Source organism: Eublepharis macularius, chromosome 5 (assembly GCF_028583425.1).
Source record: "Eublepharis macularius isolate TG4126 chromosome 5, MPM_Emac_v1.0, whole genome shotgun sequence".
In the NCBI taxonomy this organism is placed as follows: domain Eukaryota; kingdom Metazoa; phylum Chordata; class Lepidosauria; order Squamata; family Eublepharidae; genus Eublepharis; species Eublepharis macularius.
Genome location: NC_072794.1, coordinates 119,654,795 through 119,726,883, shown reverse-complemented (window position 1 = coordinate 119,726,883; position 72,089 = coordinate 119,654,795). Strand labels below are relative to the sequence as shown.

The 72,089-nt window shown below is 43.5% G+C and overlaps 1 pseudogene; it reads left to right on the top strand.

Moving 5' to 3' along the window:
• The first annotated feature begins 32,541 nt into the window (after nucleotides 1–32,541).
• LOC129331507 (U2 spliceosomal RNA) lies at nucleotides 32,542–32,716 on the top strand (annotated as a pseudogene).
• Nucleotides 32,717–72,089: the final 39,373 nt, after the last annotated feature.

Below are 72,089 nucleotides of genomic sequence, written 5' to 3'. Positions count from 1 at the left end.
TGAGGAGATCTCCTTGCTGTGTCCCCCCCCCCCCCACACACAAATCTGACCAGATTGGTCCTTCCACATGGAATACTGATCTGGAAAGACTTGGGTGTGCGTGCATGTGTAAGTGTCAGTTAATGGTGGGTTAACAGTTTTAATCAGAAAATCTCCCAAAGACAGAAAGCTTTCTGGGTAAGATAAAATTGCTCCTGGCGCTCCTCAGCCTGCTATCTTTGGAGGACTTCTTAAGTCACAGTAATGGGCCCTGGCACCTAAACAATGGACAGTAGCAGCAAAAGGCCACTAAATGGGCATGAACAGCTCCACATGCCTGGGAGGAACCTCCTTGGTACTGCTGTACCTTTTTTTAAAAAAAATATCTTTATTTAAACTATACATGATAACATAATAAACAATAAACCGAGATTAAGAAAAAAACACAGTTCTAAACATGACACACTAACAATACATATATCTATATAATTAAAGGGAAAAGAAAACAACAACAACAACAAAAACCTAGATTACACTACAGGTTGAGTTCCGATTTTCTCTGCAACAAGTATATATCATTTCTAGAGTCACACTTATTCTATGTTAGTCATAAAACTCCTCTTTTTTCTATTGTTCATGTTTCTTAGTCCATAAATGCAGATGTCATCAAGTTAACTAATGTCCTTTCTCTAATCAATGCAGTAAGTTTTGCCATTGAGTCAAACTCCAAAACTTTTGTCAACCATTCCTCCACTGTAGGCAATGTAGTAGTTTTGTGCAATGTTGTAGTTTTGTGCATAAAGTACTCTTGCCACTGTAATAAAGTTTAAAAACAGTGTTCTAAAGCTTTTTTCCAACTGGCTGTCCGTTATTCCCAACAGAAAAGTCTCTGGTTTCAGCTGAAGTTTAATCTTCAAAATCTTCTGAATCGATTATTGTATCTGCAACCAAAAACTCTTTGATTTCTTACATGTCCACCACATATGAAACAATGTCCCTTTTTGTTTTGCACATTTCCAACATACATTTGATGCCCCCTTATACATTCTAGCCAATTTTTCAGGAGTCATAGACCAATGATACTTAATTTTGTAAAAAAATTCTTTAATACTGACGAGTTATGTCTATGTGAATTGGGTATGTTCAAGTGTACAGTTCATATTTTGCTGGTGTTTGTATGGCTTATGGCTTTGGCCGGAAAAGCAATAAACATCTTATATTATATTTCCCCATTGCTCCATTAATATATCGTGTCCACAATTTTTCGCCCATTTAATCAAACATTCTTGCACTTGCTCTTCTTCCGTCTCAAACTTCAACAAAAGTTTATACATTTTAGAAATAACATGTTCATCATTTGTACAAAGGGCTATTTCAAATTCAGTTTTAGATTTCTCAAAGTCAAAATGACTCTTGTCTATTTTGAATCTCTCCAGAATTTGCATATATGGAAACCACTGACAGGTGTGCCCTTCTGCTGCTAAATCCTCTCTTGATTTAATTTTAACTTGGTCCTAAGAGAATTCCAATAAATCCTGATAAGTTAACCATTTAGGTGGACTAACCATTTCCCTTCTAAAATGAGCTTTTTGTGATGACAGCCAGAGAGGTATTTTGAACATAATCTAAGTTTGTATTTATTCCATACTCTCAGGATTGCATGCCTTACATAATGATTATTAAACTCCACTTTGGCTTTAACTTTGTCATACCACAGATACCCATGCCACCCAAATTTTAGATCATGCCCTTCCAGGTCCAGTAATCATCTATTTTTTAACAGTATCCATTCCTTCATCCAAACCAAACAGTTAGCTACAAAATGTAATCTCAAATCTGGGAGGCCCAAGCAGTGCTGCTGTACCTTAATAATGGCTTTTTCTTTCCAATTTTCACTCTAATCTGCATAACATGAGCCTTTGCAGCAACCAGGGACTCGGAAGCTGAATAAGACCCCTCCCTCTTCAAACCCATGTGTGCAGGCACATGTGACTGTTGCTAGCCTTTCCTTGCACTGTGCATAAAAACACAGAGAAAAGGATGCCAATGGTGATGCTGGCACTGAGGGCACCATGCCATCTGCTGCTCCCCTTCCTGACATAAAGCAAACCTTTGATCCCTACAAGGCTTGAACTACTCAATAGGGATGTGTGAATTTCCCAGGAAGCACTGAAGAAAAAATGCACTCATGCACGCCATGCACTTCCATTTCCTGCCAATGGAGTTAACAGCTGCTTGAGCCAATTAGTTGCATGATCAGCGGAAACAGACTCACAGTTAAGGTATACAAGATGCTGCCAGATGCCAGCCTCTCCCACTACCTGGCTTGTTTGTGCAGCCTCTGCAAGGTAAGAACCAAAACGAAGCACACAAACTTTTGGGGGGCAGGGGGGAGGGGTGTAATTACATCCTCGTTTCCTGATTTTGTTCTGCTGTTCCAGATGTTGTTTTAATGAGCTGAACTGGCAATTTCTGTATGTATTTTAGGCTTCCCCCCCCTGTTATGCAGACCTCTTGTGCCAATCCTGCATTCCAGTCTTGTCACATAAAATGTTGTTTTAGGTTAAAGTATGGGAGGACACGCTCCAGGAGAGCTAAAGATGGGAAAACCCTCTCCTGGGCTGTTGGCAACGGGTGTGGCAGCCTTATCACAGCCTGTTTCACATTGCTTTTTCAAGCCTCATCATGACTGCATCATCAATGACAAGATCCTCTTAACAGGCAAAGGTATTCATTCAAAGGTTAATTGGGAAATTAACCTTTGAATGAATACCTTTGCCTGTTAAGTGCCGACAGGAGTTTGCCTGCAGAGAAAAGGAAGGGAAAAAATGGATCACAGAATGGTTATGTTGAAGAAACTGTGAAACTCACCAGCGTTGTTTCTTCAGTGACAATTTATTGACAGTAATTAGGACATTGTCTGATTGTGAACATTGTTATTAGGTATTGGTTATATTGTGGTCAGTGAGCTTTGAGCAATTATCAAGAGCTATGATATTGATTGGGATTTTCTTGCACTTTGCTCTTTCACTGATATATTAAATTTATACTTTATATACAGTGGTCTCTTAGGACTGTGTCTCTGAACGGGGTCCTCCGTGTATATTTGCTGTATTAGAAACCACTTTCCTCGTGTTGTTTGATATCTTAGTTTAAAGTACAACTATTTGCTAGTGCTCTTTGTGAGTCTAGCACTCTTTGTGTGTTTTCTATCAGTTTCCCATTTTAGAACTTAATTCATATAAGTCATTTACCTTCATATTGAATAGCTATTTGATTCCTATCTAATGCCATATGTAATCCTTAATCATCCATAAGAACATGTGTTTCTTCCTTACTCCATACTATTTCAGGATCCCTCATTCTTTCCTCATGCCCTTTAAGATTCCATGCACTGTCATTCAGTAATGTAAACTTTCCCTGTACATCCTAATCCCCGGCATGGGTCTCTTACAAAGCTATGCAGTGCAGAAAGTTCAAGTGAGGCTAGCCTGGCCTTTTGCCTTCACTGACCATGCTGAATGTGACCATCCATTATGAAGGAATTCCATCAGTGGCTGGACCCTAAGGGAAACAGTAACTTACAGTGCAATCCTAAGAAGAGTTACTCCAGTATAAGCCCATTGAAATCAATGGACTTAGACTGGAGTAGCTCTGTTTAGGATTACACTGACAGAGAAGGAGAGAAGGGTAGGAACAGGAACATTTTCATTTTTATAGAGAGATCTTATTTGGAAGCAACAAATGAGCAACTTTCAAGCCTCAGAAGTGATTAATTTCTTGCCAGAGCTGTCAGCAGAGCTGTCACAGCCTGACAATCCTGACATAAGTGTCATTTATAATGTCACAAGTCTATTACACATAAATGTCATTACATAATTATGCTGGGGAGGAGGAAAAGGCTCATTGTGGGGGAAAGTCTGTGTAATATTTAGTCAATTAGGTGTCATAATGTTATTATTCCATTGTCCCCCTCATACAATTACAGTGTCAGATTTGGTCGTTTGCATAAAATTACCAGTTATTCCTTCTAGTGATATTATGAGGCGCACAGGTAGGGGGGGTTGTATTATTACTAAAACATTGGCACTAGGCAGTAGGATTGATATTAATGCCAAGATCATGGCACTCTGATCATTTGCATTCCCCTTCTGGAATGTACTGGCATATGGGCAAGACCATTAATCTTTTTGATTTAAATAAAATTGGCTGGTTTTTCTAACAGGGGTGACTTTTTGTGCCACCTGACAAAAGGGAGCCTCTTTGTTAGGATGGGAGAACTGTAGCCAAGTCCCTAGTGTGTCTCCTCAATTATTCCTGCAAACTTGTATAAGAAAAAGGCTTCATTAACTTCTAACAAGCTTCCATCCACATTGGGCCAAGATGCAAACAAGCCTTACCGTGCTGACTTTATTTGAATGTATTATGGATGAAAGAGTGCGGTTAACTGTGCTGTGTGTCTTGAAGAGAAAATGGGGATAACCGAGACAGTGTTATACTTACCACATCTCGTCAGCTAGATTTAAAGGACCCTAGATTTTTAGCTGATGAGACGTCATATGTATCGTTTTTAGGGTTGTAAACCTAAAGTGCCTGCCAAAATGCAGGAATGATTAGGTAAATTTCTGTGCTGCCTCTAGAACCCTTTGGGCCACATACTGATATTGATCACATATCCCATTTTTAAATTAACCTTATTTTGGTGTCTGTAAGTTGCATTATTCATGTGGAAGCTTTGCAAAATGCAAAGATTACAACTTGTATGTTCAAAGTATGGATGCGCACCTAGAAATTTTCTCTTTTGATTCCAGGGGTTACATAACAATCCTGTCTCATTACCAGTTTGTTCCAGCTGGGGTGGTGCCGGCTCAGAACTGATCTTTTTTTTTTTCATTTCATGAGTTGCAGCCTCTTGCAAAGTGTTAGCCATGCATGCGCAAACACATGCTCTTCTTTTCAAGGAAACGAGGCTTTGGGGCAGCTGTTTTTTGCATGCAACAGCAGAAAAAATTACACAGAAAACACAATCCTTCCTCTAAACCATCGACCTACCAATCTGAGAGCATGCAACAAGAAGGTTTTGTGTTTATGGACCCTAAGGAATAGCAAAGGTGTACATCAAAGTGAGCGTGGGGCAGCTGCACATGCACACATACGCTGTTCTTTTTGCATTGTCCAAAAACCCACTGGTTCAATAATTTTCTCTTCAAGAACATGAAAACACACAACAATGGACCCCAGGGGATTTTCTTTCATTAAAAATGAAGTAGAATGAGGATGGTCCTCCCCTCCCCCCTATTTGTACTGGTAAAAGTGGTAGACTGGACAGATTGCTGGCTGGCTCCCTTTCTGACTAAAACCATTAGCCCTGAATGCAATGAAAAGGAAAAATGAGAAACTGGGATCACAGAAGAAACTGAACAAGAGAGTTACGTTGTTATGCCTGAAAATAAAAAAAAAAAATCTGACCATATTGGTCCTTCCACATGGAATACTGATCTGGAAAGACTTGGGAGTGATTGCATGTGTGAGTGTGTAATACACACACATGCCTGCTACCTTCCCATCATTTAATGCTGAGTTAATAGCTTTAATCAGAGAAGCCCCCAAAAACTGAGGGCTTTCTTGGCCTGATGAAATTCTTCCTGGTACTCCTTGACCCACTATCTTGGGAGGATTTCTTAAGTCACAGTGAGTGGCCCTGGCATCATGGAACATAAGTGAAGGACAGCAGCAGCAGAAGGCACTGGATGGGCATGAACCAACTACACATGTCTGGGACCTTCTGGCTCACCTTTGATAATTGCTTTTTCTTTTCAATATTTACCCTAATCTGCAAAACGTGAACCTCTGTGGCAACCAGGGAGTCTGAGGCTTAAACAAGACCCCTCCCTGCCTCCTCAAACCCATGCGTGCACACTCACATGGATGTTGCCAGGCTGGCCTTTCCTTGCATTGTATGTAAAAGCACACAGAAAGTGAGGGTATCATGAGGGGGATGCTGGCATGATGGCACCGTGCCATCTGCTGCTCCCCTTCATTGTGCAAAGCAAACCTGTGATCCCCACAAGCCACTCAATGCCAATGCTACTGCCCAGGAGGTGCTGGAAAAAATGCACTTATGCGCACCATGCACATCTCATTCCTGGCAACAGAGTTAACACTAAGGGTTGGTCTCTCCCCTTCGGAGCCAATTGGTCACATGTGCAGACCAATTTGCCATTAAAGAAAACAAGATGCTGTCAGAGAGTCCCTGAATGCCTGGTCTGCCTGCGCAGGAGCTGAGCAGTAAGTACCAAATGAAAAACACAAACTTTTTGATGATGGTGGAGTCATTACAACCTTGCTTCCTGGATTTGGTTCAGCATTCTGGAAGCTGCTTTAACGAGCCAAACCAGCAAGATCTGTGTGTATTTTCAGCTCTTTTGTTGTTGTTATGTACACCACTAGTGAATAGCCTCATCAGTAAAGCAGGTCTAAAAGAAAGTGAAAGAGTTGCTGCTGTGTTACAGGGTAACACCATGAATGATGCTGATTTTAAAACTTGTATAATTAATGAAATGAACTGAAATAATCCCCTCCTTCCACCCCAAGTTTTGATACAGAGGTAGTGTAAGGTTAGGATATTGGGTCAGTCACAGCTCTTCCAGAGCTCTCTCAGCCCCACCCACCTCACAGGGTGATTGTTGTGGGGATAATAATGACATACTTTGTAAACTGCTCTGAGTGGATGTTAAGTGATCCTGAAGGGCAGTATATAAATTGAATGTTATTGTTGTTGTTGTTGTTGTTGTTGTTGTTACTTGATTTTCCTAGCTGCTGAAATCCTTGAATGCCTCACCTGGCCTGGACAACATCTCCCACCCTCCTTCTTCCACTCCAGTTGATGAGAAGTGATAGGTTGACAGTCACATGAAAAATTATTGTAGCGCCATCCTTCCATCTTGCTTTATTCCTATATTTTCTCACCCAGTGCATTATGGGAGTTGCAGTCTCCAGAATGTCTAACATTAACTATCAGGCACTGAGGAAATTACATTCCCAGAGTATGCCAGATTCCTTTTCCTCCTTTCCCTCAGTGCATGCTAGAAACTGTAGTTCCCAGAGCATCTGCTAGGCATTCTGAAATTACAGTTCCTCTAATGAACTGGAGTTAGGGTTGCCAACAGACATTTAAGTTGGGCTCTGCCTGCCAAGGAGGCTACTCTATCAAGGGCTGAGTTTTTCCACCTGCCAGCCCTGCCCCCTGAGTGCTCTGGCCGCAAAGGAGCTGCTGCCGGGGACTCTGCTGCTGGAGTTGCTGTGCTCTGCCTGCCAGGGAGGCTACTCTATCAAGGCCCTCATGCTAAATGGAAGAGCTTGAGTGGTCTGAGAGACTGTCATTGTACCAGGTAGCCAGTGATGAACTTGAGGGTCACTTTAAAGTGTCTGAAGGATTTGTCACTGGTAATAGCTGGGAATCTTTGGGGTCATTGGAATTTATGAGGGGTTAGCTTCTGGAGGTGGGAATGGTATGCTGTAGCGCCCTTTAAATATAGTGGGTTGCCAACTAGGGTAGGTGTTGAGGAAAACCTGGAATGTTTATACCTGTAATTGAGGGCAGCTGTATGCCCCTGTTGTACTGCGCTGTTGTGAGATACATTATGGGGTGGCGGTGGGGGTTGTGTGAGAGAGGATGCAGGAGTAGGGCTTGGGATTTCAGTGCTCCAGGGTTGAGGGAGGTATGGCGGTAGGATGCAAGTTTGGCATGGAGACATGGTAGAGCTTGGTGTCCTTCCAACCTGTGTCCCATCCCAAGGCGTGCTGGTTGTGGGGCTAGGAAGATAGACTACCTCCCTCCAACACTGTTGTTGTGCAATGCCAGGTCCATTAATAATAAGACCAGAACATTGCAGGACTTTTTTGCAATAGAGCAAGTGGACCTGGTGTGCATGACCAAGACCTGGGTGAAGAATGGCGAAATGATTGCCCTGAAAGAACTCCCCCCCCCCCCCGAGTTTTCAGTCCTTCATCAGTCTCGGATGGATGGTTGGGGGGTGGCTATTCTCATTTGGGAGTCTTTCTCCTTCAGGCTGCTCTCCACACCAAAGATCACTGGCATTGATTGTGTAGGCCTGATGTAGGATGCTGAGGAGAGTTTGGCTATCTGCTTGGTGTACTGACCACCTAGCGCACCAGCCGCTACCCTGTCGAACCTGTTGTAGGTGGTGGCAAGGTGGGCTTTGGAGAACTCTAGGCTAATAGTCCCGGGTGACTTCAATGTCCATGTCGATGACATCGCCTCCTTACAGGCTGTGGACCTAGTGTCATCCATGGCAGCACTGGGACGCTCCCTATTTGTTTCAGCCCCCACGCATCAAGCAGGCCACACACTGGATCTGATCTTTGGAGTGGGGACTAAGGTGGACCTTGATTCCATTAAAGGAGTGCCACGGTTAGACCACTTTGTCCTGAGGGCCTGTTTGGGAATGCCAACCCCCTCCTGCATAGGCAGTGAGCTAATTTATGCTCACCTGCACAGACTAATGGATCCAATTGGCTTCCAGAATGCTCTGCAGAATCTGATGCCCCCTGGCGGTTCATTGGATGAGCTGGTGGAGGACTGGCATGGCCATCTCTCAGAAGCCATCGACACTATCGCCCCCCGTTGCTCACTCCGTCCCCGTACCAGACTGTCCCCCAGGTATACAGAGGAGCTATGAAGGATGAAGCGGAAACTGAAATTGCTGGAGCAAGTGTGGCGGTGGAATCGGGTCAGAGAGACAAGATCATCTTACAGAGCATTTATGAAGGCCTGTGAGATGGCTGTGAAGGTGGCGAGGAAGGATTTCTCTGCCGCCTCCATAGCATCTGCAATCTCATGCCCGGCAAAATTATTTCAAGTAGTTCGGTTGCTGGTCTCCCTTTTGCAGGGAGACTGTCAAATTAAAAATTCAGCCATTAGCCGTGAGGCTTTGGGGTGCTTTTTTGCAGATAAAATCCTGTCTCTCCATCACAACCCGCTGGCCAGAGTTGAAAAGTACGAGAACTGGAAACCCCTTGGCCATCTTCAAGTTCGACTTTGGATCACTTCAGTCTGGTCTCCCAGGAGGATGTTGGCAGGATGGTGAGCCTACTATGTGCTCCCTAGACCCCTGCCCTTCATGGCTGGTCAAGGCCAGCAGGGATGGGCTGAGGACCCAATTGGAGGTGATTATTAATTAATCATTGAGCTCTGAGATTTTTCCCAGGGTGTTGAAAGGAGCCATAGTGAGGTCTCTTTTAAAAAAAACAAACCTACAGTAGACCCCACCAATCCATCCAGTTACTGCCCAGCCTCCAACCTCCCGTTTCTGGGTAAGGTGATTGAACACACAGTGGTGAAGCAGCCACAGGCTTTCCTGGAAGACATATCACTCCTGGAGCCATTCCAGTCTTGCTTCCATCCGGGCCATGGGACCAAGGTGGTGCTGGCTGTCCTCACAGATGATCTTTGTAGGCAGCTGGATTGGGGCGGGTTGGTGCTGCTGGTGTTATTGGACCTCTCAGCAGTGGTTGAGCATGGCCTGTTGACCCACCGCCTAGCTGCTGTGGGGATTTGAGCGACTGCCTTGCAGTGGCTCATCTCTTTTCTCCATGGTCAGGGACAGAGGGTAGTGCTTGGGGGGAGACTATCAGCATGTCAGCCATTGGTGTGTGGTGTCCTGCAAGGGGCAATACTCTCTCCTTTGTTATTCAATCTGTATATGCACCCCCTCACCCAACTGGTACAGAGTTTTGGACTGGGCTGTCTTCAATATGCGTATGACACCCAGTTGTATCTGATGATGGATGGCCGGCCTGACTCTGCTCCCAATGCCCTGAACAGAGCTCTGGAGACCGTATCTGGGTGGGTGCAGCACAACAGACTGATGCTGAACCCTACGAAAATGGAGGTTCTGTACTTGGGTCGCAGAGTGATGGATATGGGGATCTGGCTCCTGGCATTTGATGGGGCACTGCTTGTGCCCGTTCCAACAGTCAGGAGTCTCCGTGTGATGCTGGACTCCTCAATGGAGGCCCACGTCATGGCAGTTGCCCAGTCTGCCTTTTTCCATCTTCAGCAGGCCAGGCAGCTTGCCTCCTATCTTTCAACCCAGGATCTAGCTACAGTGGTCCATGCAACGGTCACCTCCAGATTAGACTACTGTAACTCGCTCTACGCAGGGCTTCCCCTGGGTCTGACACAGAAGTTGCAGTGGGACCAGAACGCTGCTGCTCATGTCCTGATGGGTACACCATACAGGGCACACGTGACTCGAATTCAGCAGCAGCTTCACTGGTTACCCATGGAGTTCCGGATCAGGTTCAAGGTTTTGGTTCTCACCTATAAAGCCCTAAATGGACTGAGATCAGCATACCTGAGGGACCTCCTCTCCCCGTATGTACCCTGGAGAGTGTTCAGATCAACAGGACAACACCTACTGGTGGTCCTGGGCCCTAGGGAGGCTTGACTGGCCTTGACCAAGACCAGGGCATTCTCAGTCCTGGCCCCAACCTGGTAGAACTGTCTGTCGGAAGACACCCAGGCCTGCCAAGACCTTCTGTCTTTTCAGCGGGCCTGCAAGACAGAGCTGTTCCACCAGGCATATGGTTGAGGCCAGTTCCCTAGATCCATCTAGCCTCCCACCCTGTCTCTTATCAGCGGGGGGAAATATGGGTTGCTTGCCCTCTTGTAGGAATAGTAACAAATTGTATGCCAACTCACGTGGCTACCCCCCTTCTCCTGATGGATTGTAGGGAAGGGTGAAGGAAATCTGTCCTGGGATAATAGGAATTATGAGCAGAATTTTATGTTGCTGAATTGATTTTATGATCCATGGTTTTATTGTGTTTTAGTGTAAAGGACACACGGTATTATTGTGTTTTTGACAATTGATGTAATCTGCCCTGAGCCCGTTCGCGGGGAGGGCAGACTATAAATGTTGTTGTTGTTGTTGTTGTTGTTGTTAATAATAATGATGATGATGATAATGATAATAATAAATTATTGTGCTTTTTATAATAGGCTTGCCACCCACCTGCCCCCTCCTGCAGCCCCCCAGCACCATTCACCTGGCTGGTGAGAGGGAAGGCATGGGGGGGGGGAGAAGTACGTGGATGTGCTCCTCGATCGCACAAGTAAAGGAGAAATTTTGGTGCATGCTGAAACCAAGCTCTGTGAAAACTGTTACTTTGGAGGCAGTTTTCACTGAGCTCCACTTCAGCATGCAAAGCTATTCCTCCATCACACTCATTTTCCAATGTGATGGAGGAATTGTGGTAGGTACTGAAGCAGAGCTCAGTGAAAACTGCCTTCAGAAGGGTGGGTTTCACATGGCTTTGACATCATTTTCTGGTGCAACAGGGGAGCTCAAGAGTGTGTGCATGCTATGTTTATGAACGTGAGGTAATCACTCCACTGCGTACCCGCTTTAAGCCCTGGGGCCCAAGACAATCCTACTTTGTAAATGCGCAAGCATAGTGGTTTCAAACCAGTTCATATGCATAGTGACTTCTAAAGAGATACAGATCTTCAAACATTTCTACACAGACTCATTCATAAAGACTAATTTTCCCCACAATTGCCACTTAGGCTGAAAATATCTCCAAAAGAGAAGAACATGTAATTATCTGAGTTCCCAGGCGTTCACTTGCTGCATAGACTGATTTTCTCCACTAACCAAACCCACAGACTTCATCAGCAGCACTTTTCTCACAGAATAACACTCTCCCTTCAAACACCAAGACCCAGACTTCCACACAAACTAAATGAACGTTTTCTCCCCTGTTCCACTAAGGGCGAAGCTACAAGTGACGAATGACACTTGAACGGCAAGTGTATTTCTCCCTGTTCACTTGCACTCCACTCAATCCACTTGCCGTTCAAGTGTCATTCGTCACTTGTAGCTTGGCCCTAAAACTTGTAGCTTACTCTACTCCCTAGGGTACAGTTAACATCCAATCAGAACATACCTCACTCACTCATCCAGTCCCCCTTTATCTTACCTCAGAGGCCTGCATTTTTAACCACAGTAAATATACATTTGAAACCCCACATTAATTAGCAGAAACAATTATTTGCATGGCAAATAATTAAACCAAAGAATTAAAAAGATGTAGTGAAATAAGGTGGAACTGACCTACTACCATCTAGCACAAGGATTTCCAATGTGGCACCCACAAACAGCTTTCTTGGTGCCTGCCAAGTAGGGTTGCCAGGTCTCTATACCCTCCCGGCAGGAGGGGGGGGGACTGGCACTTACCTCATGCCAGTGGCAAGGCCTTCTTCTTCTATGTGTGCTCTGGAGCCTGTGCAAAGATGTCACTTCCGGAAGTGGTGTCATTGCATCGGCCATGGGAGCCATCCTGTGCTCCATGCATGGCTGATTCAGCCCGTTTGGGGGCCAAATTGGCCCCAAATCAAGTGCAGGAATGTTCTTCCAGCTGGCATGATGATGTCACTTCTGGAAGTGACCTCCAGGAGCTTGCCCAGTCCTGCCAACCACTGGCAGATCAGCAGGCAAGGTGACAATTCCCCAGGAGTTTCCCCGCCACCGACAGGCACCTGGGAACCCTACTGCCAAGTGTTTTTAGAAAGTGTGTGATGTCTGGTTGGGTTTTTGCCCAGAAGGACTTCTGATTGGCCACTGGAGATCTGGTTGGCTCAACAGATACTTTAAAAGTTGATTTGGCAGCAGTTGCTGCCACAACACAAGGATCTACACTGTGTAACTGAAATGTGCACGCAAGAAAATATTTTAAATCTATATGTTCTTTTATCCTGCTAAACAAAGCTTCTGCCTGAAATGTTGAAGAGGTACTATTAGAGTTATGCAGAACTTCATTCCCTGATATTTTGTGGTTGGCTCTATGCCCTCTGGCAGACATTTTTTGGTTGCACCCACCATCCTGCGTCAGAATTCCAAAAGTGGCTGCAGGCTTTAAAAAGTTGGGGACTCCTTAACTACAGTCTGCATTTGTCTTCCCTTACTCAGCCAAAGTGACCAGGACTGCACACTTTTGCCCCCAAATCTGGCCCTAGTGGCACTTTAGTAGGTAATATAAAGCTTGTTTCTTACTTTCCAGGCTATACTTTATGAAACAGCAATTACCATCACATGAAATGTTTTCCCAGGTTACTAAATGAAGTTCAGATTAAGCTGTCTTCCTGTTCGATATTCTTGATCTCTTTGTCAGAATGATTTGATCCAGGCAGATTCATTTTTCTGTAGAAATCATAACTGAAGCTATTTATTATGTCTCTCCATGTTTTCGAAAAAGAAACCCTAACATCATCCAGCTAATAAAGAAGAAACATTTGTCTTTGTTGTGTCAGCCACATTAACGGATTACAAGCCTAAAGGACAGAAATAAACTGTTCCACGAGGGCATTAACACACACACACACACACACATACCACATCTGTTCGATTTTCCAGGAGAAAATCTTTTCCACTTCCCAACAGCTGCAAACTGGGTCCCAGGTGCTTTGGGAAAATTGAAGTGATTTTGTGTTGATGTTAGGGCTAATACCAGAAAAAAGCTAAATTACATTTTAAAAGGAATCCATCCCTTTATCTTTTAACCTTATGCCTCCCTCAGCCATGTAGAAAAATCAATCTTGACTAATCCACTGACCAAGAAAAAGCGAAAAGCAAAAATGGAACCTGAATAAATGCCTCCTTGATTTTCTTTAAAAGGCTTTCACAGGATATATGATCAAAGCATCCTCAAGCTTCGATCCAGACCATGGGATTGAACTCTAAAGCAGTAGGAGGGCTGTCTGTTACAAGGAGTCATTTGGAGACTTACACAGGGGGGCTGGCTATGCTTATGTGTAGACATAAAACATGCTGAGCACTGTTGCATGTTGCAGAGCAGCCACAGGAACTAGGTTCCATGGGGAAAACTCGGAATACAGGGGCAGATCACTTCATTCAGTGGCTGCTGTAGCTAATATGTGCTCCCCTTCTCCAGTATGCCTGTCTTGAGGACTACAGTGCCAGCAGCTATACATGCAGGGATAAAATGACAGTGCATATGGATTCTGGTTGTACAAAGTCTCAGGGCCAAATTACATGTGATGCTGGAGTTCTGTGACTTGAACTCTAGGTGTGTATAAAGCTATCATTGGGGCCATTTTGCTGAGGAAGTGGGCTAATTATTCTCCTTGGTCCATTTTATCAGAAATGGCCTCCCATGCTTTAATTTTCAGTAGGGAAAAATATCTCCTCCTCCCATAATGTTTAAAGCAGCTCAGGGGTTGCATTTGGGAAAGATCTTTATCTTTCTCCTTCTTCAAGACCATGAGCTCAGTTCAGATCATGACCCATCAATGGCTGTGTTGTTTTGTTTTTTAAACAGCCCAGTCATATATCTGGCTTTCCATCTTCAAACTTCCAGCATCCCATACATGCCTTAAGGATTACATGGATTTTTTTTCTGGGAAATTGGCCATGATATCTGGGCATATAGATATATTTGTGCATACATGCCATGTCTGAATATTATTCCATCCCCTCCCAACTGAGAAAGTTGGTGGCATGAGAAGTAGAGGAGATGTTTTGGTTGCACAGGGAGGTAAGGCATATTGTTAGCTTCACCACCTCACATACAAGGCACATATCATCTGATCCAGGCTTCAGCCACCACAATAATATCGACTGTTTCACTTCTGTGGTTTATCTGACTCTTTGCTTTATATCTGATATCTACAAAGTGCACTGAAAACGTTATTGATTGCATAGGGATATATAGGTGAATTATCTCATTATCAGGTGTAGATACCTTGATTTGGATATTGATGATTTTTACTGTTTTTAGGCCAATTAAGAATATGACATATTTGCAGATTCTTTTTAGTTTATTCAGATTTATATGCAGAGTTCAAAGTTCAGTTTGCCTTTTCAAAATATGATTTGGAAAGTCTTTTGCATATTTAGTGTAGATGTATGGAAGGTATTTATTTATTTAGGAGATGTTTGTGCTGCTTTACCACCATGAACACAATCAACACAATCAATTTACCACGTTCAAAGACAGCAATCAGATGTGAACTGATCAATTGCTTTGTTTGGTTCATGCTGTGCAGCTGCAAATGCCTCCCAAAATGGTTCACATCCGCTTTTCCCAAAACTTCTCATGTGCAAAGATTCTGTTGATTCAAAGTGATCAAAGGCCATTAGAATCACTAGGACTACTGAGCCACTCAACCAATCCAACCAAGCACTAAACTATTAGCCTTAAAGGGTAAGGGTGCAAGCCTAGACACAGTGGGTTATAGACTTCCAAGCCGCTTATCCACTAATAATGTATGAGTCCCAACTCCCAATCTAAAGATTCTTATGCTCAAGAGAAGATTGTGCACAAGGTATCATGCGCATAGATTTTCCAATCAAACAGGTGGTTAGCACCAATGTTAGATTTAAAACTAATCAGGTGTTTAGAGGCAGAAAATGTTGGCTGTGACTTTATGGTGACAGGTTTATTGATTTCAGATTGTCAGTTTTTATATCTCTAGAGTTTTAGTAGGGTAACCTTTTTAAAACTCTGTTGTGTAAAATGCCTTGTATTTGCTTGAACAAAAAAAAGACAATATAGAAATATTTTAATAAATAAGTGCTCTTAACAAATAGGTGTACGTGCCCCCAGTTGCAACCAAGAACATTCATAGAGAGTTGACATATGATCGTGCAATCCATATAGTAAGACATTCTATAAATTGGCTGAGTGAACATAATGCATTCTCTCTGACTCCTTATTCTTTGCACATCAATAGAAGAGCATGGAAATCTTAATTTAAGAAAGAAGGGCAAGCCTTAATCTGTTGCTAAGCAGATCAGCTCAGTGACTTTATAACAAAATAGGGAACTGATAATGCTGGAATTAGTTTGAAGGAAATGAATTCTGAACAAAAATGTGATGTGAAAAAATATTTCACTTAGGCATTTCACTAGCATATAAGAAGACACTACAGCAATACCGCAGCAAGTGAAAAGATTATTTTGAGTTAATTCTTATTTTTAGCTGATAATTTCTAATTAACTTGCTGTAGTTATCTTGTTAAATGTCAATTAAATCTCAAAGCGCTCCTTACAGGTTTCCTGTATTCACATAATGTAATTACACGTCTGTTTCTTGAGTAGCCTTAGTGTTCTTATCATCTTTTGCTAAATATGAGACAAATGTGCTTTTAAATATACTTTTGAAAAAGCTACAGATAATCAATAATTGATTTCAAATAAATAAATAAGATTGATAAAAGGAGTAATAATTGTCTTCTAGCAATCTTACATTTATGCCCCCATCAAGGTTAATTATTGTTTAACTGTCAGAGTGCCAGTTTGCTGTTCAGTTCTCGAAACATAGCTACGCCATGTTCTCATGTTATAATCTGTAGCTGTTTAGTTCTCTCCTTCCAGGCCCAGGTGCTGTCCAGGCTGCCTATATCCATGGGAATGAAGAATTCTCTTATCAACCCGTTCCGGCCGACCTTGACATCCTCGCCTTCCCAGGCTCTCTAGACAGGACTAAGGGGGGAGGCTGGGAATGGGTGTCTGAAGTATTGTTACTTTCATTTTGTGTGTCATTCTCAACAAAGCTTTCATTCAGCCAAGGCTTTTCTAGCCCTTGGAATATGGCTACCTGTATCCCGAGCATTGTCTTTCAATAAACCTTTTGGAATCAAGAAACTTTGTGCTTCTTGCAGAAGGGGGGAGATGAACTCTAGATAACTGGGATTCCATAGTCTGACATTTTGTTGAGAATACCCTTCAACTCCACCAACCCCTCACCTGGGAAGGATGGATACTGGAGCGGATCCGACAGACCCGTCTATTCCTGGAAGACAGGGTGTGGGGCCACCTAACTTGCCTGTCGGTGGTGTCAATCAGGACAGAGAGTTCAGAGAGGGTGCCAGGCCAAGAATCAGCGTGGGAAGAGGTATCCCCCCGCGAGTATCGTTGCCTACACCCTGGCAGTGGGATTCAAGACCCCGGCATGCCCACAAATGACTTGTTGGCAGCATGTTCTCCCCTCCATGCTGGAAGGTCCAGGGGGCCGGAAAACCCTCCGAACCGTCACCCAGCCCCGGGACTACTGGGGTGAGGAGAGTCTCCCAGATTGGGAGGTGCTGTGCTTGGAGCTAGGCTGGGGCAGCGAGGATGCTGAACCAGCTGTGAGGAGCGGGCCAGCAGTCCCTGGTGGAGAGAGGCATTGGAGCGGTGTTAACCAGCGAGCCCAAGTGACGCAGTATGGAATACTTGCAGTGACTGGGATTGCGAGGGGCTGGGTGGCCAGTTCTTCGGAGTGGAAGGGCCCCCTATACAGGGGGCTGCAGAAGATTTGGGGGGCCCAAACTGGCAACCGGGGTTGCCCAAGGAGGCTGTGGTGAGTGCGGATCACCATCAATGAGCCTGGGAGGAGACCCTACTTCAGCAAGGTCAGGAGGAGGACCGGGTGCCGGTGCAAACCAACCTGGGAGAGGGAGAACCAGACTCAAACAACCAAGCAAGGGATCGCTATCAATGTCTGGAGGCACAGATGGAAGTGATGAAAAAGGACTTGGCCCAGACCACTTATTGGCCTAATGGCACAAGAAGAGACTGGGGCAGAGACTGACGAGGGCGCAGCACAACCGACCCCGCTCGGGTCCATAGTGGGGACAGCGCAACCCAGGGATCAAATCCAGCTGAGACCTCAGCAACTTCCTGCCTCACCAGCACCCAAAGCTCATCCGCAGGCCCAAGCCCAGCCAACTCCGGGGCCGCTCATCCCCTTGCCACCACCCCTGAGACTGGCCGGCCTGGTGGTGCAGGTGGGGTGTGTGCCAGCAGGACAAGCGCCAGGAGGCCCTCCAGCAGGTCCAGGACCTGCTGCACCTGCGGCAGCAGCACCTCAACCTCAGGTGCCAGCACCACCACCGCAGCCAAGGCTGCAACCTGGACCAGGGGGAGCGAGGCTGCCAGGTTGTCTTCCAGCCCCACTGCCACCTCAGCCACGTCCGGGTGCACCAGGAGTGCCACCAAGACCAAGGCCGCTTATGCCGGTTCAACAGCTTCCCCAAGGCATACCTCCGAGAGGGCATGCACCACAACTGCCACCGGCCCAGCCTCTTTACGAGGGGGGAGCCAGTGGGGCTGAACTACCGATGGGATGGATTAAGCTGGAAGCTACCTTTGATGGTGATCCCCGCAAATTAGGGTTCTTTGTCGTACAAGCCCTGCAATTCTTCAACCAGTGGGGTTACCTGTTTCCCAATGAGGAGAGCCAAGTGATGCACCTCACGGCCCGCTGGGAAGGCATAACAGCTGAGTGGTATGCAACCCTCTACTATACAGGGGCCCCAGAGCTGGGGAGTCTGCAAGCCTTTATTGCCGCGCTCAGAGCCCAGTATGGAGATCCTCTAGAAGGGGAACGAGCCCACACAGAACTACAAACCTTGCGGCAAGGGTCCCAATCAGTGAGAGAATATGCAGCCAAGTTCCATCAGCTGGCAGCCAAGTGCCCACAGCAAGAGGAAGGAACCAAGGTTGTGCTATTTCGGAATGGAATGAAGCCCAAGTTACTGGACAGGGTGCTAATGCAGGATGATCCACCAATGCTTCTGGGGTGGATACAACTGGCTTGTGAAGTGGAGAATCGCACTCAAGTTGTCCGAATGGTTGAGCAACAACAGGCCACGGGGACCCGACGAGCCCCGCCAAGCCAGCGGGGAGGATGGGGTGCTCCCACTGTGAGAGGAGCCCATGAGACGAGGTGGAGACAAGGACTATGCCTCCAATGTGGAAACAGTGGACATTTTGCAGCCCAATGCCCCCTCTGGGTGCAGGCGCCGGCGCCCCTGGCGCATCCCACTCCGGCCCCATGGTCCAGCACAGGCCGGGATATAACTAAAAAAGAATGCTCCAAGACCAGCCTGGAGGCAGAGGAAGTGCACATGGAGTTCGAAGCCCAGGTCCTGGAGGCCGATGAGCTCAGTCCGCCATCGGAAATGGATGAAATGAAATGGATCTGTCGTGAGGAGGCCCCAACGGCAGATCGAGAAAATCACCACCCTGGAGGATGTGAGAGAAAGAGGGGCCATATTATTCATTCCCGTTATGCTAGTAAACCCTAAGAGGGGGACCCACATTCGAGTCCAAGCATTAATTGACTCAGGGTGCTCTCGAGATATTATAGCACCAGCACTAGTAAACGGGCTGGGACTAGAAACACATGAACTAAAAGTCCCGATTATTTTTGAACAAATGGACGGCTCTAATATGAACCCAGCAGTCCTAGAAACAGAGCAAGTGCCCACAGGCATGGGCAAGCACTGGGAAATGTGTCCGTTTATTGTAAGCCAAGCCGCCAAATACCCGCTCATCTTACGCAGTAGATGGTTGTGGGATCATAACCCCTACATCAACTGGGCCAAAGGAATGATAGTGTTTGAGCCACAATATTGCCAAAAATATGGTTGGAAGGTAGAATGGGGTGCAGTAGCCCCCACGAGTTCAGAGGTCGCCCTGTTAACCTCTGAGGAACTAAGTCTAATTCCTCCAGAGTATCAAGACATGGCTCAAGTCTTTAGTGAGGAGGAGGTGGATAGCCTGCTGCCGCACCGGAACACCAACTGTGCTATTGAATTAATTCCAGGAGAAAAGCTCCCCAAAGGAAAGTTATATTCCATGAGTCCGGCGGAGAGGCAAGAACTCAGGAAATGCATAGACAAGAATTTGGAGAGATGATTCATTCGCCCGGCTAGCTCCCCACATGCCTCTCCTGTGTTGTTTGTAAAGAAAAAGGATGGGGGACTCAGACTCTGTACAGATGTTCGAGGCATCAATGCTGTGTCTATGACCAACGCCTATCCGATCCCGTTAATCCGAGACCTGCTGAGTGTAGTGGTGCAGGGTAAGATATTTTCAAAATTGGATCTCAAAGATGCATATTTTCATGTTAGAATAAGGGAGGCGGATGAATGGAAAACTGCGTTCAATAGGCCAATTCGAATACTTGGTCATGCCATTTGGCTTATCTGGGGCCCCTTCAGTTTACATGTCAATGATAAATGTGGTCCTACATGAATTTTTGTACAAAGGGGTTGTTGTTTACCTTGATGACGTGCTTATTTATTCGGAAAATAAAGAAGCACATGCAAAATTAGTCCAGAAAGTCCTTGCCACCCTGATGCGCCATAAACTTCCAATCAAACTATCCAAATGTGAGTTTCACAAAGAGGAGTTGGACTATTTAGGCTACCATATTTTAGGGCAAGGACTAAAAATGGACCCGACTAAGATCAAAGCAGTGCAAGAGTGGCAGGCACCCACCACACGCAAACAATTACAGTCATTCCTGGGCTTTGCTAATTTTTACAGACAGTTCATTGAAGGTTTTGCCCAGATAGCCCTCCCCCTAACCAAACTACTCAAAACAAAAGGGAAGGGGGAGCAAGCCACCAAGCCCATGGCCAGACTCCTTTGGACCCCAAGCTGTCAGCTAGCGTTCGAAACACTGAAGGATCAGTTTACTACTGAGCCGGTCCTACAACACCCCGATGAGAACAAAGCCTTCATAGTACAAGTGGATGCCAGTGACTCAGCCATTGGGGGCATCCTTATGCAGAAAGGGGAAGATGGTCAAGTGCGACCCTGTGCATATTTGTCCAGAAAATTTACAGAAGTGGAAAGGAATTGGAGTGTGTGGGAAAAGGAAGCATTTGCTGTGAAAATCGCTCTTGACTCTTGGCGCCACTGGTTAGAGGGGGCGCGTCATCCATTTCAGGTCTGGACTGACCACAAAAACTGAGAAGCGCTCCGAACGCCCCGGCACCTTAATGCTAAACAACTCCGCTGGGTGGAATTCTTTTCTAAATTTGATTTCACTCTGAATTTCCTACTGGGCAGATCTAATTTCCTGGCTGATGCCCTTTCACGCATGCCCCAACACAAGAGCAAGAAGGAGGAGACTGTTGACACAGTATTCTCCCCCACTCAATTGGGGGGAGTGGTTACTACTCGTAGCCAGGCAATCAGGCAACCAGATAACCAGAAGGGGTGGAGAGCTAAAGTGAAAAGCGAAGTGGATAAAGAGGGGGAGCAAGCGCCCACAGGAAAAATGACACAAACGGCGGCTGGAGAGTGGTTTAAGGGAAACCGGCTATACATCCCTTCTAGTTTGAGATGGCTGGTGCTTCAACAATGTCATGATGCCTGGACCGCCGGCCATTTCGGATACCTGAAAACCCTACATTTGATACAAAGACAGTTTTGGTGGCCCAGTATCTGAAGAGATGTGTCGCAATATGTAGCTTCCTGCCCTATGTGCGTTATGGCGAAGCCCAGGAGGGGTAAGCCCCCCGGACTACTACAACCCTTAGAGACCCCCAACAGGCCTTGGGAAGTGGTTTCCATGGACTTTATTACTGATCTTCCTCCGTCTAAGGGTTGCACATGTATTCTAGTAGTAGTGGATCTGTTCTCCAAACAAGCACACTTCATCCCATGCTCCAGTATTCCGTCAGCAAAAAAGTTGGCCAGTCTGTTCATGAAACATATTGTAAGGCTGCATTCTTTTCCTTCCAAGGTAATATCGGATCAGGGAGTTCAGTTTGTTGCCAACTTCTGGCGGGAGCTTTTACAAGCGGCAGGCATCGAACAAAGAATAAGCTCCGCCTATCATCTCCAGAGCGATGGGCAGTCCGAAAGAACTAATCAAGTGCTGGGGCAATTCCTCCGATGCTATATTAATTTCCAACAGGATAATTGGACCCTGCTCTTGCATCTTGCCGAGTACACTTACAACAATGCAGTACACAGCTCCACAGGAGAGACTCCATTTAAAATTGTCCATGGATACGAGGGAGTAGCGTTCCCCTTTGAAATACAACCATCCAGCACCCGCTCGGGGGACTTGGGCGAATGGTGGACCTCCCTGGTAAAGCAGTGGGCGGAGATCCAAAAAACTTTGACTAAGGCCAAAGCTGACTACAAGAAGCATGCAGATTGCCATTGTGTGGCACAATGGAAATTACACCCCGGAGATAAAGTATATGTCTCCACCAAAAACTTCAGAACGGAACAACCTAGTAAAAAGTTGGGTCTGAAATACCTGGGACCCTTCCCAATAAAGAAAGTAATCAATGATGTGACTGTAGAACTGGAGTTACCAAAGAATCTATGCCAGGTCCACCCAACTTTCCACATCAGCCTGCTCAAGAAGGCACCCCCCCCCCCCGATGAGTGGCATCCCAGCAGGGTGGTGTCACATCCAACCATGATAGAAGATCAAGTTCACTATGAAATTGAGGAAGTTTTGGATTCCAAACGCAGACATAATAAGCTTTTTTACCTGGTTAGGTGGAAGGACTTTGAGGAGGGGTTTCGTGAGTGGGTAGAAGCTTCTCATGTAAATGCTCCTAGACTGATTGCTAAGTTCCATAAAAAGTACCCAGAGAAAGCAGGAGCAGAAGGGTGAGGGAAGGGTCTTAAGGGGGGCAGAATGTCAGAGTGCCAGTTTGCTGTTCAGTTCTCGAACCATAGCTACGCCATGTTCTCATGTTATAATCTGTAGCTGTTTAGTTCTCTCCCTCCAGGCCCAGGTGCTGTCCAGGCTGCCTATATCCATGGAACAAGGAATTCTCTTATCAACCTGTTCCGACTGACCTTGACGTCCTCGCCTTCCCAGGATCTCTAGACAGGACTAAGGGGGGAGGCTGGGAATAGGTGTCTGAAGTATTGTTACTTTCATTTTGTGTATCATTCTCAACAAAGCTTTCGTTCAGCCAAGGCTTTTCTAGTCCTTGGAATATGGCTACCTGTATCCTGAGCATTGTCTTTCAATAAACCTTTTGGAATCAAGAAACTTTGTGCTTCTTGCAGAAGGGGAGACGAACTCTAGATAACTGGGATTCCATAGTATGACATTAACCTCCAACTCCCTTCCTCACCCAATGCTTCAGTGGGGGCATCTGCAACTTCCTATTTCTTCTAGTCATATATTGTTGAAAATCACAGTTGCTGCATGATTTTACAACTAATAGAACCCAGTTATTTATGGTTTAATCTCTTATGCAGATAGGAAAAGTAAGAATAAATTTATTTCGTTGTTGAATCACTAGCAACTATAGTTTGTAAGAATATGTAAGGTATTTTCTATAAAAATGAAGCAAACTGATGAGGAAGAAGAGGTGGAGTCGCCTTATAAAGTGCCTGGCTCTGCCCTCTTCCCCAGATCCCCAAATGGCTGTGAAGAACATGCTGCCATTCTTCCTCCGCTAGGGAGGCAAAAGGTGTCCCCCAACCCAAAGCAGCTACGCAGTTGGCTAGGATGACTGAATTCTATTAGTGAAGACCTACTTTGTGTGACTGAATCTGTGAAAATACCTTTAAGAAAATATATTTGAAACAACAAAGCTTAAAAACTATTCTGAAACTAATACACTTATCAAAACTCAGCAACCATCACACTTACGTTCCTAAAAATAGTCTATTTTTGCTTAAGAAAAAAGATCCTTTTTTACTTCACAACTACCCTCACATGCTGACTGCTTTGTTAAACTACCATTTATAACAAAGCCTTCCAATACCAATTAAGCAGAAGACATCTAAGGTGAAAGCTTTTGGTGGTGGTGAAAACCTTTTAGGAGGGCAGCAATGTATAGGTCACACAAACAAAACTGAGAATGTGTTCTTGGTACAGTAGAGAATACCTGAAGCTCTGTGTGAGTGGAAATGTAAGGAGTGTTTATTCTGGACTGGGGCCCTCCTCAGGCAAAAGTTTAAGGTAACTATGACAGACCCCCCCTTCACTCCTCCCCATTGTGAGGCAGATTTCTCTGTTAAAATTCAGTCTCTTTGCTCTGACTGAGCTGTCCCAAGTAGAGTGGTAACATTTGTGACCTAGAAAGTCTGTCCCACCCTGGCATGCAGATATAATTTTCGTTTTTAGCCTAGCCCAGGAACTTGATGGGAAAAAGCAGAAGCCATCTTCTTTTTTTGCTTGGACATGGCACTAGAGACTGTACAACATTTGAAAATAAATAACTTTATTTTATAGGCAGGGATTGACTAAGTATAGTCAGGGGATGGAAATATGAAGGTAACATTTCATTGGTATTACAGAATACTCTTTGTGTAACAGGCAAAGTAGTAACCTTGAAGCTTATTTTCATATATTCTTGGTTCTTAACACTAAGAGATGTTTTACTTAGTAATTTAGTTACAGTAACAATGTTTCTTCTGGAAGTTTCCTATGACAGTTCAGGTATTCTGGAGTTAGTCACTTTCTTTGTACACCTCACTCACTCTTTCTTGAAATTATTTCTATCTTCTGAGTAGTCTAAAACCATTTTCCCTTCACAACAGACCTGGGGTCCACCTCAGAACCAACTCCCCTTAGAAACTGGGAGAAATTAATCTCCTCAGAAGATATAACCCTTCTTTCTGGAGGAATGTTCAACCTACTACCTAATCACTCTTGCCCAAAACACACTCCCAGTTCTTTGGTGCCTGTGTAAAGTGTACAGCTTATGCTGACACTTAGAATTTGAATTCTTAGATATAAGTCTTCCTTAGGACAGTAATATTACAGTTAAGGCAAAGGAATCTTCTCACTTCACTCTAAATGTGAACCTGTCTGACTTTTCTTGTCAGACTCCCTGATTTCAAATCTTGTGAGAAACAAACTGACTGCCTTCAGCATGGAATTTTTTTTAAAAAAACTATTCCTCAGCACTCAATTTTCTTTTCAGCTGGCACTAACCAATCAAAGAAGAGGGAGCAGCCTGCCACTTAAGATCTCCATTCTATGGAATAGTTAACCCTTCCCCCCCATGCTCTCTGATTTTGCTGCACCTTGGAAACCTGTTATTAAGTGCAGTCCATCACAGTAACATAAGGAGAAGGCAAACTAAAAGTCCAAAGGCAAACATTTAACAAAAGATTTAAAAACTAAGGAAATCATTACAGCAGTTCACTCAAGAGAGGCTTTGAATTCATTCCGTCTTTTACCACAGCACCTCTCTTCTTCTCTAACCCTGTGGCACTCTTGATTTATAGTAGCCTAACTCCATTAAAGGAACCAGTGGATGCTCATGTTGTGTAGTGCAGTAGTTGGAGAGTTTGACAAAGACTACGGAGCCCTAAGTTGCCATGTTATCAATTACCCTAAGCCTAGTTTACTTCATAGGATTATTTTAAAATGGGAAAAGGAACTATTATGTACATCAATTCTGAGGTCCTTGGAGGAAAGGAAGGATAAAAATCTGATAGATATAGGGTGAGGGAATGAAGTTGTTTCAAAGGTACTTACAGCACAATCCTATGCAGAGTTACTCCAGTCTAAGCCCATTGACGTCAATGGCCTTAGACTGGAGTAACTCTCCATAGGATTGCATTGTTAGTGTTGGAGGTTGTATTAGGTCCAGTGCTTCTTTATATGATGGCCATTCACCATATAAAATAATATAAAGCCTTTCTTCCTAGGGACTCAGAAAAATCAATTTTTTCCCTCCTCACTGGGGAAATCCCAACAGAACACTGGGCCATTTACCTCTTGGGGCTTTTCCAGCAGACCCACAAAATCAATATAGAAGTTCTTTGTAAGCTTATCAGAGTTCTTCAATGAAAAAAAAATCAGCAATAGCTGACAAGTTTATTTGAAATGATCTGCCACATCTAATCATCTCTGTGCAACATGCAGCCAAATGTGCAGCCATACAGGAGTGTTAGCTGTATTCCATGGTGTATTTATTTGCTATTTATTTATTTATTTACAAAATTATTCTCCACTTTTCTGCCCTTATGAGGCCACTAAGTCAGCTAACAGATTAAAAAGACACATACTAAAAAAAATCTTTGAAAGCATTAAGACCATACAAAAACACATCATTAAAAATTAAAAGCAAGATAATATACACAGACAAAATCATAAAAACAAAAATTAAACATAGAACAGGAAGGACAGATCACCAAGGGACACTATATGAAACAAAAGTCTTCTGGAGAAAGATGACAGCAGAAGAGGTCAGGTAAGTCTCTGGGGAGAAAGTTCCAAAGTTTTGGTGTCATGACTGAGAAGGTGGGGCTACCCAAAGCAGGGCCTCCAAAGATGGACATAGTGGTTGAGTAGACATGGCCACGAATAGGAAAAAAAATCCGAACACCCTGTTCATTGTTTGTAGCCATCCACGAACAACGAACAACAAACAGAACAGAACATATCCCCCTAACGAACATATTTGGTGTTCGTGTTCATGGCCCTTTAAAGATCCCTTTAAACTATCAGCTGGCAGGTGGCGGGGGGGGGGTCTCCCTTGCCGCCTGCCAGCTGATAGTTTAAAGGGCCCTTTCCTGCCACTTGCAAGGGACAGGGCCCTTTAAACACCCCACAACGCCCAGCCCCCACCCCAGCACCGCCGGGCTGCTGCTGCCGGGTGCGAAAGGGATGGAGAAACTCTCTCTGTCTCTCTGACAGTGGGCAGAGCTGGCGCCATGGGCTGCTTCTGCCCATTGTCAGAGGGACCAGGAGAGTCTCTCCTCATCCCTCTCCTGGTACCTCTGTCAGTGAGCAGAGCCGGTGCCGCTGCGGAGCCACTTCTGCCCGCTGTCAGAGAGACAAGGAGAATCTCCTCATCCCTCAGACAGCATGCAATGCAGGCGCTGCTGTGGGGCCATTTCTGCCCGCTGTCAGAGGGACAAGGAGAGACTCCCCTCATACCTCTGACAGCGGGCAGAGCCAGTGCCGCAGCGGGGCTGCTTCTGCCCACTGTCAGAGGGACCAGGGGAGTCTCTCCTTGTCTCTCTGACAGCGGGCAGAGCCGGTGCCACAGTGGGGCTGCTTCTGCCCACTGTCAGAGAGATTAGGAGAATCTCTTCATCCCTCTGACAGCAGGCAGAGCCATCACCGCCATGAGGCTGCTTCTGCCTACTGTCAGAGGGACGAGGAGAGACTCCCCTGATCCCTCTGACAGCAGGCAGAGCTGCCACCTCAGGGCTGCTCCTTCCTGGTGCCAGCAGGACAGAGAGATTCTCTCCATCCCTCTTGCACCAGGAGAGCTGGCGCCGCCCCCTTTGCTGACATTTTCTCTTCATAGTGGCAAAAACTGTACTGCCTGTTGGAAGCTACTTTGAGGGGTTACAAAACTAACCTTCCCAATGTTCAATACCCACCAAATTTGCAGGGAACATAGTCCTCACTGTCCTCTGAAGACCCCCCAAGTTTCAGAGTGGCAAAAACTGGATTGTCTGCTGGAAGCTGAAGGGTTAAAGCCAGAAGGAAAGCCAGGAGTTCAGACAGAGTTCAGTCCTTGCCATTGCCAGAGGAATTGATTGAAGGCGCCTGAGTGTCTGGCTTCCTGAACAGTGGTCGAACACAATGAATGAGGCTTGTGATGACCACCTATTCGTTTGGAATGGGCACTCATGAACAGCCCGTTCGCAAACAGATGAACAGGCTGTTTGTGGCAGACGAACAGGCTGTTTTTTTCATTCTCATTGCTGGTTGTTGTGGATTTTCTGGGCTGTATAGCCGTGGTCTTGGCATTGTAGTTCCTGACGTTTCGCCAGCAGCTGTGGCTGGCATCTTCACAGGTGTAGCACCAAAAGACAGAGATCTATCAGTGTCACAGTGTGGAAAAGATGTTGGCAGGTCATTTATATCTAAAAGAACATGACAGAACATGAAAAACACTGCAGACTTGGCCATCCTGAAAAATCAGCAGTGGTTGAACATAGCCTAACTCAAACAGGACACAGTATCCTATTCCAGGACACTAAAATACTTGACAACACTTCCAACTACTTTGTCAGACTGCACACGGAAGCCATTGAAATTCACAAGCATAAGCACAATTTCAACAGGAAAGAAGAGACTTTAAGAATGAATAGAGCATGGTTTCCAGCCCTGAAAAACACCAGGCTAACAAAACACTCTATACCTGACAATAGCCCTGTAGAGAAGATTAGCACATCAAGCACCAATCCAGATGCAAAAGAACCTTCTCAGGATACAGTGAAGCCTCCCTCTATTAGCATTCCACACCCTGGGAAACTCTTACAGGGTGACTCAGCCCAACCCCACCCCTCCTGAGTAGATATAAATGACCTGCCAAGTGCCAACATCTTTTCCACAGTGTGACACTGAGAGATCTCTGTCTTTTGGTGCTACAGCTCTGAAGATGCCAGCCACAGCTGCTGGCAAAACATTAGGAACTACAATGCCAAGACCACAGCTATACAGCCCGGAAAATCCACAACAACCATCGTTCTCCGGCTGTGAAAGCCTTTGACAATATATTCTTATTGCTGTTCGTACCCGTCTAGTGTCGAGTAGGTTTTTAAGGAGGCAGGTGGTCCTTCAGGTATGTTGCACCCAACCTATATATGGCTTTGAAGTTTAACACCAGCACCTTGAATTGTGCATAAACATATTGGGAGTCAATGTAGATGGGTATAGATTTGACTGATATAGTACCTATTACCCACACCAGTTAACATTCTGGCTGCAGCATTCTGCACTAATTGAAATATCTGAATATTTTTCTAGGGCAGCTTCATGTAGAGTGTATTCCAGTAATCTAATCTAATAGTAGTTCTGGGTCCAAGAGCACTCCCAAACTGTGAACTTGTTCCTTCAAGGTTAACACAACCCCATATGGATTGGGTGAGTCCTTAAGTCCCAGCTAAGACCATTCACTCACCAGTAGTACTCCATCTTGTTGAGATTAAACTTAAGGGTTGTATAACAGATGGGTTGTGGTTTCCTGGCAGATAAATAAAAGTGGCCAGAGTTCTCTGAAAGAAGAAAGCTTGCAAACTATATCCATAAATTATCTTTTCCCAAAGATCCTCATAGGTGCTTGTGGATTTATTTGGTAGAGGAGGGGGAATCTTTTTGATTTTATTATAGATGCAAAGCTTGACCTAGTCAAGGAAATTGCTCATGGGAACAATTAGAATCAGCTAAAATCTTTCAAGGTGGAGGAATTTAAACCAAGCCTCTGGAGTGAAGACAACTATGTAGTTTCTGAGTTATCCTTCATATCTTTGATTTTAACATTAATTCCAGTGTGTTACATCTCTGCTCTGTTAAATTCGATGCTTATTTTGTTTCTTCCAGAAGTTGACTTTCTCCTCAGATGGATTGTCATTTGTTTATTCTGCAATCTTTGCTTTGTGAGCAGTTTGCTTCAATTCCCTTGTCATTTTGTTTCACTTCTGCTTTCAAGAGGATCTTATCCCAGCAGGTGCTTGGTTCCTGCTTCAGGGTTTACTTCATTTCTCTGATGAGTATTGATCTTGTCTGAACTACCTTTCTGTATTTCTCTGTTTCTGTCAGAGTATTAGTGTCTGTCACAGAACCAGGCTTGTTGGGACTGGAATGCATACAATATATACATAGTGGTTTACCATATATATCTGAATTGCCCCCCATGTCAGAAACTTAAAGGTAATGCTGACTTTTCTGAATTCATTAACACATTTGTTTTTTCTTTCCCACTGATTTCCTTGTTAGCTCAATTATTCACACAGGGGTGTATTCCCAAGTGGCATCTCACTGTCATCCTATGGTTCCCCCACTCAGTAGGGGTCTGGGGGGAGCATGTGGGTCATCGGCTTGGCAAGCAGGTCAGACGATGCTAGAATCTGTGCCCTATGTGTGCCTTTGCTCCCTGAGCTGTAATCTCAATAAAATTGTGGCCTCTTTACCTCCAGCACTGTGTCCATGTGTTTTTGTCACCATGCCCCCTCCCTGCTCTCCTCCCCCACTTAGCACTCACCTGCAAACAACGGCTCCCAGACTTACCTGGGAGCCCTGATTGCAGGTGATGCGGGGGAATTGAACGGGGAGGTGGCATAGTGGCCGCCATGTTGTGAAGGGGTGAGCAATGACCAAGGATCAGGGGAGTATGCCCAGGCACATCCAGTGCAAGCCCCTGGTCTGGGAAACTGGCCCCCGCCTGTCAGCACTTGGCCTGTGGCAGCATCCCACCCAGCTCTCCCTTTCTTCACAACTTTGGAGTGAGTAGGCTGTGGATTGGAGCATTGAGCATTGGCTTGGCAGGCAGGTCAGCCGATGCTTGGATCTGTGCCCTATGTGTGCCTTTGCTTCCTGAGCTGTAATCTCAATAAAATTGTGGCCTCTTTACTTCCAGCACTGTGTCTGTGTTTTTTTGTCGCTGTGCCCTCCCCACTTTCCTCCCCCGCTCAGCACTCGCCTGCAAAATGGGGCGGAATGTTAGGCCGTGGAAACTGCAAGAAGTGAAGGACTTGTATGCTGCCCCTTGTTCCTGGTCTCAGGTTACAGAGGGGGCTTACTATAGAGAGGAAGACATTCTGCTTTATCTGATGCTATCCCTTTGATCATAGATTGCTACTCTCAGGGAACTTCCTTCTTCTTCATCTTTCTAACATGCACATACATGCTATCTCTATCTTGCTACCATGGAGGACACAGAGTTTGCTCCCTGTATCCACCAGCATCCTAGCTTGGATAGATTAGATTCTATCTCTCATCTTTCCTATTCTGAATGGAGTTCCTAAATAAAAGAACCTTCTTTACTGAACTAAGTGGTCTCTGTGTGAGTTTATTGCCTTATCAGCATGCACACACACACACCCAAACACTTAGCTGTGCTTGCTGAATTGCCTGCTTTACTTATTTACTTCACAATAGAAAGAAAAATCCTCCAAAGTCTACAGAAATATTTATATATAAATTTTGTAATTTTTATGGTCCATCGGCTTCACAATCACTTGGAGATGGGAATCTAAATGCTGGAGCAATTTATATAATACATTCATGAGCCTTTGAAAAAGCATTTGCCGAAATGGGATATCAGGCTGACAGAACCTGTCAGGCTCTTCAGCCCAATTTTTTGCTTTTGACTGTAACCACTAAACCGTGTTGTCTTGCGAAGAAGCTCTAGAAGGATGTTAACACCTCCACAATGGAACCACAGGATAAGGGACATTGTATACAACATCTCAAGTGTATAAAACAACATCTGATTGGAGCAACTATACTGGTTGGACTTTTTGATCAGGATTGCATGTATCTTTATTAACTTATTTATTGAATATTTACTGGATTATTGAATGGCATATTTATCATGAATTATTTATTAGCACTTTAGCACTTTGTATTATGCACTGAACTCTAAAAATTACAAAATTTATATATAATTATTTCTGTACACCTTCGATGTTTTTCTTTCAATTGTGTAGTATTTACTCGGAGGAGCTCCCTGTTGTTGAAGTGATAGATACATCTTACTTATTTACTTACCTATTCTACATTGCCAGCGTTAGGTTACCAAACTCACCATAAATGCTCTTGTGTAGCTTACATACAAGTTTCTCTTTGCCTCTTTATTTGAATCCAGGAGGCTGCTGTATGTAGATGTCTTCCTCAAGTTCACCATGCAGAAAAGTAGTTTTCAAGTCTAGTTGCTCTACATACATTTCTCTGGCAGCAGTGACACTTAAAAGTTTTCTCACTGTTGCATGCATAACTACAGGTACAAAACTCTCATCAAAGACTTGTCCATATTTCTGGGAGTATTCTTTTGCTACTAGTCTAGGTTTGTATCTTTGTACTTCAGCAGTTTCATCATGCTTCACCTTGAAGACCGACTTGCATCCCATGGCCTTTCTTCCTCATGGTAGTAGTGTTTGAGAGTACATGTTTTGTTCTTATGTAATGCTTCAATTTCCTCTTTTTCAGCTTGTCTCCATTTCTGTGCTTCTTCTTTTTTTAATAACATTTTTTATTGTTTTCCAACACATATGTACAAACATGAGACAGTTATCATTTTACTTGTCGATATCTATTATCTATTTCTTTTATCTCTTATATTCCACCTTATTACATCAATTGTGAGCTCTATTATGTCATTATACAGTTAATCTTAGTATCATATTTATGTTTACTGGTTATTGTTATTTGTCATCCATTTGTAGAAAAGTTACCATGGTATAGAAAAATCTTCTTCCACTTGCCCTTTCATTAGCAATGTTAATTTATCCATTTCCGCCGTCTCCATTACCTTCGTTATTAATTCTTCTTGTTGGGGGACTCTTTGTTGTTTCCAATAGGTTGCTAATAAGATTCTAGCCGCTGTTACTATATGGATTACTAAGTGTTCTTGCTCTCTCTTCATATCCGACATACAGTTTAATAAAAATTTCTGGTTTCAAAGGAATTGTTATCTGTAAGATATTTTGTAGTAACTTATGTACCATTAACCAATATCTATGTACTTCTTTGCAGGACCACCGCATATGGAAAAATGTCCCTATACCTTCTTTACATTTCCAACACTTATTTGACATATTTTTAAACATTTTACCCAGTCTAACTGGCGTTAGATACCATCTATGGAACATCTTACATAAATTCTCTTTAAACACAGCAGATTTAGTTATTTTAACATTTACTTTCCTTATCTTATCCCACTTTACTTGGTCGATATCATTACCTAACTTCTGTATCCATAGTCTTTTACATTTCTCCACCCCATCATTTTCTTTCATTTCCATTAGGAAGCTATACATTTTCTTTATCAACTTTTCATCAATCGCTTCTCGGCCTTTTGGCTAAGATCAAGTGTAGTAGTGTATCAACTTTTCATCTGAGTCACATAACAGTTTTTCAAACTCTTTTTGTTCTAGATAAAAGCCCCCCATTTTTAAATCTTTATTGTATCTGGATTCAATCTGAACTCTTGACCACCAGTCTAAGGTAACATCTTAGTTTTGTAGTTCTTTCGTTTTCAGTAGTCCTTTATCGTCTAACAACTCTTTATATCTAATAATTTTGCTTGCCGAACATACATTTGGTTGAGTGAACGCTTCTAATGGGGAGACCCATTGAGGGTCTTCTCATATATTTATGGTGCAATTTTTTCCCATATTGTCATAAGGGATTTCCTTATCAGGTGGTTTTTAAAGTATTTATGTCCAGCTGTCTTCCCATACCATATAAATGCATGCCATCCCAGCTGTAAGTCATGACCTTCAAGGGCTAATAGTCTTGAATTTTCCAATAAAATCCAATCTCTCATCCACACTAGACCACACGCTTGGTAATACTTTTCCTAGTCTGGTAGCGTGAAGCCTGCATTTTCTTTCAATCCTTGGAGTACTTTTAATCTAATTCTTGGTTTTTTCCCCTGCCAAATAAACTTACTAAAGTTTTTATTTAGTTCTTCAAAATATGATTTGCTGATACATATAGGGATGGTTTGATACAAAAATATTACGCTTGGCAGTATGTTCCTTTTAATAGTTGCTATCCTTCCTAGTAGCGACAGTTGTAGTCCTTTCCATCTGTCCAGATCTCCTTTTATTTCCTGTAGTAGCTTCACATAGTTATCTTTCATTAATGAGCTACATCTTGCTGTCAAATGTATCCCCAGATACTTTACTTTACAGATACTGTTATTCTGGTCAACTCTGTTTTTTGTTGTATAGTCATGTTTTTGGTTATCATTTTTGTTTTTTGATAGTTAATCTTCATTCCCGCCATCCCTCTGTAGTCTTCTATTTGCTTTATTAATTGTTCTATTGATTCTAATGGTTATTCCAATATAAATAGTAGATCGTCTGCAAATGCCTGTAGTTTGTATTTATGTCCTCTAATCATTGCTCCCTTTATTATCGGGTGTTTCCTTACAGCTCTTGCCAATATTTCTTGCATTAGAATAAATATTAACAGTGACAGTGGACAACCCTGTCTCGTTCCCTTTTCTATTGAAGTTGTTTCTGTCATATCGTCATTCAACAATATTTTTGCTTTCTGTTTCTTATATATAGCTTCAATTGCTTTTATGAATTTCATTGCAAAGTCCATTTCTTTCATTTGTTCAATAAAGAAATTCCAATTAACGTTGTCAAATGCTTTTTCAGCATCTAAAAATATCATCGCCATCTCTTTTTCTGGATGCACCTCATAGTATTCTAACAAGTTTAGTGCAACTCTGATATTATTCCTCAGTTGTCTTTTTGAAAGAAAACCTGTCTAGTCTTGATGTATCTTATCTAGTAATATTTTTTTCACCCTTGTAGCCAATATTGTGGCAAATATTTTATACTCACAGTTCAGCAAAGAGATCGGTCTATAATTTTTAATTTCTTTCAGTTCTGTTCCTTCTTTATGTATCAGCGAGATTGTTGCTTCAGTCCATGATTCCAGTAATGTTGTTTCTTCCACGGCTATAGTAATCATATTTTGGTATGGTATAATCACAATCTCTTCTAATGCTTTATAGTATTCTGCCGATAATCCATCCGGACCAAGACTTTTCCCATTATTTTGCTTCTGTATTGCTTTTTTTTTTTTTAAAAAAAAAAACTGTTCCTTTTATTTTAACACAAATTTTTACAAAGTAAACTTCCCGGTATTGTTATACAGGTTTCTTTTTTCCTTACCTTTCCCTCCCTCCCTCCCCTCCCCTAATCTTCTTCTGTCATTGCTTCAGCCACGGGCACAAGGTCCAAAGTTTCCAATTAATATCCTTCTTGGCTTCTTCCTCTATTATCCAGTCAAAATAAGGTGACCACTTCTTATTAATCAAACTCTTCTTTTCCTCCCAGGTCTTCTCTTCAGTAGATAAAGCCACAATATCTGATTGTACAAATTCAAAGAGATAGTTATTCCAATTCTCCATAGTCCACTTGTTCTCATTTTTCCATCCCAATACTATCACAGCTTTCCCAGCTAATACCATAGCTTTTAGGACCTCTTGACATTTACTCTCTATTTTCTCCGTCTTTAGGGTACCCAGTGTCATTAGATTGTTATCTATTGGTATTGATACCCCTATCTTATCTTTTATCCTATCCACTACTTTCTTCCAAAATGTCTGCACTTTAGCACATTCCCACCACATATGCGAATACCAGCCTTTAGCCTGGTTACAGTGCCAACAGTTCGAACTCATCCCCTGTACCATACTGGATAATTGGGCTGGTGTCCTATACCATTTCGTGAAATATTTTAGCTCCATTTCTCTAAACTTATCCATTTTAATCTTTTTCACCCCTGCCATTAATTTTTTTTAAAGTTATTTCTGAGGTCAGCCCTTCTCTATGCCATTTCTCCTGAAGACTTTTAATTATTGAGTCCTCGTTGGTGGATATTATTTTATATATCTTACCAACTAGCCCTTTACTTGTCTTCCTCTTCTCTTTATAAAATACTTCTGCAATTTCCTCCAAGCACCTTCCCTCCTTTTGCTGTTGCTTTCTTATTACACTATATAATCCCGTCAATTTCAACCAGTATTGTTTTCCTATTGTCTCTGTTATCTTTTGCAGGGGTTTAAGTTGACCTCCTTCATCATACATGTCCCTTACTCTAGTAAAGCCTTTTTCTTTAAGTACTTCCCACCAATGCGGGTCATTGGCTTCCTCGTATAAGCTTTCTATTGGTGCCCAATCGGAAGGTTTACTTAACCAAATTGGTTGCCATTTCTTCCAAACCTTCAGTAGCTTCTGTATTGCTTCTGTTACTTCCATTGCAGTAAAGGGGTCGTTCAAATTTTTCCTTTCTTCTTCTGATATTTTGGGTAATTTCTGGTTCTTGAGATATCTTTTTTGTATTTCCAATGAGATCTCCTCTTTCTTGTATAGCTGTTTATAAAAGTTCTCAACTATCTTGTGCATTTCCTCTTTCCTCATTTTTTCTTTCTTTGCCTCGTCATACAAACAACAAATATATCTTTTTTCCTTTTATTTTCTAAGCTTGTATGCTAACCATCATCCTGATTTATTTGCATGTTCAAAGTAATTCTGTTTAGCAAACCTAATATTCTGTGCTATTTCTTCCATCAGTAGTAAATTTATTTGATTCTGTAGGGTTTTTATATTTTGTCTTAAACTTGCATTTGAGGGGTCTTTTTTAAGGTCTTGGTCTTTTCTTTCCAACTTTCCCATTATTTCTTTGTATCTCTGTTGCTTCTTTCTTTTCCTTCTTGCTGCATATCTTATAGCCAATCCTCGAAAGTATGCCTTGCTTGCATCCCAGACAAGGTTCATATGTACTTCTGTATTTATATTTTGTCTAAAATAGTTTTTCATTTCTTCTTTAGCCTCATTCAAAAAAAAATTATTCTTTAGAAGCTGTATATTCAATTTCCATCTGAATTTCCTTGTTGTTTCTGCTATTTTCAGTAGCAAGGGGTTATGGTCAGTGTAGGTCCTTGGAAGTATGTCTATATCTCTGACTTCCTGTATCAAGCTTATGAATAGCCAACACATATCAATTCTAGACCAGGATTTGTGATGATCTGAATAGAATGTATAGTCCCTTCCTGTTGGGTTTCTGGTTCTCCACACATCAATCAGTTTATGTTCTTTTGCTAATCTAAGGAAGGATCTTGGGAGAAGTCCTTTCACATTTTTGGATTTCTTTATCGTCTTTCTGTCTAGATCTTGAGCTAGTACCGCATTAAAGTCTCCAATTAAGCATAGTTCCTTATAGTCAAATCTTGCCAAAATTTCAGACAGGTTCTCATAAAAGTTTTCCTGGTGGTCATTTGGTGCATAAATCATTGCCAAAGACACAGATTTTGTGCCACCTTCTTCAGGAGCGTGTCACACTCCCCCTCCGAGGAACCATCACCACTTCACTTGCGCAAGAGAGCGCAGGTCTAGCCATTGTCCAAGACGGGAGAGATATGAAGTGGTGATGGTTCCTCGGAGGGGGAGTGTGACACGCTCCTGAAGAAGGTGGCACGAAATCTGTGTTCGTAGCCGGCCCCAGATTGAGCGTGGCGGTCCTTCTTTCCCCTTAACATTGAGAACGGTATCACCTACCTGGAAGAACCTGGGATTGAAATAACAACATGAGAAGAATGAACAAACTAACTAAAGGAAGTATTTGAAGGACTGGAGCTGGACTGAGTTTCTACCAAACCTAAGTCCATTTGTATACTGCGCCGTCTTTGGATTATTGTATGTTTAGGAATTGTAGTTATGAATGGATTTGTAACACTGTTTGAAGAAGTAAGATGCACGTGCACTTTGTAAATCAAATATTTATTATTATAAGAGAGATTTTGCACATTGAGTGTTGTTGCTTCCTGCAGGGAATTTTCCCTTCTGCATACCAAAGGGTGGCATGTGGACATCTGTTCCCCTAGCACCACCCTCTTTCCCTGACTGTGGAGAAAAGAGTTCAGCCACTGCATGGCTGTCCCATGTACCCCTACAGTGGTGAGGCAGTGGTCAGAAGATTGCAATCAACTGCATCAAGTGCAGCTGTAAGATTTAAAAGTAACAGCCATGCTGACCTGCCCTGATCCAGGTGATGTTGCAGATCATCTGTGAGGGTGACCAGTGCTGTTTCAGTGCCATGACCTGGTTGGAAGCCAGATTGGTATAGGACCAGGATAGAGGAATCTTCCAGGATTCTTCATGCTTATTTCATAGCCTTTCTCACTTAGATTATTCGGAGAAATCAAGTTTGCATCTGATTCAGGAACATACCCCTGTCATTTGGATCACATTGATGCTGTCAGTTTGGGGTAATTTACAGTTCAGCACCAGAGATGGGCACGAACCAAAATGCGAACCAAAATTAAGCATGAACCAGGCCGGTCCGTAGTTTGGGAACCGCGGTTCATCAGATCCCATTTCTGACGAACCTCCATGAACTTTAGGCTGGTTCGTTTGGTTCATTTTTTCATTTATGACTGCAGACAGCCTGGTGCCAATCAATCAGTTTCCTAGGCAACAGGGGATGGATTTCCTGCAGATCTTCTGCTGACCCAGATGTGACCTTCTGCTGGCCCGTAAGTGACCTTCTTCTGACCCAGAAATGATGCTTTTCTGACCCAGATGTGACATTTTCACAAACCAAACGAACCAGTTCGCGAACCAGGGGCAGGTTCGTGAAAGTTTGTGGTTCATGAAATTTGACGAACCATGAACCGCATGGTTCGGGTTTTTTCCGGTTCATGCCCATCTCTATTCAGCACTCCAGACCCCACCAAATTAGGAGTAACAGTTGACCCATTAGTAAGCTGCATTCTGAGCAGGGATCCTTTCAAGTATGGTAAAAAAAACCCCTTGAATTGCAAATGTGAACTGAATATCCAGAATTGAGAATGAAGGTAGGTAATCCATATGTTAAAAATACTATGCTTGTAATTTTTACTTGGCCACTTGCTGATTGATGCATTGTTAGGGCAGTGGAAGGCTTTATGACCTTCTTGGTCACAGACAAAGCATCTTGCCTCGGGCTTTCTTGGAACATTCTGGCCCATTCCTTTGATGGGTTAATTGGCCTTAATGGTGTTGTCTTGGTAATCTGGTTCTCTCTTTGTGCAAATTAAAGCCTCAACCTAAGTTTCCACTATAGCCCTTACTAAAGACACAATTAGATTTTTCAATATGCATTATTTTATTTCCATTTAATGCTCATTGTATAATATCTTGGTAGAAGGCCACAAGGGCTGTTTGAAAATCTAATGATCGCTTAGTCTGTAAGCTACTAATCATGTGCCCATATGATTCTGGCATACTAGGAAATAACTGATAGTTTCATGGCATCATTAACTGGAAATTCAGCACTGAAGCTCAGATAACAATTTGCATAGCCTTTTCCCATGCAATTCAAAGGAGATTCTCTCAATATATTTTTGCTGGTACATCTTAGTCATCAAATTAGTTTGAAGAGCCCATCCTGATCTTTGATCATACATTTGCTTAGCAGTTGGTGAATCTTTTATATGTGCAAGAAAAGCGCCACAGAGTTGATGATCATACATCTTGCTTTCGTGTCTTTTTGTCTTCCACAGTCATCTCACAGCTGCGTCAGTGATGGTGGGTGAGTCATCACTTGCCACAATGATTAGTGGAAGACATGAAGTTCAGTAGGCTTTAAACATAACCGCTTTATTAACTCAGAATAAAGCTAACTAGAATGGCTGAAACTCCACCTCCGTCAGCCACCTCAATAACTACAGGAGCTGAGAAGGTCCAAACTTAAAACCAAGGTACAATACCCTCAGACATACGCAACAGTTTCCCCTCCCTTTTTTCCTTCCACTGCTCATTTGAGCAGTGGTAAGCAGTGGTGGAGGAAAAAGGTAGGAGGTGGCCAGCCAAAGTGCCACCCACCCAGACCATGAAAAACTGCTGCACTGTATACTCAGACTTGATAGGTATGGTTGGGGGGTTGCTGCAGCACAGGACTCTCAAGATCAAAGAACAAGGCACTAGAACTCTATGATTGCATGACATAGGTGGAGAAACATCTGACAACTTAAAATGCCTTTTGCGGCATTGTTGCCTAATTAGGAGAAATATAGGAGCAATATTCAGGGTTTCCCCAAAAGGGACAGATAGTAACTTTGGGTTTGAAACTGGACAAATGGCTCAGGGAAAGCATTAAATCTCACCCCCACCTTATGCACACGTCTGTCAGGTGGCTCAATCCAGATACCTTCTCCAGTGGTTTCTATTTATCAATAAACACTGTACTGGAGATTTGATCACACATAGGGATGCTTGAGCACTAATTGGTTTGTCTCACATCCTGTTCAGCAATTGTGAACAGGGAACTGATTTTTTAAGGTGTTATACATGAGTTTGTTAACTCATTCATGCCTGTTTGCCAGGTTGCTTCACCTAATAGTGCAATGCAACACAATTGGTTTTTTGCAATGTGCCTTTGCAAATCACTTGATTGAGTTCTACTCCCTGCCTCTTTTTGTGCCACTGCTGTGCTCAGCAGGCTTTTTTTAAAACAGGTTGCCCCCTCGCACAACTGGAGGCTTTTCTCAGGGTTTTTTAAAAAATGGCAATTACTATTAAACTAACATTCTCTGTGATTCTAATGATCTATCTATCAGGTTCTCTGAACTTAAAATAAATAAATAAACCTCTTACTTGTTTTGTTGCAAATATATAAGGGGAATGGCACAGCCCATACATCTTTGCAACAAAAAAGGGCTAGAGAATTTTTGAAGACAAAATGAAAACTCAGAATTCAAAGATGTTAGTGGATCATGGCAACAAATCATTAGGATTCTAGAGCATGTTAGTTCAAAAGCAATTACTGATTTTTTAAAAAAAGCTCAAAAAAACCCAACAACCTCTCTAGACCAACCACAGTTAAATCAGTCACAAATATATAAATCAGTAAGAAATAAACACTATTTTTTTAAAAAAAAATCCTACCACTTGCTGTTCACCTAAGTAATGCCTAGCAACCTTAACAGTTACTAATCTGCCCAATGGACAGTGTTTTGGCACATATATATTTAAAAAAATGATGGAGAACTGGTCTGCAAGTGTTCGAGCAAGTTGGGGCAAATGGAATAGATCCAGTGATCGGCTCATGTCTGATCATCACAGTCATTCTGATTGTCAAACATGTTCAAGAAAAAATTAATGGTATCCCTAATCTCACATTTTCAAGAATCTTATCTAGTTTGAACCTCAGTGGAAAGCACATGTGTGTTGAAGTGCACAAGATTATATGCCACACTGTGGACCTCTTTTTTTACCCTGTGCATGGGAAATAATGAGGCCCAGAGTACCATGTACCTTGTAAAATATTTAATGCTCCTGAGTGAAGAAAATCAGGGAAAGGGTATGGACATGCAAAGCCTTCGCTTGCATTTTTCCAGGTTATAATAAATTGCTTCCCCTATTTTCTTCAGATGTTCAAAAATATTTACCTTCAAATTTAAAAAACAGAGAAAAGAGAACATCCCAGAATGGAATGTGTGTGTATGTGTGTATGTATTACAATCATTCTCTCCCAAATGTGTTCCTCAAGTATATTCAGAACAAGAGGAGTGAAGGAAATCAGATAAATGCATTAGAGAGAGTTCAGCTGGCTGCTGAAGCATGTTTTTAAAATCAAATAAGGGTATAATGTTATGCATAGTTTCCATATCAAATTACGACATTATTGGCAAAGATGAGAAGGTGACACAATTCAGAGCCTTCCTACTTCCCTGATAAGAGATGAAGAAATCTGAAATGGAATACAAAAGCAATCCTGTAATCAAGCATGGGCTCACTCAGCATTCATTTAGCTCTGGCAGAGGGGATCCACATGGAGAGAAATAATTGGTTTCTTTTTTCTTAAGGAATAAAAAGTGTGTCATATTTTTGCTGATGAAATTTATCAGATTGACAGCACTAGTGATTAACTTATGCATGGGAACAAAAGTGACATATGGGAACAGGCAAAATGGTTTATCTAACCCTCTGACTTGTCCCTGAGAGTGGCTGCCAAACAGCCATTTCCCATTTTCATATACACATGAAATGGACATGCATGCACTCTGTAAAATGGGAATGGATACATTTTTTTTATCATGATATAATATAACCCCTGCTCTGGTATCCAAATAATCCATCACAAATTATCCTGGCATGGCCTAATGTTTTACAAACAATATTTGCCTACTCTAAATGATGGTGCATTTGTGTGTTTAAAAACCCAATAATCTTTGCAGGCCAGCTTAGAAAAAATATTCTAACCAAATACTCTAACCTCTAACAGAAGAGGTACACACCCAAAAGATTGGGATACAACTACGCCACTTTCAGAACCTCATGAGATGTACCCGTCTCCTACTCAGTTCCATATGCTCGTGTTTTTCATATGAAGTCTGTGATCCAGAGAGCTAGTTGTGTGGAGCTTCTGGGCATACACCAGGGCTTCTGAACTGCAGTTCGCTATGCTCCCTTCCTAAAAGTCATTCCCCAAAGTTAGAAGTTTTTCCAGAGCAGACTCACATGCAACACAAGGAGCAGCAGATGGAAGGGGAAATCATGCCAGCTCTAGCTGTAAAGATTTTGCTGAGAGAACACTGCAAAATGTCACTGAACCTTTGCTATGGTTAGGCATGGGGCCTCGTTCCCATGTGACATATACTTGGCACTTTCCATCAGCATTTGAAATGCAAAACAACAAATTGAATTCCAGTAATTAAATAAAGAATAATGTGTGCAACCCTCGCCAGATCCTCCCCTCAGACAAACCTATCTAAATGCACGTCACAGCAGATTATGTATTTAATATGTCACATATTGTTGACTTCCCTTGGTTATATCCCAAGGAAGCAGCAATGGTAATGAACGCAGAAACATCTGGAGACATTTTACTGGCACTGAAAGGTCAAAGCAATTCATTAAATATTAAGGCTCTGGTTGTATGAAATCCTTAAAGTTAAAAATGCTCAGAAAGCAACTGTCAATCTTGATAAAAGTATGAAAAACAAGGGGGTGGGAAATAAAAGATTATAGAAAATATCAAAGTGCACTCAATGCTTTCTATATCTTTATACAAGGAGAATATTTAAAAAGAGATCATGTAGTGATTGTGACTTGGCTGGGGATACTTTTGTTTAAATTCCTGTTCAGCCTGGAAGTTCATAAGACAGTCATTAGTTTACAAGATTAGTGTGAAAGTCATGTATACCACTTCGAACATCTAAAAGGAAGTGTGAGGCACCAACATAATAACAAAGAAGGAGAAGAAGGAGAGTGATAGAATACTTATGAAGACAGGAAGGAAGGGACAGGCTCAGTTTCTCAGAAGAGAAACTAATTCTAATTCTCAATATGATCCCATCTGTGGATCTGGAGACTGGGGGCATGGACAAATGAGACAGATCTTTCTACAAATCAAAAAAGCCCCACATTGCAGAAAAATCTGAAAACTAAAAAATATACATTGTGGATTAGAAAGAAAAATAATAGAAGCAGTGCCTGCAGCTTTATGAAATAAATACCCTCAGTGGCTGTTGCTAGAAAACCACAATGGTATTGCCAGGCTTCAAGTTTTAGTTTGTATCAGTAAAAGGCAGAGGGAGGGGACAAGACCAAGACCCTTTCCAGGGCTGTTTTGGCCTTTGAAAGAGGACTTATTAGGTCCAGGCCTTGCAGCAGGCAGCAAGTACCGAGTGCTTACTATTAAGCAGCAGCTATTGCGGCACAGAGTGGTAAGTGGCAGTACTGCAGCCCAAGCTCTGCTTGCGCCCTGAGTTTGATCCTGGCAGAAGCCAGGTTCCGGTATCTGCCTCAAGGTTGACTCAGCCTTCCATCCTTCCGAGGTCGGTAAAATGAGTACCCAGTTTCCTGGGGGTAAAGTGTAGACGACTGGGGAAGGCAATGGCAAACCACCCCGTAAAAAGTCTGCCAAGAAAACGTCATGATGTGATGTCCCCCCTGCCCCATGAGTCAGTAATGACTTGATGCTTGCACAGGGGACTACCTTTACCTTTATCCCACAACAGCTAAATGATGTACTGGTTAAAATTTCAAATCAGGACCTGGAAGATCCTTACTTTGCCATGGTACTTACTAGGTGATTTCGGGTCAATGATGTCAGACTGTGGCTTGCTAAATGTTGTAATCCAGACTACCTCTTGCAATGAGACATGAGTCCATTGGTTTCAAAAGATTTACTGAATATAAACAACCATTATAGTCCACAATCCAAGATACTAGGATCTTGGCTGATACAGAAGTATTGTTACGAATGACAGGCAAAAGCAAAGGTACAGAATAGCAATCCCCTGTAGGCCCCATCCTCCCCCACAGTTCTCAAAACAAACGGCCCGAGGGTGAGAAAGTGAAAGCTTCCCAAGGCTGGAAAAGTTGTAGGCATAACATTCTTCTTCTCTCTGTGATGTTCCAGTGAACTGCTTGCCACCTGCAACAGAAGCACTTAAAATACTGACAAGATTAAAATGGAGTCTCTTTGGTTTGAAGACATAAAACATACTCAGAACCTGACAAATGACACACACTAAGCCTAATCTACCATACAGGTTTTTTGTGAGGATAAAATGGAGATGAGAAGAATATTGTAAACTGCTTTAGTTCTATATGGTGGGAAAAGGCAAGGTATAAATGAAGAAAATAAATAATAAAGTAGCAGAAGATACATGGCAAATAAAAGTAGATTGGTGGGTTAGCAAGTTGGTGGAAAGGAATAAAGAAAGTAGTGAAAGGTGAGATTATGGGGGTTGCCAGGAGGAGAGGAAAAGGAAATAATGTAAGGAGAGGGCTAAAGGGGAAAGTGAGTGCTCCACTGTGAAACCGTGCCCAGTGGCTATCACTGCATAACTGGGCATAGCCCAGAGGCCAGCACTAGGCAGGATGAATAGCAGGATTTGAGTGCAGTGGCACCTTAGAGACCAACAAGATATTCAAGGTGTAAGCTGTCGAGAGTCAGCACTCCCTTCTTCAGGCACCTGTAGATCTCTGAACCTTTATATCTCAGCCCAAGGTGGGTGAGGTGTTACAAGGAAGGGCATCAAGATATAAAGGATGAGCTGTACACACACAGCTTCAGGACTGTTAAGGGTTAAACCCTCTCAGAATCAGAGAACTTTGAGTGACAGGCTACTCCAAGGGATCTGATTGGGTAGCATGAGCTGGAAGGAGGAGGGTCTGTTTTCAGTACTAGCTGAGAGAGATTGAGTGTGAAGAGTTGGGACGAGGTGTCGTAATGGTAAGCTGTTTTAACACTTGCAGGAGTACTGGGGAAAGTTGGTAAGGAGGTTTGGGAAGTAGGTGCAGACTTCCAAATGGACCAAAGAATGGAGATAGATCTTCTAAGAAGATATTTTTCCTACCCAGTCAAACAAGGAGGTAGCTCTGGAAAATGAAGAGATCCCTGGCCAGGTGTGGTTGGAAACTCCCTGTGGAGAACTTCAGATTCAGTTATTGATAATGTCATCCACCTCAGGGTTGGGATATCAAGCCTCAGGGAGGCCCATTCCTACTTGTGTCTGAAGAAGGAAGCTCTGACTTTTGAAAGCTCATATGGTGCTTTCAAGAAAGTGAAAGACGAAACAGTGGGGAGGGAAATATGAGATATCTCTCACAAGTCCTTGCAGGTCCCCTACTTGCTAGATCCTGATTTCAGTCTTCAGAACTGATGGATAGTATTGTTCCCTTTTCATATCCTTTGTTCCTCCTGTAGTATACATTGTTTTGATCTACTCATTTTTTGTTGCTGGACTGGTACTGATGATTGTTTTACACAAATTTATGCACACAGTGTATGCCATTTATATGCATGATGTACATATAATACATAACAGTCGTTTATTGACACACAATGCTAAACAATGCATGGAGTTTACAAGAGACAGAAAATGATGCAGAAAGAGGCTTATGGGTTCAGTTTGCCCAAGGAAGAAGCAAAATCAACACCAGGACTTTTAAAATCAAACCAGCTTGGATGAAAGATTCAATAGCACTGCTAACTTCTAACTTAGTAATCAGTGGGAATAAACTAAATTTCAATCATGATTCCTATAAAAATATGGAGATGAATGGGAGAGCAGGTTTTATCACAGATGTCGAAGGCACATTTACCCTATACTCCACAGCAGAATATGCCCATTTCCACCTCTCTCTGGAGTCTACACACCTGCTTTACTATTGCAGCAATCTCCCCACAAAGAATCAGCGATGCTGTTGAATTATGGATGGAGCTGAATATTCAGTTCTAAGAGTCATACAGCTCTTTGTAATTGATCCAGATGTTACCCAGGGTGGCAACATTTCACAGGTCTGAATTCATGCTTTGGCCTTGGGCCTTGAGAGCAGGCTCCTTCTGAGCAAAGTTTGCCTAATCTGGCTCTACTTCACAGGAGACAAAGGGTGATGATAATTCCTCATAGGAGCCAATAGACAGTATGCAGCCCTGAATTTTCCCCAGGCCAGCAATACTGGTCAGATTTTGATATACTACAGTAAAGAGTGGAGGGAGGGGGAACTAAACTTTGTTTTGCAAAGCTGGGGAATATTATATTAATATTTTATGGCTGGTTATAGTGTTATGCTTGCTCAACAGCTTCATTTCTCCACATCTGTGGGGTCCCTGGATCAGTAGCTCAATCTCTCAGGGAATATTTGTTAAACTAGAGAGCTCTGTAATAATAAGGAAAGTTTTGGACAGGAGAGGCTTTTTTAAATGTTTGCCAGTGGTAATATATAATTTGGGATCAAAATATAGAAAACAAATGCAGTTATTTTTGTTCTCTACCTGTTTGCTTCCCTTTAGGATTGACTAATAGGCTGACTGATAGTTTCTGCTACTGTAGTCAGCTTTCTCCAGTGGAGATACTTTACCAGCACTTTATGAAAACACTTGTGCAGTGGTTTTCAAACCTTTTGAAGCAGGACTTGTTAGCATCCAGATTCCTGCTCCCACTAAGGGGCAGTTTATAGATATAAAATCATAAATACCCTTTCCTCCTATAGCATAAGTGCAAGAAACTGCCTGGCCTGAAATAAAATAAAATAGATACCAGCAGGGCAAGAGATAGGGGAAATATTTCAAAAGGAAACTTAGAGTGGCTGGCTGACTAAACACCCCCTCCTTGCCCCAGAGAGATGCATAATTTAGGACAATGAAGCTCCCAGGAAGCTCCTGGCAAATCTCATCCACGCCCTGCCTCACTTCCCTCACCCATTCACCTTGATTAAGCACCGCCTAATGTTATTCAGCAGATCTGGCAGCTTTTCTCATTTGGTATTCAAAGGATCATCAAGCACAATTCACATCTATAGTCCACCTCAGGAAGACCCATTAAGCCTCTCCCAACTCCATTGTCCACTTCTAGAGAAAAGCATTAAGTCATTGTTTCAGCTTGCCCTAGGAAGCATTTTGCCTATATCTGGACTCCCTAGCCACCACTGAGTGTTTGTGCATTCTTGGATCAGTCCACATGCTCTCAAATCTGTTTGGGCCTCTTCTCTGTGAAATGCTGGTCGTTTTGCTGTTGCCTCCATGGTCCTCTATCCTCAAGACTGGTAACTATCGCCTTCCCCAAAACTGCTTTCTTCCCTTTGCCTCCCTGATTTTCTCTTAGTTAGCCTCGCATGTATACAGGCCTCACATGTATAATGTGTGTGGTTTTATGTATGTTTGCCCTTTCAATTCTCTTTACTACTACTACTACTACTACTACTACTACTACTACTACTACAACTAATAATAATAATAATAATAATAATAATAATAATAATAATAATAATAATAATAATAATAATAATAATAATAAACCTTTCTGGTTGAACATCTGTCTGGCTTATTCCAAGAGTTCTCTTAAGGGAATAATCCCCATAAACAGTTGGAGAATCCAAGTTACCCCATCTTGCTTGTCTCCTTGAAGCTAATTCCCCCATAGGAGACTGCCTATTTGGGTAACAGATTAACTTCCTAATTTTTGTGAATCATCCACTACCTTTTGTGTCTCATCACTGCAGTGCCAATGGCTGTCAACAATGTGAGTCTAGGCAATGAATGAAGGCTATGCTAATCGCTTCCTGTACCATTAGGTGGTTGCTCAGAATGAGCAGAGAAGCATGGTAAAATAGAGGAGCAGCAGGAGAAAACACGTCAGGTCTATTCTCTTTCCCCCACTGCTGGGGAGAAAGCAGCTAGGAATCTCATCTCCCAGCTAAAGAGTTTGTGCCTCACAATCAACCAGTGGGATACCCATTTATTGGAACCTAACCCACAGTCCTGCACTAGAGCAACTTCACCTTTCATTATATTGCTGCTCCACTAGTCTTTTTGCTTGCACTGCTCACAGATCCCTACTGCTTGTTTCCCCTCTGCTGCTGTTTGTGTGTCAGTTATTCTGGTTAGGCTTCTTCTCTGAGCCAATCAGGGGTAATATAAGGAACATAATGGCATCACAGTACCATGTAGTCAATCAGATTTGTGACAATGTCACTGAGGGCAAATGAAGCCAGTGATTAAATGAAGCCTTCAGATTAAACGTGTATGAGGAGTGAAAGGAATGTTCTCCATTGCCCAGTCAATTGTGTTGTTAACTGATGCAATTTCTTAAACACAATGTGTTCCCTGCCCCTTGAACATGTTTGTAACTCTTTCAGCCCCCTTCAGACAGAAAATGGACCAATTTTGAGAGGTTCAAAAGTGTTGGTGGAACTCAGGGGGAGGATCTAATTCAGCTCACCTTTTAAAATGTCTTTGCACATACAAAACTATGCCAGAGATAAAACTAGCAGAGTCTAGAACTCAAGGGTAAGCATATGTTAATAAGGAGAAGCAGTACTCTGTGAAAACCCACATTTTGAAAGGCTGTAACACAAGCATTTTGAAAAAGAGACACACCTGTGCTTCTTGTGCCTTCTTTTAATTCCATTCCCCACACCCCTACCTGCACCCTTGTACAGAGGAGGCTGATGTGGTCAGGGTAGTATAGAATTCGTCTTCTGAGTTCTTTCAGTTCATCCCATAGCATGAAAAGGGAAAGCAGCAAGAATAAGAGCTTGCATCTCTAAAGCACATCATGTATGTGGCAAACTTCTTCATCAATTACTGTTGCTTTCTTGAGATTGTCTCTGGAGTCTGTCACTCTTCTGACAACTCAGGCACCATATATGCCCATTAGGCCATAGTTCTGCCAAATGCTGGACCAAAGCGGCTCTCCAATTCACAGAACTTTTGTTCTGTAATAACTTGCCCATCACTCCAGAATTCCGCAAATAGTCCATAACAAGGTGTTATCCTTGACAATGATTACAAGGGGCACTCTGACAGAATGCCTATATAATTATGCATACAATGAATGCTATTTCCAAATGTTTTTTTTAACTTGATCTCAGACTTCCACACTAAGATATGGTTTACATGAAAATTCACAGAAATTCCCTTTCTAAGTTCCTCTCTATGTCTCAAGGCCAGAGACTCTATAGCAGAAGGGAAATGATTTGCCAGCTGCAAGCAAGAGGTTCCAACTGGTTGCAACTCTTATTATATGCTCTGATGGCTCTTAGAACAACAGGAGACTGTGTGACTTAGTGAAACAGAAGGCAAAAAAGCAGGCCTCACAGGTGTTCTACTTAGCTGTACCCAATGGAATCTGATAGCCAATTTAGTTTTCCTGCTTCACTTGTCTGTTTGAGATGGTCACCTAGGAAGCTGTTGTTGATGATGTGCCCTGCCAATTACAAATCCATAGTTCTTGGCAGAAGAGATATTAGCCTTGGATGCAAGAGGCATGGCTCCTATAACACAGACAGAAGGCATGCAAGTAACAAAGGCCTTCATCTGACAGTCATGTAGTGAATTTACCGGCACAGGCCTTCAGAGGAGATAGCCAACCAAATCTGTTATTAGGAACTCAAATGAATTGGAAACATATTTGCGACCCATTTTTGCTTCAAAATATAATTCAATGTCAATTTATTCCAGTGGAAGGTCAATATAAAATGGAGGGTCATGAAAAAACAGTTGGCAACTTCTATTAGGTGTGAATATGTTATATTGTAGTGAAGGAGCGAGAAGATTAAACATAGTTACCCCCGATTCACTTCATAATTGGCTCAATCACTCTGAGCTTTTATAGAGATCTGGGGGGGGGGTTCACTTTCCCTCCTGTTCTGTTCTGGCTCATAAGGTTGCTCAATTACCTGCTGGTTTGGCTGGTATCCTTCTCACATCTAGGAATCACAGGAGCTGAATGTCCAACGGGTGTTGCAGCTGAACTGCTTTAACATGCCTGATAGCTGGGAAAGGGAACTGTGTAAATGTGATTACATGTTGCATTCTCATAATAGCCACCTCCCCATGACTGTTGCATCTAGCACCAATGCCATCTCCAACTTAAATGCTACATTAATAAAAATGATGTTTGACATTTGAATCAAAACTTACTACTCTGCGGTCTCTGTATGTGTTGTTATTGCATAACCTAATTGACAAATCTTCTAATCAGTTCTTATGATCACTATTGATGTTGCTGACATCATAGCTGCAAAACATAGGCTGTGTATGTACTGCTAGTCATTTAAACAATGAATGAGGCCACCCACGGCAGCCATGAATGGCTTTGGCCGTGGGGCCGGAGTTTGCCTCCTCGGATGGAGGAGGAGACTCGTTTCCTGGCCATCCGGGCCTTTCAGGGGGCGGGCGGAGAGAGAGCCGTTAGGCTCTCTCTCCGCCCCCCTTCCCTGTGCAGTTGCTCCAAGTGTTCGGTGCGAGCAGGACGTGTCTTGCCCTGCTCGGCCGACGCTTGGAGGGGAAGGCGCAGGACCGCGCGGAGGGAAAGGCGCAGGACCACGGAGAGCCTTCCGGATCACAGCTTCTTTGCCGGTTGGCCCCCGGTGCCTGCTGCGCTTCGAGGCGGCGGCACTCTTGCCAGAGGCGGACGGCTGCAGCGGCATTTCGGCGGCGGTTCTTGCGAGTGGCGGCGCGCCGTTTTTCTGTGGTCGGCGCTCCGCGCCTGGGTTTAGCTGGGGCTGTTGGGCAGCTGGAGGGCTAGTGGCTCCCTCCCCTTGGCCTTCCTTCCCTCGCCGGCTTTCTTACCCACCCACCCCGGTTCCCCCTGTGGCCGTGGGTGCTTTCCTGGGAGAGCTATTAGGCACAGTGCGGCCGCCCCGACCCTCAGCCTCCTCTTGGCTGCCATTTTGTGCGCCGTGCGGCAGCCATTTTACAGGTGCTGCACATTTGCAGCTTGATCGGGAAGGGGGCTTTGTTGCTGGACAAACCTTTCCGTTGTCCAACAAGGCTTGCCATTTTCTGCTGCTGCTTGTTGGCAGCTTTCGGGCTCTTGGGTCCTTTATTATTGAAGAGCCAGCTTACAGGCAGGGGTTTGAGGTTTTCGTAAGTGGCCTTTACCCCCCCCCCCGTCAGTGATTTATTACTTGACCCCGTCCTTTGGTCATTCGTTTGGGTCAGGATGCCTTCCAGGAAGGGTAAAGGTGCTGCCAAGGGCAAGCAGCCTGCTAAGAAGCTGCCTCCCAAAAAGCCTCCCCCTGCTATTTCTTCATCTGACAATGAGGGAGATAGCAGCTTTAATTTGGCAATATTACAACGCTTGGAAGCTTTAGAAAAGGGCTTGGGAGCTCCTGCTCCATCAGGTGCAGCCGGTGAGCGCAGTAGGCCTGTTAGGGCGGCGTCATCTGCATCCTTTCGTAGGGAGATCTTAAAACGTCTTTCTGCTTTGGAGTCTGCTTCAGGTGCGCCGGAAGCGGGACCTTCGGCTGGAGGGAGCCCCCCTGAGGAGGATGAAGTCATAGTCGGCAATTCTGAACCGGAAGGACAGACGGACTCTGGCCAGGTGGCGGTGGCTATGGAACCTAGTGGGCCAGATGGTAAGTCTGCCTTGCCTCAGCAGGCATGCACCTGGCCATGGGGACCCTGGGGTCAGGCCGCTGCCTCCGGGTCCTCAGGCCCCACCACTCCATCTACATCACTTACCACAGCATGGCAGTTTCCGGGGCACATGAGTTTGGCTAATACGCCCCCTGGATGGTCCAATGTGTCACCAGTCACGGGGTTTTCTGCTGGTCCTTGTGTGGGGGCCGACAGCCAGGCTTCAAGCATACCCCCTGGGGGTTGGCAATGTGGTGGTTATCAGTCTTGGGGCTTTCCGCCTTATGGTGTCTATGGCCAGGTCCCTTATAGGGCATTCCCATATGGGGATACAGCTCTTCCCCTTGGTGATCACCTTACCTAGGCTACGAGGGATAAGATAGTGAGGGGGGAATATGTGGACGTGTTTACCCTTCTTTTCCAGGAGCTCGAAAAGAAGGACAAAGAGGATCTTGAAGAGCGTGATAAAGAAAAAATTAAGCGTCGAAAGGTGGACCATTCATGGCACAACTGGCTCCCGGGGTTTTTAATTTATGCAGGTGTGCTAGGGAGGGCGCAGCCTTTACGGGCTGTGTCACTATTTCAGTACCTCAATATAATTTATAGGGGATATACTGACTTCGTGGGTACTGCGTGGTTGCAGTTCGACGAAGAGTTTAGGATGAGGGCCGCGCTGAACCCTCAGATTCCCTGGGACCAGATTCACCAGCAGCTGTGGCTGCAGGTGATGTCCCCTTCGAAGCCTAATTCTGGTGACAGGGCAGATAGTGGTCACTTGATTCACCGCCCCCAGGCAGCTGTCTCCACCCACTCCCAGGTGGGGCAGCAGGTTCAACCCCGGCTGCTCTGTTGGGACTTCACTTCTAAGGGTGTCTGCAACAGAAGGGCCTGTAAATATAAACACGAATGTCCGGCGTGTTCTGGATTGCACTCTTATTCATACTGCCCCAGGGCCAAGTCTGGCAGGGGGGGGCAAGCGGTCAGGCTGGGGTGGGGGCCAGCAATCGGCTGGAAAAGGGTCCCAGCCCAGTAAATCTGAGAGCACTTGAGCGTTTGCTGCATTCTTACCCCAAGCGGCGTGCTGCTGAGTTCCTGTTGAATGGTTTTAGGTATGGTTTTAGAATACCGTTTCAGGGCCCGCGGGTTTCTGTCATGTCAAAAAATTTACGTTCTGTTATTGGCATGGAAGCTGTTGTGTGGGACAAAGTTTTGAAGGAGTGCGCTGAGGGCAGGGTATTAGGCCCATTTCCTACACCTCCGGTGCCGTTTCTTCGGGTTTCCCCCCTTGGGGTTGTTCCTAAGAAGGCCCCTGGTGAATATCGTTTGATTCACCACCTTTCTTTCCCAAAAGGGGCATCGGTTAACGACGCCATTCCTGAGGAACTCTGTTCGGTGCGTTATACGTCCTTTGACCAGGCGGTCAAGGTCGTGCGCAGATGCGGGGCCGGCGCCCTAATGGCTAAGTGCGACATTAAGTCTGCCTTTCGCCTGCTCCCGGTACACCCAGGTGATGTGGATCTTTTGGGTTTCTTTTTTGAGGGGCAATATTACATGGACAGGGCCCTCCCTATGGGGTGCTCTATATCATGTGCTGCATTTGAGTGTTTAAGCTCCTTTCTAGAGTGGGAACTGAGGCGAAGGTTCAAATGCTGGGATACCTGTCATTACCTCGATGACTTTATGTTCATTGGGCCAGCTGGCTCGGCTCAATGTGCCAGCCTTTTGGAGGGCTTTGTGTCCCTGGCAGGGGAATTGGGGGTCCCCTTGGCACATGAGAAGACGGAGGGTCCATCCCAGGTCATGACCTTTTTGGTATTGAACTTGACTCGGTGCACTAGTCGTTGCGACTCCCGGCTGATAAAGTCGGCAGGCTAAGGGAGCTGTTGGCTGCATTTAGAGGTAAGCAGAAGGTATCCCTCCTCGAGTTACAGCAGCTGGTTGGCTCGCTGAACTTTGCATGCAAGGCGGTCGCCCCCGGCAGGCCGTTCTTGCGCAGGTTGTGTGATGCTATGTCAGCCCTTCGCGCCCCTAACCACAAGGTGCGGATTGACAGGGGTATGCGCGCTGACATTGAAATGTGGGAGGAATTTTTGGGTTCCTTTAACGGGGTCACTTTTTGGTGCGATGAGTTGCTGGCCGGTGCCCAGTTTCAGGTTGCCTCTGACGCATCAGGGTCCACGGGTTTTGGTGTATTTTTTCGTGGGCATTGGTGTGCCGAGCAGTGGCCGGACAGTTGGGTAGGGAGCGAGATTGTCAGGGACTTGACATTCTTAGAGTTTTTCCCCATTCTGGTCGCAGTCTTTCTTTGGGGCCATGAGCTTGCTAACCATGTTGTGTACTTTTGGTGCGACAACATGGCAGTGGTGCAAGTGGTTAATTCCCTTACGTCTAAATCCGCCAGAGTTATGTCATTGGTTCGGGCATTCACGTTGAAGTGCTTGCAGCTTAACATACTGTTTAGGGCCAGACATGTGCCTGGAGTCAACAATGGTGTGGCGGACGCTTTGTCTCACCGACAGATGGATCGCTTCCGGCGTCTCGCTCCCGGGGCCGACAGGCTTCCGTCCAGGATGCCACTGGAGCTGTGGCTGCTTGGCAGGTCGAAAGGAACAGAGCTATTCGGATGGCCATTGCTCCCAGCACTCATCGGTCGTATGAGCGTGCGGTAGGACTGTTTCAGGACTTCAGGGAAGGGGCTGGGCTGAATCTGGCATGGCCCATTCTTGCGGAGCATCTTCTGCAATTTTGTGTAGCCCAGAGGGCTCGTGGTTTAGCGGTTAAGACTATTAAGGGCCAGATGGCTGCGTTGGCGTTCGCCAGCAAAGCGCGTGGCGTCCCTGACAATACGGGCGATTTTAGGCTGCGGAAGATGTTTGAGGGTTGGTCTCGGGAGGCTGGGGTCATTAAGGATTCGAGGCAGCCAATTTCCCCCGCTATTCTTAGAGTCCTTGGGGCTCTATGGGGAGAGATATGTAACTCTGATTTTGAATGCAAGCTGTTTCATGCCGCCTCCCTCACAGCTTTTTTCGGCGCTTTGCGGGTAAGTGAGCTAGTGGTTCAATCACAACGGGATGTTTCAGGGAGGGCTTTATCATCCCATGATATTCAGTTTATAGGTAGTAAAGTCTTGATTCGTATTGGGAGGTCTAAGACCGATCAGAAGAGGGCGGGGTCTGTGTTAACCTTGGGCCCTTGTGAGGATGAGGCTTTGTGCCCTGTTAGGGCACTTTGTGCTTATCTGCAGGTTAGGGGTGAGGATGAGGGAGTGTTGTTCCGACACGTGGATCGCTCTCCCTTGACCCGCTACCAATTTTGGGCTGTGACGGATAGAGCATTGTGTCGGCTGGGACTGAGGGGTGTCAAATTTGGCACCCATTCATTCCGTATTGGAGCTGCATCTACTGCAGCGGCCATGGGTTATGCGGACAAGGCCATTCAGAAGGTGGGCAGGTGGAAGTCTGCTGCATTTCGGTCTTACATTCATCCTCTCCTGTTGTTTTGAGTCTCACATAGTTTGATTTTTTTTCCAGGTGCAGGGAGCATCCTTGAGAGAAAGCGAATCCTTATAGCTGGCCACAGTATGGTGTTCTGGGCTGCAGTGCAAGCCAGATGGACGCCGATTGGAGCTCAGCTCGGGTTGAGCGAAGATGCCTCCATTGAATGGTTGGGCCGTCGCGGCCTTCGGTGGTCTGGGTTGCTGCCTCTCTTGTTTGGAGGAAGGATGGGTCCTCCTCCGCATATTCTGGTCTTACACGTTGGTGGTAACGACTTGGGTTTATTGAAAGGCAGAGCCCTGTCCTTGCAAGTGATTGCCGACCTGCGGGAGATCAAGAGCCGGTGGCCTGCTGTTTATATATTTTGGTCTGAGATGCTCCCCCGATGTAGATGGAGGGAGTCTCTGGACCCCAGGGGTATGGCTCGTGCTAGGCGTCGGGCCAATAGGGCCATTCAGAAAGCCTTGGCAACGGGTCTTGGCATCTACCTCCCTCACCCGTGCATTAAGGCCGCTAATGCCGCCCTTTATAGGGCTGATGGGGTTCATTTGTCCCCATCTGGCAATGACATCTTCTTGGACGACCTGCGGCTCGGGCTCAGGTTGGCTCTAGGCCACCTGTGGGGCGCGAGGGCCTAAGCAGAGGCTTGGCCTATCGCGTTGGCAGGAGTAAGTTGGGAAATAGGGAGCGGGCTGGTGAGCACCCCTTTGGCAATTCCCCATCGGTGGGGAAATGGGGTCTCTCAGGAAGGATGGTATGCTTCATGGCTACCACCACCTGTGCAGACTGCCTCCAGGGAACCCCAGGTGCAAGTCCTTCCCTCATGCTGTATGGCTGAGGCTTTAGGAGCTTGAGGGGGAACCCTTTGCCTGGCCGGCCGGGCTGAGGCCATACCACGAATGGATTACGCCCAGGGCAGCGGGGCTCGCCCATACAGGTCAAGGCGGTGGTCAAAGGTGACCCCGTGGCTTGACCTGTACCGCATAGTTTGCCCTTGCCGCAGTTTAGCGTTGATGTTATGTTTAATAAAGCGGCCATTTATACCCAAACCTGTGTCAGTCTCTTTCTTCCAACTGAGGGGGCAATATTCTTTCTTGATGGATGCATTGAGAAAGAAGGGACCTTGGGAAAGAAGGGACTATGACAAACTGGTAACATCTGTATGCATTAAGTCCCACAGTTCAATTGCCAGTTTGACAAGAAGCATGATACAAATTTTCAATCAAATGGGAACTCTGGGAGCTCTGCATTTACCTAATAGAAAGAATCAGAGCATCCCATGGAGTTTAGGAATAGCACATATTATGTCTTACTGTTTGGCCCTGGGTCTCCATGCATGGATTGCTTGTTTTTTAACCACTTTACTCTTCTAAAAAAATAAATATAAAAAGTAGCCATTCAGTCAAGAGTTTGGGTTGTATACACGCAATGACATATGAGAAGCATTGCGGATTTTAAAGGTAGTGTGTGTGAATATTGTGTGTAGCTATGAGAGACTCCTGTGCCTTCTTCCTGCAGCCAATCCAATGTCCTTCATGGCTCTCTAGATTCATTAAAAAAGGCACAAAAGCACAGGCTAGTTCAAAGGTCTGGTAATTCTTCATATCTTGCCTACCAAGACTCCTGTCCAGAAGTTAGTATTGGACATCTTACACTTGCACAACTTCCTGAAAGTGTTTTATGGGTTTTTTTTTTGAGAGAGACAGCTGCTCAGCCTTGCATTTCTCCACTCGGACTGCTTACTCAGTACCTTCTATGTGGCGATAGCCACTTTGTTTTATTAACACATATACATAGAAATCTTAAGAAAATGTCAGTAAGCTGTCACAGATCCCATGGGAAAATCTTTCACTTGCTCTGCAGAACTGTGTGAAAAATTCACCAAAACTACATAGCAGTATGACTGGCGGTAACCCTAAGCACCTAGGCAATATCCATCTATATGCTGCCTCCTTGTGATAAGCAACATTCAGAAAGCAGTGTACCCCATCACATGGAGGGAACATACACATAGACATGCACTGCTCATGTAGGTGCTATACTTGCAAGCTGCCAATCATGTAGAGATGGGGGAGCAGGGCAAGTATGTTTATGTTCACTCTCCCTTCTGCACTTATTCAATCAATGTACAGACGGGTTTGTATACAGAGCGATTGAATCAGGCCATTGATTTATAACAGCATCTAACAAAGGAAACTTTGACTCTCAAAATAATCATACCTTGGAAATCTGGTAGGTCTTTAAGTTGCTATTGGATCTGAATCTTTCTCTTCTATTGCATACAGAGACAGGCAGTCACTCTCCAGGGTTTCAGGTAGAGGTTTTTCATACCACCTGTTATCCGATCTCTTTTTCTGAAAATGTCAGAGATTGAACGTGCATTTTTTGTCACCGGCATATTACCCACTAGCATGGTTTCATTTTGTACCATATTACTCAGAAGCATCAATACTTCTCATCGACTTTTTAGTTCTGTAGACTGAATGATTGCGATTATAAATAATTAAATTATTCTCTGTGATAGGTAGGCGAATTGTGTTGATAACATTGCTATTGTTGAGAATTATAAAGAAAACTATAAAAAAATTAATGAATTTCACGGTTTTGTATACCATTTAGTTCTATCCATGTATTCTCAAAAGAAAGTTACACTATTTCCAGTGGAACTTAAACCTATAGCTTTAATTTTGAATGCATGAGTGGACCTTTGAGCCTTGCATCTCTCTCTCTCTCTCTCTCTCTCTCTCTCTCTCTCTCTCTCTCTCAATATATATATAAACACACACACACACACACATACACATATGTTTGTATATGTATGTGTGTGTGCAGACTAACAGACATAGACATTTGCACATGCATAGACCTGTAGAAACTTTGTAAAAGTCTCGAGGGCTGTCTGTTCCCTTCAGTGTCCTTTTTGTTTGAAACTTTGAAATTAGAATTTTATGAATGCAAGGCACGTATTTTACCTCTAAGCTTTCTGCAGCCTCCTCTCTGCAGCCTCCTCCTGTAACCTCTTTGCTGCCTCTCCAGAGAGGGGAACTCTTGCTCCTGTTGCCAAGATAGTATCAACTGTGTGGCTCAGTAGAAGGCTGCCAGGCATTAGTGATGTATATGTAGCACTCTTTACAAATAGGAAACCTGTGGAATGAACTCTGCAGTTTTAACAACAATTGCCCCATTTGTTTAATTCTTCCTGTATCATAGTTTTTGTAGTATTAATATGATAGTAATGAATAACTAAAAATATTTATCATGTTTGATTGACATCCATAGAATCATCACTCTTGGCATGCATTATTTCGCATACCTCTTTAAAAAATGAAATAGAAAATGTATAATTTACAAACAAATGGAAAAAACCCTTGCTTATTATTCAAATACTCCAGGGTTGTATGTGACTAATGGCCTGCTAGCACTGGTATAAGAAATTGTTTTTCTGCAATGCTTGCTAGTACATATATATGCTACCTAGCCCATAGAAATGGCCATACATCACTCTCCCTTTTGGGCAGGTCTGACTTAAAGGACAAATCCATCTTGCCAGTGTAAATTAATTTTGGATATGATAGGCTAAAATTCTGCTAAGAGAGCTTGGTAGAATGACCTTTTTGGCTTCCCTGGCATTTAGGCTACAATCTTTTCCTTGGAGTAAGCGCTATTAAATAAAACGCACTTATGTGCCAGACATCCCTGCAGGATGGGTATGCATCTCTTGGAGAAGTAGGGGATAGAGGCAATCTTCCTCTAGTGCCCTCCTGGCAATATGGTTCTATTAGTTAAGAAGTGTCTTATGATGTCTGTGGTTAGCATGGTGAGTTTCAGCCTATTTCGTTTCTACAATCTAACTCTCCTAGTAGCCTGTGCTTGCTTCTAAATTAATATGCTGGTGCTGGAGAGGCTGGAGAGGGACAACGATGATCATGACTGAATAAGCTGTGAACATATGAAGTTGTCTTCTGTAGAATCAGATCATTGGTCTATCTTGCTTACTCTAACTGGCAATGACTATCCAGGGTCTCAGTCAGAGAAAAGCCTTTCCCATCTTCTTCTACTTGAGATCTTCTAACTGTAGATGCCAGTGATTGAACCAGAACCCTTCTGGATACAAACCACATACTACAGTACCTTGCTCTTGTGACCGTGAATTAATTCTTCAGTACCGTAGTGACCAGTCACATGGCTGCACTATCTTTGCCTCTTAATTGCAGTCAGCTCACAGTCATGCAAATTTTAAAGTTCATTTATTCACGTGCAACTGGTCATGCAGCGAGTCACTAGAGCAGTGCAGCTTTTGAGGGAGACACATCTTAAAACAGAAATCCCTATTCATGGAATTTGGTGCTATAATCTTGCACAATCACCACTCTCATATTTTATTGTACTTACCTGAATGAATTTTAAGGCCATTTTATAACGTATGCATTAGCTCAGAATATCTAACTGGCCAATTAAAGACCAAGGTAAATGAAATGGCTGCCAAATCACAGACATTTTCCAGGATCACCCAGACAAGCTGTTGCACATGAAAAGCTCATCAGGTGGAGGTAGCTTCCTATTGGTGTCACTAGAAGTGGCCATTTTGTGGTCCCTGCTTCTTAGTAAAAAGAATAGGAATGTATGTGGAACATCGGGTTTGCTTGTGGAAACTGATATAGAAGAGAAACAGAAGCTATACCATAGCTTTTTAATCTCCGTACAGTAAAAGAATGAACATTTAGGTCTGTTGAATAAAGAACACATTCAAAATGTGTCTGTGGCCATACAATTTTCTTAGAAACCAATACAAGCATTTACTTGGGAGGGAGAGGTGGATTAAAGTCTTCTGATTAGCATTCATAACTCATTATTTTTAATTTTTTTATTTAGGAGCACCACATAAGTTTGTCTTTTGCCCCGTGAACAGTTTCATTGACCTCAGCTCAGCTACTTATATGAATCTAAATTAAGCATATGTAGAAGTGTCGATAAGGCTGGATTTTAAATTATCACTATTATAGCCTTCATAGTGGGGAACAAATGAACAGTGACTTAGAATGGGAAAGTAGGTTCCTTTATCTCTGTGTGTGCCACATAAAATCTATAAAACAAGGAAGGGGAAGGCTCAGGAGTTTAGTAATGGTATTGATTCAACATATTTTTCATTAAAATAAAAATGAGAAATAGTGTGTTTTGTTTTTTATTTTATTTTTTTCTGCCCCATTTCCTTAGAATAATTTATGATGTAATCCCATAGAAAGTTTCAGCTTCTAAAATACTTCTTGGTTTGATAAAATTCAGATCTGTTCATGCACTCATCTACCCATATGCATGAAGACTATCAGTTCCCATCACATCTAATTATCCAATACTCATGAAGATAATTTCTCCACAAACATGTAGACATGTACATATAGCATGTTAATATGTATCTTCTGCCTATTAAAATAGATTTTTAAAAGATTTAGGTTGTGACCGTCCATGATTTGTATATAAACTGGGTTCCTGAGAGTATCAACAGGGAGTGACTTCTTTATTTAGGCCTGGCCTGTAGGCCTGATGAGGGAATCCACTTGGCTACTTGATTGCCACCTTCCAGGGTTTGCACATCCTTCCCTGATTATGCTAGGCAGTTCATGCAACTGGGAGTGCTGCTGCCGTGAACCATCTGCAAGCCCCTCCCCTCGCAGCATTAGGCAGCTTTTGGGCCTGGTGTGTGGCTGCTAGGAGAGCTCTGAAGAAGCAAGTGGGCAGCAGGGGAAACAAGCAAGTGGGTGGGCAGCAGCAGCCCAAACAGCCCTGAGGTTTGGCTCACACGTAACTTTCTGATGTGCCAGTGTGATGTAGTGGTTAGAGTGCTAGACTAGGACATGGAAGACCCAGATTTAATTCTCCCCTCTGCCATTAAAGCTTTCTAGGTGAGCTTGGACCACTTGCACACACTCAGCCTAACTTACCTCACAGGGTTGTTGTAAGAATATAACAGAGGAGAGTTATGTAAACTATTTTGAGCCTCTATTGGGGAAAAAGGTGGGATATAGAGTAAATTAAATGAATTAAATAACTTGCTGGAGGAGAACTGAAGGATGGAGGGACTGAGGAAAAACAATGCACACATACACACACCCCTTTTCCAATGGCAGCCCACCCTACAAAAAATTATTCCCCCCACTGGCCCCTCAGAAGCAACTTCTCCATTCCCATTGGGAGACGCATGTGCTTCCCTTCCCTGTATCATGTGCACTGCAAGGGGGCTGGGCCCTCCTCTGTTTCTCTTGAGGGGGAGGGGGGGTCAGAAGGAAGGCTCGGGCTTTGGCTCTCCTCTGCTTCTCCTTCAGAGAGCAGAGGGGGAAGGGATAGAGCCCTTCCTTTGGTCTTATGCCTCAGCAAGTGGGCCTCTGGGCAGTCTTTGGGCCCCAGCAGAGGACTGACTTTGCTGCCCCCTGCTGCCAGCCCAGGAGGGGAGGGTGTTTCCTACCCTTTCAGTCCATTCAGGTTCCTGTGGCAGCTCAGGGCCAAGCTACACATGACGAAAGACACTTGCCTGGCAAGTGGATTGAGTGGAGGGCAAGTGAACAGGGAGAAATATACTTGCCATTCAAGTGTCATTCGTCATGTGTAGCTTGGCCCTAGGTCACAGGTTGGGGAGGGAGAACCTGAGTTGGCAGGAGAAGGAGGGGTTGCTCCTCCAGGGGGCTTTGCTCCACACACTCACATGCCCTTTTTGGTCTGGCATGCAGAAATGGGGTGGGGGCTCAGAGGACCTCTCTCTCTCGACTCCAGTCCAGCCACACCCAAGGACTACTGAGTATGAGCAATGGCATCAGGAAGGGGAGACTCTAACTCATGCCCCCTCCATCTTATCCCATGACACCTGCCTAGCTGCCTGCCCTCCTGGCAAGAAGTTGCTGCTTCTGCAGAAGCTGCCACTTGCTTGCTCACTCACCCACATCTCAGGCCCCAGCACACAATGAAGCACGGAGACAGAGAAGCCTGGGGGGGGGGATACCAGTACCCCAACACAGGCAGCCTAAGCTCTGCTGGTAAAGTGTACCAGGGTGTTCTGGCACGGAAAAAAAAGCCCTGCTTGGAATGAACCGATCAGGCTGTCACTTGACTTTACACTCTTTAATTGGTTTGGCCTTTGATCAATCAAGACTTGTTATTTCTAAGAGCTGGTTCACATGCCTGTATTTATCACTTGATAATTTCAACATCAAGTGGAAAGTTGCAAACATAAATGAACAGTCACAGATAGCGGCACCAACAATATGGAGCAATCTCCCTGGGCAAGTTTATTATGCTGCCTCACTGCTCATACTTACAAAGCAAATGAAAATGAGAGAGCTGTTTCAGGTTAATATATAGAGATGTTTTAGTTTTTATTTTATTGCTTATTATTTTATTTATTTTATTTATAGTCTACCTTTCTCACAGACCCCAGGAAGATTATACAGTGCAAGTCAATAAGATCAACAGCTGGGACCTTCAATTAACAATATAATAGGACGTGGGTTGTAAAATTGCTTCAGGCTCCCTTTCTGTTTTTTGCTGGCCTGTTTAATTGCTGTGCTTTGTGTAGACGTGTACTTGTTTTTGCTTCTTCCAGTTATTGTTTATGGACCTTTACTAGGTCAAAGTAAATAAATAAATACCACAGGCGGTGAAGTATAAAAGGACAAAAACAGGCAAAGAAAAGAAAGAAACCCCAAAGTAAAATAATTCCAAGCCCCCCTCCCCCCAAATTCAGCATCGTTCTTAGAGTGGTCGAGCTTCAATGCTTTTTATTTAAGGCGCCCTAGTTATGTACTGGAAAAATTACAGACTTCTATGCTCCTACATGTGTGTATATGAAGTGGTTCAGGTCAGAGTCCATATGCTTGGTGCACCCTAATTAAAGCCAAATTCACAAATAACACTTCAAACTTTTCATCCCTTCTTCCTGTCTTGGTATGCATATGTGAAAAGCAAAAAAGCCGGTTCTAAATGAGTGTGTATCAGGTTTCTGATGTGTGAAAAACAAAAAGACCATTTGAAATGCATTGCTACAAAGTAGCAGAGTTGATTGATGGTCATGCAGGAGGGCTGATTTACAATCAAGTTTCAACCCTGTACAAGGCACATGTGGTTTTAGTCTTGGACTAAATAGCTTCTTCTTCTTCTTCTTCTTCTTCTTCTTCTTCTTGGTGAGTCCCTCCATGGAATCAGGTGAAATCAGTTTTGTAGATCTTTATAAGGTTTCAGGTTGCACCCTGGAAAAGCAGGGCAAAGAAGCACAATTAGAACTGTAACTGTCACAAACAACTGTTGAATTGTGCCTGTGATGAGCGACATTCCCCATTCTGCCCCAAACAGTTTTGGAAATATGCCATTTTTTCTCAGTACTGAAAGGACGGTGCTCATTCACAAATCTGCACCAGCACTCATATAACTCTTCAAAGAGCTAGGGAGCAGTACAGATTCCCTTAGGAGTTAAATTTGTTAGAAAGTCAGTGTTATCCAATGCTGTCACTTCCACACATATTTCCATGTGCATGCACACACATGCACAAACATATATGGAATTAGAGAAACATCATCCACCCATTAATACATATATACACCTCTCTCATCCTACTGATACTGACTGAGAGTAGTTCCATTCTAGTGTAGAGGAAGAAGGTGCTCCCAATGCTCCATATAAATATAATTAAACAACTTTGTCCCTCTTTCTCTTATCTTGCTGCCTTTTGTGTATTAAATGATTACAAAGTCAAACCAGGATCCCAACTGCTGATTTAAATGGAATCCATATGGCACATAACTGTCTCAGAAAATGCAGGCTTTAAAGCTGCTTATTTGAAGGTAGAAAAGTTTCTATACAGTCTGTGCTGATCTTTTAGCACATGCTGAAGATATTTATCTCATTTCCTGCAGCGTTCCATTTGCAATTGGTTCTGAGTGCATGAATCGCAGCCCCATAAGGACTCAGGCATGGGAAACAAGCTAATCCTCTCCACCCCACCCTCCTCCTTCTCTGGCGATGGTCATCAATAACAACAGTTTTGCACAGAAATCATCATAACAGCCGAAAGTCAAATAAATATATTCATCTTGACAGCTTAACTACAAGAAGGCCATTTGTACAGAAGGGCCAGACGGTTTGCAGAGAGCGAACTCCCTAAATCATACACTAGAGGGTGCTGTTAGCTAGTTTAGCAATATCATTGGAAAATATTTTCTGCCCTGTCAAGAAGAGTGCAGCTGGTGCCACTCTCAATACCCGATTTAGGTTTTACTGCCACTCTGTAAACAGTGTTTTAACACTATGGGGTACTTAAACAAAATGAAAGCTAAAGATCTTGCACATTCAGATCACTTGCTTATTGTTTCACATTTCCAATGGCACAATTTGAATCCTCTTTGCACAAAATCATGCACATATCCACTGCAGATGTAAATGCAAATGCTCGTCCAATGTTACAAGATGGAATTTACATAGCACAATCGATCCCTGTCTGAACACAGCTTGTCAAGTGTGTAGAAAATAAGGTGGTTGCGCCAGGCAAACCCAAATGTTCTTTAAGCTCTTTTGAGCACAATACTTAATATTTATCAATGCAAATATGATTACTTGCAGCCTATATTTATGCGGCACTCTGTAATCATAACATACCTTGAAAGGTTTAATGAACCCTCATATAAATGTATGCTTCTCAGATTAACTATCAATGAATGTAGTTACTCCTTATCAAAATTAAGCAGCATGGTTAAGTTATACAGCTGTTTGGCAGCACAAGGAAGGATGACTACTCCATTCAAATGAAGGGTATATGGAAATAGTTGTTTTTCAGCACACACACACACACACAAAGAAAGAAAGTATGTATAATCTCATTCTTCTTTTCTGAGTATACAGAATACATTGCTGGTCTGCATAAAACCTCCAGAAGAGGCAACGTCTCTTCTTCCCCCCAGAGTCCAAGGCAGACAACGAAGAATCTTCCCGTTCCTTCCTTCCACCACACCTCCCCAAGTATAATCAGTTTTCAGCTGCTGCCTCTGATTCCTAGTTTTGTATTTAACTGTCATTGTTCAGGTGGCACCTGTGTTTCAGCCTGAAAACAAACACCACACCAATGAGTGTATAGCTTTTGAAAAAAACTGCTGTAAACCTGAGAACGAGCTTGTGGAGGCAGCACAACAGCTAAGGGAGGAGGTAGAAGTGCTGCCAATGAATTGTTACCAGGAATAGCTGCAGAATACTTCTGACACCTAAGCGTACTTCAAGCAGAAGCATATTTCTGTCATCTGGTCTTATACTCTTTTCCTCTTTTTCATTTCTCAATGTCATTTCTCAATGTCAGTGTCCCAATATAGATCCTCTGGAAACCCCACTTGGACCTTCTGGTTCTATTGACTTCTTGTTATTTTTCAGTTTTTCAGCCAGTTTTCAAACTTTCAAGTTTGTGATCTCAAATGGACAGAGTTCTTCAGATACACTCACCACGAACTTTGGTATGGGTATCTCTCAGAGTTCTTCTGCAGTGAAAGATGATGTCAAATATTCATTTAGCTTCTCTGCAATTTCTCCATCTTCCTTCAACATTCCTTTTACGCAGCTGTCATCCAATTATCTTTCAGTCTTTCTGCAGAGAAATGTCTTCTATTTTCTGTTTTTCTTCTTGCCATTATTAGCACACCTTAACAATGCATGTTTTTGAATAGAAAACTGTTAAATGCAGATTCGTTTTCGTTTTCCCGGCCATGTCGGACGCTCCTCTCCGCAGGTCCGGAAGGAAACGTCCAAGCAGCCTGACCGGGTGGTTGACCTGCGAGGGTTAACCCCCAGGACTCCCAGTGAGGGGGCCAGGGTCCGGAGCGCGGCGGGAAGAACCCCCTGAAAGCAATGCAGGGGGTAAATTGCCCGTTTGCTCCAACGGAGGCCGGCAGACTTGCGCAGCACATTGCGTGCCGCCGGGCCATGGAGAACGGCAATAAGCAGATTTAAGGTGAAAATCTGTAAGTAAGTGAATCCCTTCTGATTTCTAAGCGTATGCGAACGATTGGTGGGAGTTGAAGCTAAGAAGGCTCGGATTTCTTCCCCTTCACGGAGTTTCGGAACTTAGCTGGCGCCCCCCCCCCCCCAGATGGCGACGAAAAAGCAGAGCCCTGTGATGAGTAAATCAGTGATGGCGATGTTACAGGGGAAGGGGGAAACCCTGGAAGAGATGGTCAGACGAGCGGTCTTTGAAGCTATGCAGCCCTTTGTAGCGAAGTTAAATGAAATGGGGCAAAAGGTTGATTCAGTGGAAAGCGAAGTGAAAACCATTAAAGAAACAGCGTCTCGAGCAGAGCAGTCTGCACGCGAAAACGTAGTACTCATGAAAGCAACAAGTAAAGAAGTGAAGCTCTTGGAGAATCAAATAATAGGATTGCAAGTGGACCGTGCCCAAACGGTACTGCGTCTTCAGAATGTAAAAGAGGAGCAAAGTGAAAATTTAAAAGATTTGGTGTCGGAACTTTTGGCGTCATTCGCAAAGGCAACTAAAGAAGAGTTAAAAAGCGATATTCTGGAAGTCCATCGGACATCTTCAAAATATGAAATGAAGCGTCAGCTGCCTCGCAAGATTATTATTGACTAAGAAGACTCGGGACACCATCTTATTCATATAATGTGGACTTGGACTATCTGGGCAATAAGGTTAAGATATTGAAGGATGTTCCATTTTTGGCTCGTAAAAGAAGATTTAAATATAAAAGACTTGCGGCTTTCCTGAGGAAATGTGAAGTAAAATATAAATGGTTGTTTCCGGAAGGCATCTGGTTCAGATACAAGGATCAAACCTACAAGATAACATCGGAAGTACAGCTGAGGGACTTTTTGTTTAACCATCAGGAGTTTCAGCAAGAAGAAAGTCCAAAGTCTGAAGGGGAGAGTGGGGGGGGGGAGGAGGAGGGAACGAGCGCAGCTATTGTAGCTGCGCAGAGAGAACTGAGACCGAGACGCGGGGGGGGGGGGGAGACCTGATCCTGAATGCAGTCTGTATTTTATAAGATCTACCAATCTGATAGCATGATAGAAAGTTAACTTTAAAGAAAAATTGCAGTATGAAGGGAATACAAGACATGTAGATATAGTGTGTGTTTTCTGTTTATATGTTGCTCTTCCCTTTTCCCCAATCCCCTTTTTTCCTTTATCTTTTTGTAGTCTTTTGTAGTTTTCTATGTTAGAAATTAAAATAAAAAATATTTTTAAAAAAAAGAAAAGAAAAGAAAACTGTTAAATGCAATGAAGAGGCCATCTCCAGCCAACATTTATTCCTCCACTGATATAAGGTTCACTCATCCCATGGTGATCAAACTTCTTTGAATACAAGCGAGTTGAACTCCACATTGGATTGCCTTTACAGTTTTTCTCAAAATTCATCTTGACCACCTGGCAAATAATTTTGTGCTGAAGTAGTACAGCTTGTGCTAAAGGTCCAGATCTGGCTTAGGTGAGAAAATTTCTAAGGAGACATGTATAAGATCACATTCATGTTAAAAAGGTGACTTTTGGAGAGTTCATCATGTGATGAAGTGGACATGTGTGCACATCATTATGCACCTATCTTGTAACTCAGACCTCATTAACTTCTTACCATATGGCTGCATGAACTGGCTCTGTATTAGTTGTTAATGTACAGTACTAAAACTGAAAACCAAGAGGGCAATCACGGGCAAGAGCCAAGTCAAGCAGACACTAGGTGTCCCCATAATGATTACTATATACCAAATTACACTATTCAAAGTATATACATCCAATATAATTACTACCAATCATGTAAAGTGCAAGTGCTATACAATTCCTATTGTATAGCACTTGCACTTTACATGATTGGTAGTAATTATATTGGATGTATATACTTTGAATAGTGTAATTTGGTATATAATGTACAGTACTAGGCAGGAGTGGTCAACAAATATGGAAGAAAAGCCAGTGCCCACAGCAGATGTTAACAAGCTTCCCATTTCTCTTAATTTTCACTAGTTAAAAAGACTTTAAGACTAACCAACTTTATTGAAGCATAAGCTTTTGAGAACCACAGGTCTCTTCATCAGACTAACATGGCTAACTCCTCTGGATCTTAATTTTGACTGTGGCCCTTGTTCTTTCATTTCCACATATGAAGGTTAAAAAGAATCCAACATACCACTCTTAATATAAATCTAATTCTGTTTGCATGAAATATGCTTCTGTCATTAAGAATGAGTAATAACTCAGCCAGCATTGCTGTCTCTGTACATTCAACTCAATGAAGAAGGTATAATATTATTTTTGTTAATAATGTCCATCCTTCCGCAGTAATAGAGTTTTGCCCATCTAGGCTAGTTTGGCAGCTTGACTCACAAAATTAAGTTTCTGTGCCGCGTGATTCAGCTTTTCGTATATGGAAATGATGGGTGTTATTTGGCTAAGAAACAACAACAAAAGAAAAGCCATTTATCATACTGTTTAAACACCCAGGTTTAGAACAGGTCTGACATGGGAAAGCCATTTGACATCTTGGTAGCAACAGCCTTCTCTGTCCACATGATGAAGTTTATTTCTAAGTGAAACTGTCACCACTGCCATGTGGCTGCAAAACAACCTTAGAGTGAAAAGAACTGGGCAGTCTAATCCCAACCAGCCAGCATAGATACAATTGCATGACTGATGGCTTGCACTTTATGGTATTCTAATCCTAGCAGACAAGCTGAAACCACAGAAATACCCCACTATTAAGCAACAGATTTTGTAGGATCACTGTCTCTCCCAGTATACTTGCAGGGCTCAGGTGGAATACCAGAGGGGAAATTAAAAGGAACAAGCAGAACAAGCATGAATCCTGTAGAATGGATCTTTCCAATGCGTGGCCTACACAGCCAAATTCAGTTTCCCAGCCACCTATCAGGGAATCAAATCTGTTGTTTGCCACCTGCCTAGGAATGCAAAACAAGGAGTTTTATAAACTTCCGGGAGGCCATAACATAAGGATGATGGATTGCATTAAACTTGGTATCTGACAAAATGAAGTTTGAATCATGGAAAATTTTGTTTGTCTTTAATATGATACTAGACACACAGATTGTTCTGCATTAAACCTGATGGATCGCATGCTATTCACCCCAGTACGGCATTCTGGCACAGCTTAAACATATCCACGTGACTGGTGGGTATTTTTAAGGGGAATTTTTAAAATGGCCTGTTTCAGCCACTTTGGCCTGAAAAGGCCAGGATAGGGCTGCTGCAGGGCAGGGGAGTGGTCCCCTGCTCGGCAGCAGCTTGTTCCAGGCCAACTTGGGCCTGATTCAGGCTGTTTCGGGCCCATTTTGGCCATTTTGGGCTCATTTTGGGCCCAAAATGGCCATGATCAGGACTGAAAGGGACAGGATCTGGCTGCTTCTGGGTGGGGGAGGGTTCTCCCAACAGGCAGCTGCCAGATCCTGGCTATTTTGGGTCCCTTTCAGCCATTTGGGGTTTAGCTTGATGGCATATTTTTATTTGACTGCCTTGGAAGGCAGGACAAATAGCAAAATGAAGGCAGAGTTTCCTAGTGGGGGCAGCAAAACTGTGCATGGAACAAATATCCACACAGAGCCTGGCTTTATCTTCAGCATTCTATTCTGTCTAGGCCAGGATGCTGAAAGATGGGGGAAGCATGTTCTGCTCTCATAGATGCAATATGGAGAAGAAAATGAGGAGAGGAAGGTGAAGACAAAAGGAAGCAAGTCCCTAAGAATACCAATATGCACTTCAAAGGGATAGCATCAGGACAGCAGAAAGGGAAAGATGCACAGAACTTTGACCTCTCTATCTTGCTAACTCTCTTGCAGTCCCCCTCTGAAACCTGGGACTAGGAGAAAACAAAAAGTCCTTTGCTTCCTCCAAAATGGCTACCATGTGGGATCATAAAATCTTGAGCGGTTCCAAGAGATGATGGCGCATCATTTTATGGGTGTTCCTTGCTGACCCAAAACTGATGCCTCATGAGATCTTCTGAAGGGCTTCTTGGTCTAATGAGGTGGAGACTGCCTCTTTGCTTTACAGAAGAAAAAGTATGTGTGTGTGTATTCTTGGAACCCTATGCACATCCTCAGATGCATGTCGGAGGGCCAAGCTACACATGACGAATGACACTTGAACGGCAAGTGGACTGAGTGGAGGGCAAGTGAACAGGGAGAAATACACTTGCTGTTCAAGTGTCATTCGTCATGTGTAGCTTGGCCCTAAGTCTTAGGGTGAAGCTACAAGTGACGAATGACACTTGAACGGCAAGTGTATTTCTCCCTGTTCACTTGCGCTCCACTCAATCCACTTGCCGTTCAAGTGCCATTCGTCACTTATAGCTTGGCCCTAAGTCTTGCCGCAAAGTGCTGGTCTCTACGGCTGGTCTCTACTCACTACAGACATCCTCTATCTTCTAGACAGGTAAATATCACCTGACTCTGTACTCCTTTCCCTTTTCCTCTCTATTTTCTAGTTAGCTCTCTGTGTATGCAATGAATGATTTCCTGTGTGTTTGCTTTTTCTGCCCCTTTAATAAAACCATTCTTGTTGAATACCCTCCTGGTTCATTCAGAGAGTTCTCTAAGGAGACGATCCTGGTATATATTGGTGGACATCCTGCTAGTTACCCCCTCTCACTGCTTCTCCTTGTATGCTAATTTCCTCAGTTTACAAGGAGACCTCCCATTTGGGTAACAGCTATACCATAGTAGTTAAGTGGCTAGGATGTGAATTGGTTTGATTCCCGCTATTGCCCTGAACTCAGTAGGTGGCCTTGGGTACCCCACTCCTGTCGTTCCCAGCTCCCCAGCTGTATTGTAGGGATAATAATGACTTTGTTCACTGCACTGAGTGGGGCACTAATCTGCCTAGAAGAGCAGTATTTCATTCACAATATTGTATGCTAAATTTTATTTTGCATATATGCAATGATAAGAAGGGAGCATGACATATGGATTTTTGCTTTGTTTTTACAGTCCAACCTTTTTAAAGGGGTTTCAGGTAGGTAGTTGTGTTGGTCTGCATTGAAGTGCAGGATCTGAGTCCAGTAGGACCTTAGATACCACAACATTGGTTCAATCTTTTTGGTTTCTAAGGTGATACTGGACTCAAATCCTGCTTTTCAGAGAGAGTTACATCACCCTTTTAAAATTATTCATCACAGCATAACAGACTTGCTCAAAAGGGTATAGTATTCCCTTGGATCCTTATTAAGGATAAATGATATTATGATCTGTGGGAGAATCATACCTCTACTTTTCCCAAAAAACAGGGGGGGGGGAATCAATATTTTAAATCCTGCTCAAGGTACAGGAGATGCTAAACTGGATGACATCTAATTCAGTGATAATGAATGTTGCTTGATCCACAAACTTGTACATAGACTCAAGGTTTTTTTAAAAACATGAAATTTAACTGAGTAGCTTTAATCTTACTTTATACATATACAGAAATTTCCTACAAACATATTTTTAAGCTTTATGTCTTTTTCCTACCACATTCTCAGAGAACTTGCTCATTATCATGTGGCTGCATCTAGAATTCTGTGTATAATTCTGGTCTAGTCATTTTTAAAAGGATATCATAGATCCAAATATGGATTTGGTCTTTATTTTGGAAAAGGTTAAGAAAGCTGTAGTCATTACCAAGGGCTTGGAATACCTTGCATACAAGGTAAGGCTAAAGCATTTTGGGATTTTTTTTTAAGTTTAGAAAAAAAGATAAATAAAGGGCAATTTGATATATCGATAGAGTTATGCATAGATTGGCGAAGGTGAATAGAGAACTATTTTTCTTCTCCTGTAATACTAAAACTCAAGTCATCTTGTACTAGAACTCAGTTTTATGCTGTTTTATATTTTTATTTAGGTGTGTGCATTTGAATATTTCCCACCTGAAACAATGCCCAACACTTCTTGTTTTGGTTGTTGTGGATTTTCCAGGCTGTATAGCCGTGGTCTTGGCATTGTAGTTCCTGACGTTCTGCCAGCAGCTGTGACTGGCATCTTCAGAGGTGTAGCACCAAAAGACAGAGATCTCTCAGTGTCACAGTGTGGAAAAGAAGTTGGCAGGTAATGTATATCTACTCAGGAAGGTAGGGATGGGCTGAGTCATCCAAAACCTCCTCAGGATACAGTGAAGCCTCCCTCCATTAGCATTCCACACCCTGGGAAACTCTTACAGGATGACTCAGCCCAACCCCTCCCCACCTGAGTAGATATAAATGATCTGCCAACATCTTTTCCACACTGTGACACTGAGAGATCTCTGTCTTTTGGTGCTACACCTCTGAAGATGCCAGTCACAGCTGCTGGCAAAATGTCAGGAACTACAATGCCAAGATCACGGCTATACATCCCAGAAAATCCACAACAACCATCCTTCTCCGGCCGTGAAAGCCTTCGACAATACTTCCTGTTTTATTTTGTACCCAAAATACTTGAAACAAAGGAAGTTACTTCTAAAATTTTGGCAAAAAATGAATTATGTCTCCTGAATGTTTGTGATGGTTTGGCTTT